At 36.7% G+C, this 72,089-nt stretch overlaps 2 protein-coding genes across 3 annotated transcripts; both read right to left on the bottom strand.

Annotated features, from left to right (window-relative positions):
• Positions 1-29,759: 29,759 nt before the first annotated feature.
• Positions 29,760-41,703, bottom strand: LOC103933896 (cellulose synthase-like protein G3). The gene is made up of 7 exons (XM_048566606.1): positions 41,614-41,703; positions 33,479-34,132; positions 32,192-32,341; positions 31,823-31,948; positions 31,266-31,709; positions 30,696-31,043; positions 29,760-30,460 (listed from the first exon to the last, which is right to left on the bottom strand). The coding sequence occupies exons 1-7, from the start codon at positions 41,701-41,703 to the stop codon at positions 29,909-29,911; spliced, it is 2,364 nt and encodes a 787-aa protein (XP_048422563.1). The 3' UTR covers positions 29,760-29,908.
• Positions 41,704-62,470: 20,767 nt separating this feature from the next.
• On the bottom strand, positions 62,471-67,150 carry LOC125469390 (cellulose synthase-like protein G3). 2 transcript variants are annotated; one of them, XM_048566682.1, is made up of 7 exons: positions 66,459-67,150; positions 64,896-65,045; positions 64,541-64,666; positions 63,984-64,427; positions 63,414-63,761; positions 62,574-63,170; positions 62,471-62,536 (listed from the first exon to the last, which is right to left on the bottom strand). In XM_048566682.1, the coding sequence occupies exons 1-6, from the start codon at positions 67,047-67,049 to the stop codon at positions 62,619-62,621; spliced, it is 2,211 nt and encodes a 736-aa protein (XP_048422639.1). In that variant the 5' UTR covers positions 67,050-67,150; the 3' UTR covers positions 62,471-62,536; positions 62,574-62,618. The 2 variants fall into 2 exon arrangements, with proteins under 2 accessions (XP_048422639.1, XP_048422638.1); XM_048566681.1 differs by having other exon boundaries at positions 62,471-63,170.
• Between the last annotated feature and the right edge of the window lie 4,939 nt (positions 67,151-72,089).

Raw genomic sequence — 72,089 nt, 5'->3', positions numbered from 1 at the left:
ATGAGTGTGGGGAGTGAATGTTTGTTCTTAAGTCTATATGTATGTTTTGAGATTCAAAAAAAAAAAAAAATGAGTGATTAAGTGTTGAATGTTGAAGAAAGGGTCCAAAACACCAAATCTGGCCCTAAATTGTCTAAATTTTCCCTTTTTGTTCAAAAGTTGAGTTTTCATTCAAAAGTGAATTCTAAGTTGATTCGAATGCTTTGCTCATTATTTCTTTAAGAACCTTTGTTTTCCATATCCCTTCTTTGTTAGCCAAACACCCCAAGCCCCATTACAACCCTTGACTTCTATCTTGAGTGTTGTGCATTTCAATTTATAGAGTTTGAAGTTGGTATGAGCTTATGGTGTCACTGGTTCTCGCATCTAAGTAGTAGCATTCCATTCATGAGATCATATCTAAACATGCTTATTAACTCCAGAAATTGCGTTCTTTGTGATACATATATGTGAGTGTTCGTTTTCATGTTTACATCAATCTTCTCACATATGACTAGATTAGGGTGTGTAGTTAGAAAATCTGAGTGAAAATTAAGTGCATATCTTGTAAGAAATTGAGCAAATTCTCTAAAGCATGTTACTACATTCAAAACATGGTTTTAAATGCTTAATTGTGAACTAGTATGTGGTGACTATGAGTAAGAATGTACTTAAGTGTGAAGATGACTGAAATCTGTGGAGATAACGAATTTTAACATGTCATGTGCATTGGAAATCCCTGAGGCAACGTTGGAAGGTTTAGATTGTCTTTTGTTTGTTTTGTTTTGTTTCGTTTTGTTTAGTTTGTTTGTTTTGCTCGAGGACTAGCAAAAGCTAAGTGTGGGGGAATTTGATAGGAGCATATTTATGCGACTTAATTGGCATGTTCTCGTGCATTTACGTTGTGTTTCTTTAGTTATTTTAGTCCTTTACGCCATTTTCGTGTGTTTCTAGGTTCATATGGCTAAGGAAGCAAAAAGGTGCAATTTGGAGCATTTTGGAGCAAAATTGGGCTTAGAATGGATAGCTTATGCTTGGAGCCAAAATGTTGGACGAAATTGAAGCCTTGTATGCACTTTAGGACATAAAACAAAGGGCCTAGCCCAATCAAACAAAGCCTTAGAACCAGAAATTCCCATACACACACCAACACATCCCTTGCCGTGCATCCCATTTGCATTTCCAGCTTCCCACTTCATCATTGCACCACATTCTCTTCCATATTCCCTCTTTAATCCACATGCATTCATCATCATTCACCCTAGCTTTAATTCACATGCAAACACATTCATTTCCAGCACCAAACACATCCCTTGCCGTGGGTTTACCATCAATTCCAGCACCTCCACACACCTTGCAGCAGCCTTTCCAGCTTTCCCCCTTCATTGCAGCCACACTTCCACATGCATTCCCTCTTTAATCATTCCCTCCTAGCTGTCATTCACATGCTCTCCCATCCATTCTCTCCCTATAAAAACCCATGCATTCACACAAACAAAGACACACCACAACACAACAAGCCTTGCCATGCAAAACAGCACCCATTTCAGCACCAAAATTCCCTTTGTGCCGTGCACATCCACTTCCATTTTCCAGCACCCCCATTCTCCAAAACACTATCCTACCATCACACATCCATTCCAGCCATCAAACCCGTGCTTAGACCTTATGCTGCAACAAAGAGGAGGAGAAGAGTGCTTAAACGTTCATACAATTCAAGTTTGAGTTGTTGGAATTTTTAGGTGCTTTCCTCTCCTTGATTTCAATGGTTAAAATTATTTATCTTTGTTTGTACGTATGAGGAACTAAACCCCCCTTGGCTAGGGGGGGATTCGAAATACATGTTTATGCTTGCGATATGATTTGATTACTTTTAATTGCGTTTCATAAGTTGTGAATTCAATTTACTTATCTATGTGAGTTACATTGATTTGTGTATGTTGGTTGAGAGTGCACGCTTAATTTTCATGCATAAATTGGATGCTAGGATATAAGGAAATTTCACCTAATCGTTATGGAATTATATTCACAAGTAGTAAAGGTTGATGATCTCAATCGCGTTAAGTAAATTCTTGGCATAAGTTTCATGCAATCATAGTAACAAGTGCTTCGTCAATGCTTATGGTTTTCATAGAACTTAACGATTCTTGCTTGTATCCCTATTATGCAATCATGTAGGGGACTTGTGGGGAATGTTTTGGGTTGTCGTATGCAATCATCCAATTCAATAACGTTAGGAAAATCCGAGGGTTAATTAGTGCAATTCACGGTTAATCTGGGGCATTGAGAATTCATGGTTTATTGAAAAGCAATTAGAAATCGTTTTGTGTGCAAGTATAACATGTGTGGAGATGAACCCCTTAGCTAGCTCCCCATCCATTCAATTCCATCAAATTCGTATTTACAATTTGTTTTCTTTACAATCTGTTCATTTTAGTTTAATTTCGTCAAAACCTCAATCCCCCCCCCCATATTTTGTTTAGTCTTAGTCATTACAATCTATCTTATTTTGAGTTTTGCATTCTTTGAGTCTAGTATAGTGTTTTAAACTTGTTTTTACGTTTTTGAGTCAAATCCAAGTGATTAACAATCCCTCCTAATCCCCGGTCCAGAACGATCCCTACTTACATACTTACTACAATTGATAAAAAGAGAGTTTAATTTATGTGCGTATAATTCTCGCATCAGTGTTGTCTTCAATATTGGAATCTTAATGTATTTTGTGATAACCATAAAAATGTCACTATTGCAATGGAAAAACTTAAATATTTTTTCTTCTAATGGAACTCTCAAAAAAGATTTAATGAGTAAGTTATGGCCAAGATGGTTGTCATTGATGCTCAGGTTATGGCATATTGAGGGTGATCGTAACATACTTTTTTCCATGCTTTTGCCCAAGGTAGACATTCTTTTTCCAGAATTACTACTCTTTTAGATGGTGATAGTGTTCTCTTATCTTGTTGATATTGTCGATCACGTGGTAAACTTTTATCGCTCCTTATATAATTTTCCTTTCACTCCGAGTGAAATTTGACAAACCCTGACTTGGAATGTCCACCTGGACTTTGAATCAAGGTATTTTGGTTGACACCAGGAGGGTGACGAAGCCATAAAGTGTAGTGATGTGGAAAATGTGAATAAATTTTAACCTAAAAGTACCTAAATGTAAGAGTACACTTATGAGCAGGAATGAACCCATTTTGCACATGATGTCAGAGCATAATAAAGTACAATAAGGTAGGATGAGAATTATACAATTGAAGGTAACCACCTATACCAAGATTTTTCAAGTATCCTCATCTATACGAAAGCTTAGCACTAAAACCTAGAGGGGTGAAAAACAAAGGTGAGTTGACCTGAAAATAAAGCTTTGTAATAACCTTATTGAAAATGAAAACATAATAACCCCTCACCGTAAAACAAGTATAGTTTCCAAAATATACATACCAGTATAGTAAGAAAATACTTACTGTAGTCTGCAATATCTCAAGAATTCAATACAGCACAATATTTCGTAAGTAACCTCATGATGTTCGTAATTGCATAATCTTGCATAAGTAAACATATCATTTCGAGTGCTCATCGACACATGCTAACACACAAGTTCGTGCAGAGATATTCTAACATGAAGAGGACTGGGTGCAACAATGATATACGTTCTAGTACTACAATCACGTGAAGACTGGCGCTATGCGCAACACATATGAGTCCTAATTTCCTATAACAATCTAGGACAGGATTGGCACCTACAATGGATCCAAAGTGAGCGTACAGTGCAATGTGCACATACATGTGAAAGACTGGCCCTGGCCCGGGTAAGTACTAACACTAGTGCAGTAAACGAGGAGCATATAATATAAATATTGTCATGCCACAATAATTCGATAATTCTAGTCAACATAATAGTATTAATAGTCGTAAATATAATTATGGCATCCATAATAATACGCATACCTGTGCATCCTGTTAGACGTAACATAACTTCATAATTTATATGTGCTAAATTTTATAAACGTCACGTTAATCTAGGCGTATTCTAGAAAACTCTGTATGAAATGTATAAATGGAAACTAACAATTATATATACTACATAAAAGAAAATACCCACTCATAGTTACTTGCGATGTCACATTCGTTTAAGCTAGGAAGCCAGAGTCTCTGATAGTAATCGCACCTAAGCATAATATTGTCACCCATTAGTAAAACTTAACTTAAACGACTAAATTTGGGAAAACGGTATGCAAATTTAGAATCAGGACATCGAAATATGCTAAGGAGAGTCCCCAGAAAATTTAACAAAAAGTCAACGGTCAAACCCTAAAAAGTCAACCAAGACGCCCCGATGGTCAACTACACTAAAACTTTAGAATTTCACCAAATGGATGCCACATCGGAATTAGCCTAAGGGTGTTTTGAGAAAATTCTGAAACAATCAACACGAGGAATATTCCCAAAATATTCTGAACCCATTTTGGAACTCGACTGGGCTGGAACATCAGCACACTTTACCAAACCTCAAGTAATATACCAAAATGAAGATCAAGGAACAAGGATTCGAACAGTACCTTTCGTTTCCTAGGCCATGGCAGGATTTCGTCGAAAAACGGCTCGAAAGTCGCCAGGTTCTCACCTGAAAAACTAGGTTTAAGTTCTAATAGTGTTACCTGAACTAATCGTCACCAAATTTCTTGTGTAAGCTCAAAATCGAGCTAGAGATCGGAAATTAAAACAATAGGGACCATATCGAGTCGAGAATGGAAGAAATCGCTGGGTTTTTCTCCGGTTTTCGTGTGCAGAGCGCATAAAGGGAGAGAGAGCATGACGATGTTTTCAACAAGGGGAAAGGGGAGGTATAGGTCGATGGTGATGGCTATTGCTGATGGTGAAGCTCATCGGAGCGGCGATGGCTTGCCGGTCTAGTTTTTTTGTCTGTATAAGAAGAGGGCTGAGGGAATTGAGAGAGCGATGGGATGAGGTGGCAGAACAAGAGAGGGAAATCCGGGCATGTAAGGAGAAAATGGACACATTGCAGCAAAATAGTGGTCCTAAAAGTTTGAAAAATAAAAAGAGATCGTTAGAAATAGAGAATGGACATGAGATCAGTGGAGTGGAGATTGAGTGTGGGATCCATAACACATAAATTTTTATAAGCAAATAATAAAATAACTAAGCGTCAAATATCTAAAATTGTGAATCCACCATAATGTCCTTCGACCTTCTAAGTCCGTAAAATCTCCTTCGTAACTCCAAATTTGATTATGCTTGTGCCCACATGTTCCTAGCGATGAGTACTACACAAATACGCTAAAAGAATGAGCATACATCTCTCTAAACAATGGTCAATGGAAATCAAAATCCTTGCCTCTAGGAACATTTTCGTCAATTCACACTTTTAAAATTTATAAAATCGCAAAATTAGGGATGGGTTGTTACTATCTACCCACCTTAAAAAAAATCGTCCTCAAAATTTGAAATAAGTTGCTATACATAATATACTCCAACATATAGGAAGAAAGTATGTACATAAGGAAGAAATCAAGCTAGAGTGGTTGCATAAAAGAGAATGCCATTCCGTCACGATTGGATTGGAATGATTCCTCTTCCATGCCTCCAAACTCAAACCTTCCTTTTCCTTCAGTACAATACTATAATATAATACTTTTTATAAAAACATAAAGTCGAAAATATTTATATATGTATAATAACATCCCGTCAAAATACATTTATATAATAACGTAAAGTTAAAATAATTGTATAAACCTGAACATAGAATGTTTTTCACCTACGCACTCGTTGCGTCATATAGTCTGAAGATAAGTATGTAGTATCTTTGGGTCAAGCCCAAACAATAAATAACTAATTAAATAAACAAATACCGATGCTAACGTAGATTGGCCTATCTGTCCACTTGCTTAACAAATCCAACAAATAAGTTATCAATATTATGGTTTGCAGCCCGTAATACTGACAACTCACTGTTGTCACGATAAGCAAGCAAATAATTCCCAAGGATGCAATATTACCATCTTACCCCTTATTGGGAAATACACATACATCGTCTGATTAACGCGTCGATTGCGCTCACGCACTGCCTTCTCAGGTGACATCATCAATAGCGCGCAATTTTGCTACATCGCAATCTCAATTATTCGAATACCTGTTTGCAATAATCACATGTCAATTATGTATTATGCATAAAATTTATGTACCACATCTCAAATTGTGTCATACCCATAACCAGAAATGCAACCGCAGTTGCATACAACTCTAACAAAGATAAGTGTCCATCATAACTGGCTAAAACTGTAAAACATACAAAAGCAATATGTTCTGATAGTTCATTTAGACTGGCCGTTAGTTTGAGGGTGAAATGTGGTATATGACAAAACTTAATACACATGGCCTTCAAGAAGGCTTCCCAATACTTGCAAGTAAAACATGCATCATGGTGAGATATAATAGTGACAAACATACCATATAGTCAAACAATGTAGTTCACAATGCCATAGTGAGCATATTCATATTGAATTTCTCTCAAATTTAGTGAAAAATTATGTTGAGAAGGCTAAAAGAACACTCAAGAATTTGAGAATAGATGTCCGCTAAGATTTTCAACCAATCTCGACACGCCACATGTCACTTCCTGTTTACAATAATTTAGCCAAGATTTCGATAAGATTTTCAACTAATCTTGTCACACCACGTGTCATTATCCGAACGTACTATTTTGTGGATAGATTTCTGATAAGATTTTCAACCAATCCCAATACGCCACGTGTCACTTCCTGTCTACAATAATTTAGCCAAGATTTCGATAAGATTTTCAACCAATCTTGTCATACCACGTGTGATTATCCGAACATACTATTTTGTGGATAGATTTTTGATAAGATTTTCAACCAACCCTGACTCACCACGTGTCACTTCTTGTTTACAATAATTTAGCCAAGATTTCGATAAGATTTTCAACCAATCACGTAGTGCCACGTGGCATTGTCCAGAACCTCATCCTTTTTGTTTTGTCCATATAAACCTTACATCCCTACATTCATCCTCACACCAAACTCAATCCTTTTTTTTTAGTTCAGAATCCTTCTTCATCGTTTTCAAATCTTGAGTTCTTACAATGTCTTCTTCAAGGAAAGTGTGTTAGGGTAAAATTGGCAATCCCTGACAAATTGCCTGAGTCTGTAATAGCTTAGACTTGTTATATATTTTCAATTGTATTAGTTTAAGTCTAGGAAGGGTTCTCACACTTTCGATGCAAAGATGTTACCTACACGCGATAAATATTCAGGTACGTTTGCATGCATGCATCCAACTACATTCATCTATATTTCATATTATTGTTTTGAGATAGGACTCTTAACCATTGTATGGTTTATCTTTTCAAATAACTTATCCTTTCTTTATCACTTAATAAAACACGCATGCAAAAGAATCTGATTGTATTGGAACTTATCAAACTGAGTGTTCAAACCGTGTTTTGAAACTTAAGTGATTGCATGTTGGTGGGAGTCATCTAACTCATGGATGCCGTCCTTATCAATTCAAACGGTTGCGGTGCTTTTTGATTATATATGGGAAGTCAGGGACGTGCTGGTTTTGCAGCCGCATATATGCATGTTTTTCTTGGAAGATATAGGGGCAGCAACTTTGTGATTTTAAAGTATATAACATTATTTTTCAGTGGCTGCCATATTGTGGTTTTTCATTAGCATGTGTTTTTTAAAGGGAACCATTTATGCAGAGAAACTGATTTTATTGAAAAGGATTTTTGAAGAAGCATCAGTTGGGTTTTTCGTGTGCGTGAAAAAATAATTGAAATACTGTTGTTTGCTTATGGTTCCAACAACATGGGTTTTTAAGAGAAGATATTATTTTTCATGCTGTTTTTCTTTGAGGTTTTAAATTGAATATCAATTATGGAAATGAGCCTTGTGATTTTCATAATTGATTGTTTTCTAAACTAACACTTCATCATATAAATATTCTGCATGATCGAGTTAGCATTGTGCAAAGTTCGATGGAAAGGTGATTGACGGTCGCGTTAGTACCGTGCCACTTCAACTCGAGGACTGAAGAAAGATCGAGTAGCAAAGCGCGGAGACAAAGCTGCCAACTGGTATGAGTGTCTAGTTGATGAGTTTTGTAAGTCTTTCTGTATTCTTTCTTTCTTAGTGCTTCCTGGCTTGGTAGCCCGAGGATTTTCCCAGTGGTGGGTTTTGCCTCGTTAAATCCTACATCATGTGTGTGCTTTTTATATTCATGTTGAATATTTGTGTAGGATTAATTTAGCATAACTGATTAATCGAAACCATAATTTGCTTTAGCGTTAAGTTGTCATTTATAGATTAAGTTAGTATCCTTCCTAGGACTTTCAATTGGCACCAGAGCAGGTCACTAAAAATATCTAGTGAGATCCGTGGGTAGTCTAGGATGAATCGTGCTATGGGTTCAGTTTCTCATCCACCACATTTTGATGGTGACAACTATGCTGCATGGAAAGCAAAGATGAAATCATTTCTTTGGGCGCTTGACGACAGAGTATGGCTTGCGGTTGAAGAAGGTTGGGAACCTCCAACAGTTAAAGAAACCAAAGACGAAGGACAGTCTTCGGTAACCATGTCGTCGCTTAAGCCTAGAAGGGAATGAAGCGAAGAAGAACACAGCTCTAGCATGTTCAATCAAAGGGCACTGAATGCGTTGTTCACTACCGTTTCGCCTGAGCAATTTAACTACATTAGTAAATGCATAACGGCGAAAGAAGCTTAGGATATTCTTGAAGTTACTCATGAAGGTAACTCTACTGTCAAAGAATCCAAGCTTCAAAATCTCATCACAAAATTTGAAAATATCAAAATGCTAAATGATGAGAGTTTTTCTGACTTCTATGCTAAGCTTAGTGTAATTGTCAATGGTTGTCACAATCTTGGTGATAGCATTCCAGAGCATAGGGTTGTTAAGAAAATTCTAAGATCTCTTCCTTCAAGGTTTCATGCAAAAAGGACAGCTATAGAAGAATCGAAAGATTTGAACACTTACAAGTTGGAACAATTGATTGGATCATTACAAACATATGAGTCCGACTTTACAGAAGGCAAGAAAGGGAAAAATGTTGCCTTTAAAGTCAATAATGAAAAAATGAATGAGGATCCATTTGAAACCTTGACTCAAGATGAATTTTCTCTTCTTACCAAACAAGCTAGGAAATTTTTGAAACTTAGAAGTTCTAGGGGACGTGAAAATCGAAACAATTTTGATTCAAACTCCAAAGTCCCTCGTTCTAGAGATGGTTCTCATGGAAATACATCTAAGTCTGTCAAACTTGGTGAAAAGAAAAGTTGGAATGACAAAGATAAGTGTTTCGAGTGTCAAGGGTATGGACATCATGCTCATGAATGTGCCAATACTCTTAAAAGGCTGAAAGATGAAAAGAACAAGGCTTTAACTTCCACGTGGAGCGATAACGATTTAGAGAAAGACACGGCATCTGAAGATGATGAGGAAGTGGTTGCATTTTTTGGAACTTTTGATGGATATGAGACGGATGATTCGGAAGTTGAAGAGCCTGATTCCGTAGAAGTCTTACAAAAGTACACTGCACTGTATGATATCACCATGAAAGTGAAGAAGGAAAATGAAGAACTGAAAAATAAACTCGTGCAGCTTGAAAGTGAGAAGAATGAAGCAGAAATCGAGCATCAATCTCAAATGGAACATGCAGAAAAGCTACGAGAGTCAATGTTGGAGAAGTTACATATGCTAGCATCACAACAAAGGTCTTGAAAATGAATTAAGTAACATAAAGAAGAAAGTTGAAGAGTTTAGCATTGGCTCAAGTAAAATTGACAAAATGTTGAGCTATGGAAAGATTTCTGGTGACAAAAGTGGTCTAGGTTTTGATATAATTGGAAGTTCGTCCACTTCTGTTACCAAGTTTGTTAAAGCGTTACAAGAACCTAGCATGAAAGTGAGTAGTGATGAACCTTTTAGAAATTTGTGTATCACTACAAAGAAGTTCGTTAGGTCACAAACTTTTATTCCTATTTGTCACTTCTGTGAAAAAATAGGACATATCAGACCTAGGTGTTACAAGCTTCGAAAGGAAAATAAGACTAAAACTTCTTGGATTTCTGAAAAATCAAATCTCAAAGGGAGATTTGTTGCTCACCCAAAGGGAATGAATAGGATTTCAAAAATAATGCCTAACTTCCTTACTCCAAACTTAAAGCAAGTATGGAGAAGAAAAGAGACTCAAATTTGTTTATTGGATAAGGTGTCACCCTCATCTGAGGAAGATAATTTTACATGCTTGGTGGCCTTCACTGCTCTCTCATCTTGTCAGTTTGATACTTGGTATCTAGACAGTGGTTGCTCAAGGCACATGACTGAAGACAAAAGATGGTTCACATCTTTCACTGAGGATTGTAAAAATGGAGCAGTCACATTTGGAGATAGAAAACGAGCAAGGATCGTTGGAAAAGGAGAAATCAAAACACTAGGAATTCCATGCTTAAAAAATGTCATGTTAGTGGATGGGCTTAAAGCTAACCTAATTAGCATTAGTCAAATTTGTGACGATGATGATGTTGAAGTACTTTTCAATAAATTGAAATGTAGTGTAAAGGTTGCTAAAGAGATTGACAGTTTTGAAGGAAAAAGGTCTAAGGACAATTGTTATTGTGTGAATGCAAATGAGTTACATGTGCCTGAGATATGCAATAAGGCAACTGATGATATTTTGGATTTATGGCATAAACGATTAGGTCACATGAACTGTAAGGATTTGATCAAGCTTTCCAAGAAAGAGTATGTGAAGGGCTTACCGATGTTGACTGGAGAACTTGGAATTTGTGGAGAATGTCAAGTGGGAAAGCAAACAAAGAGTGCACACAAATCCACAAATTACATCTCAACTTCACGGCCTTTAGAACTGATGCACATGGACTTGGTTGGACCAGTACAAACCGAAAGCATTGGGGGAAAAAAATACATACTTGTCTTGGTGGATGATTTCTCACGCTTTACTTGGGTTGCCTTCTTGCGAGAGAAATCTGATGCGTTCACTGCATTCTTTGGTTTATTGAATAAAATTCAAAATGATAGAGTTGATTCAAATGATCGTGTGGTAAAACTCAGAACTGATCACGGAACTGAATTTGAAAACATATCGTTTTCTAAGTTTTGTGATGAAAAAGGTATTGATCACAACTTTTCTGCTCCAATTACTCCTCAACAAAACGGAGTTGTGGAAAGAAAGAATCGTGTTTTACTTGACATGAGTCGTGTCATGCTAACAAGCGCTCATTTGGCAAAGCATTTCTGGGCTGAAGCAGTTAGCACTGCATGCTATACGGCAAATAGAGTCTATCTTAGACCCGGTACAAAATGCACACCTTATGAGATCTGGAAAGGGAAGAAACCAAATGTTAAGCAATTGCGAGTATTCGGTAGTATATGCTACATTTACAGAGATAGAGAAATGTTAGCAAAATTTGATTCAAGAAGTGATATTGGAATTTTTCTAGGATACTCTCTCACAAGTAGAGCATACAGGGTGTTCAACAAGAGAACACAACATGTTATGGAGTCCATTAATGTCATTGTGAATGACTCTCTCTTAAATGTTGAACAACCTGCCTTAGATGAAGAATTCTTTCAAAACAAATCAATTGATGGGTTATCCGCTACTCAGGGAGAAGTGCACCAAAATATTGACTCAACAAAAGTTTTGAGGAAAGAACACAAGCAAGTGCAAAAAGATCATTCCAAGTCAGACATCATTGGTGACGTAGAAGATCAAATGTTGACAAGAAGGAAAGCTACTGTTGTAGTAAACTTTACGTGCTACATATCAAAGATTGAGCCAAAAAATACCAAGGAAGCTCTTTTAGATGATGACTGGATTATGGCCATGCAAGAGGAACTCAATCAATTTGTTCGCAATGATGTATGGTACCTTGTTCCCCGACCCCAAGAAACAAATGTTATAGGAACAAAGTGGGTGTTTCGGAACAAAACTAATGAACATGGCATCATCACAAGAAATAAAGCTTGTCTCGTGGCTCAAGGATACACTCAGGTAGAAGGTTTGGATTTTGATGAGACGTTTGCACCCGTTGCGAGATTGGAGTCCATTTGGTTGTTACTTGCTTTTGCTTGTCATCTGCGTTTCAAATTATATCAAATGGATGTCAAGAGTGCTTTCTTAAACGGAATACTTCAAGAAGAAGTCTATGTGGAGCAGCCAAAGGGATTTGTTGATCCAAAGCATCCTGATTATGTGTACCGATTGAAAAAAGCCTTGTACGGTTTAAAACAAGCTCCGAGAGCATGGTACGACAAACTCTCATCGTACTTGTTAAGAAAAGGTTACACACGTGGAGCTGTTGACAAGACTTTGTTTGTCAAAAGAATCAAGAAGGACGTGGTGATAGCACAAGTATATGTGGATGATATAGTGTTTGGTTCCACATCTGCCACACTTGTAAAAGAATTTACTGAGGTCATGCAGAGTGAATTCGAAATGAGCATGTATGGAGAACTAAATTTTTTCTTGGGATTACAAGTCAAACAAAGTGAAGATGGTATTTTTGTCTTTCAGACAAAATATGCTAGTGAACTAGCTAAAAAATTTGGCTTGCATTCAGCAAAACCCGTCTCAAATCCCATGGCAACAACCACAAAACTTCACAAGGATCCAAATGGAAAAAGTGTTGATCAAACACTTTACAGGAGCATGATTGGAAGCTTGTTGTACCTTACTGCTAATAGGCCTGATATCTCTTTCAGCGTTAGTGCTTGTGCACGTTATCAAGCTGATCCAAAAGAATCGCATCTGGAAACTATCAAAAGAATCATCAGGTATATGAGTGGTACAATTGATTATGGTCTTCATTATTCCTTTGAAACAAATTCTAAAATTGCTGGATTTTCCAATGCCGATTGGGCAGGAAATGCTGATGACCGGAAAAGTACTTCTGGAGGTTGTTTCTATGTTGGAAATAATCTTGTTGCTTGGCATAGTAAGAAACAAAACTGTGTTTCTTTATCCACTGCCGAAGCCGAATATATAGCTGCTGGTAGTTGTTGTACGCAATTGCTTTGGATGAAGCAAATGCTTAATGATTATGGCATTCATCAAAGTTCCTTTTCTGTTTTCTGTGACAACACTAGTGCCATAAACATTTCCAAGAATCCTGTTCAACATTCTCGTACCAAACATATTGACATTCGTCATCACTTTATTCGTGTTTTGGTAAAAAAGAAGGTCTTAGTACTGGAATATATTGCCACTGAACATCAACTTGCAGACTTGTTTACTAAGCCTTTAGACACTCATCGTTTTGAAACCCTTTGCAAGGCTTTAGGAATATGTCGTGTGTCTTAACTTCTGTTGGTTTTTATTTTTCATGTTTCTTTTTCTCTCTTTTCATTTTTCTAGTTATTTAAAAAAAAAAAAAAAAAAAAAAAAAAAAAAAAAAGGGTTTTCCATATCTTTTTATGCACAACTTTTGTCCACAAAACTCTTTGCTTTGTGCTAAACATGATATATTTTGCCTTGGTGGTTGATACTATATGTATGTTTTCTGATTAAACATGACTACTTGCCAGAATCTCTGCACCCTGTGAGCTTTTGAGCCTCCATTAGTGTGTGCATTTTTCATACACTCTTAATTGTTTCTGTGTGCTATATCTTATGTGATTTGACTTTCTAGAACTTGCTTTGAGATCTCTCAAGGCTTTGTATCACTTTTTACTCTCCTCTTGAGATGAAATTAGGACTTACGTTCTTCATCATTATCCTATAAAGCCAGTGCCTTATTATTTTTCCTATCTGCATTATTGAGCCTCTCCTTAAGTGTATCTTACCCTCTTCCATTAGTATACACTGATTCTCACCTCCGTTGCAACATCAAAGACAGTTGCATCAAATATTTTTTTAAGAAAGGTCCACGGTTGGTTCACTACTGAAGACCACAATATTGTGATGATAGCACCCTCCCCAGTTAAGAAAAGATTCCGAGAAAAAAAAAAAAAAAAAAAAAAGGAACACGACAAAGGAATCAAAAGGTGTATGTATGACATACATGGTGGACCACAATATTGTGATGATAGCACCCTCCCCAGTTAAGAAAAGATTCCGAGAAAAAAAAAAAAAAAGCACACAACAAAGGGAATCAAAAGGTGTATGTATGACATACATAGTGGGTGTTTATCTCTGACAATCCTCAAAGGTCAAGTTGTACTTGAAGACCATGAATATATCCACTGTGCATACCACTCTATATTGCTCTAGTGGTTCTCTCTGCATCAAACTCTCTCTAGTTTTGAGTCTCAAGGACTCTATAGCTTCTCGAACTTCTGTTCTCTTTATTCCCTTCTAACTTCATCCAGTGCCTAAGCCCTATTCCAATCCTTCGTAAGAACTTACTTCATCTCTTGAGGGTAGGTTGTTGATGTGTGGAGATGAGATTGATCTGCAAGCCTATGGTAAAGCATTCACATAATGATTCTTCTTGAGTGTATACACTTTAACCCAAACACTTTGAGTGATATTTGATACTATTCTGTGTGAATCTAGGGGTTACTAGTAAGTTGGCTTGTTTCATCATATTGCATGCCTATGGTTTCGATTGTTTTGGCAGTCTCCCGTTCGTATTATGTTTCTGTGGACATTACATAGTGTATTTTATTTTATTCTTTATCCTTTTGGTCTTTTGGATGCTTTGCAATTGGAGTCACCTTGTGTTTCTCTATTATTTATAGTCGTGTTTTCTCCTTGTTCTTTGCACGTTGTACACAAAACATTTTTTTTTTGTCATGGCATCCTCACGCAAGTCTGCAGTTCCTCCTGTTCTGAAAGGCAAGACTCTTGTTATTAATCCTTCCTTCTCTCCTCCCCGTACACGTTCTGTCAAATGTAAATTGTTTTCTTCCCCATCTGATTGTTCAGCTTCGCCTGATATTAATTTTTCCCAAGTGGTCTTCCAACAAATGCTTGATCTGAACAAGCAACATTCTTTGCTCGAACGTTTCATTAAGTCCTCCACAAATGATCTCAGTCATCGTATTTCTAATTTGGAGCAATGTTTTCATCGTCTTCCTAGCCACTTATTTGCTCCTCTTATTCATATTTCTTCATCTGATGACGAGGTTGACTTTCGCGCTGATTATGTTCCACCGTCTACTAGTACTCCTTGTCCACCTATTCAGGACCACTCACCGCTGCCTACTCTTACTCCAGAAGATGATCCAGAAGAGAATCCCCAAGAGAATCACGCAGATGATCCCGAAGAGGGTCCAGAAGAAGATCTCTACTGGATTTTTGATGACGACGGTTTCGCCAAGCATGATTAATTTACTATCGTCTTTGGCTTTTCCTGTGTCAAAAAGGGGGAGAGCCTATAGTTAGGGGGAGAGACTTTAGCTAGACAGTTTAGTTAGAGGGAGAGATTTTAGCTAGCAGTTACCTTTTAGTTTTTAGTTGTGAGAGTTTCCATATTTATGTTCTTATTTGGATTTCTTAATAAAGTCTCTTTTTAATTGCTGAACGATGAGGGATGTTGATATGTTTGAATGATTATCTTAACATTCTTGCAACATTTATCTTTTGTACGTCACGGGTGTTTTGTTTAACTGTGTGCAGATTACAGACTTCAGTGCATTAGGATTAAGATTTCTAAAATGTTGTTATTGAGGGTTTTGTCAAGGAAATGCCAAAGGGGGAGATTGTTAGCGTAAAATTGGCAATCCCTGACAAATTGCCTGAGTCTGTAATAGCTTAGACTTGTTATATATTTTCAATTGTATTAGTTTAAGTCTAGGAAGGGTTCTCACACTTTCGATGCAAAGATGTTACCTACACGCGATAAATATTCAGGTACGTTTGCATGCATGCATCCAACTACATTCATCTATATTTCATATTATTGTTTTGAGATAGGACTCTTAACCATTGTGTGGTTTATCTTTTCAAATAACTTATCCTTTCTTTATCACTTAATAAAACACGCATGCAAAAGAATCTGATTGTATTGGAACTTATCAAACTGAGTGTTCAAACCGTGTTTTGAAACTTAAGTGATTGCATGTTGGTGGGAGTCATCTAACTCATGGATGCCGTCCTTATCAATTCAAACGGTTGCGGTGCTTTTTGATTATATATGGGAAGTCAGGGACGTGCTGGTTTTGCAGCCGCATATATGCATGTTTTTCTTGGAAGATATAGGGGCAGCAACTTTGTGATTTTAAAGTATATAACATTATTTTTCAGTGGCTGCCATATTGTGGTTTTTCATTAGCATGTGTTTTTTTAAAGGGAACCATTTATGCAGAGAAACTGATTTTATTGAAAAGGATTTTTGAAGAAGCATCAGTTGTGTTTTTCGTGTGCGTGAAAAAATAATTGAAATACTGTTGTTTGCTTATGGTTCCAACAGCATGGGTTTTTAAGAGAAGATATTATTTTTCATGCTGTTTTTCTTTGAGGTTTTAAATTGAATATCAATTATGGAAATGAGCCTTGTGATTTTCATAATTGATTGTTTTCTAAACAAACACTTCATCATATAAATATTCTGCATGATCGAGTTAGCATTGTGCAAAGTTCGAGGGAAAGGTGATTGACGGTCGCGTTAGTACCGTGCCACTTCAACTCGAGGACTGAAGAAAGATCGAGTAGCAAAGCGCGGAGACAAAGCTGCCAACTGGTATGAGTGTCTAGTTGATGAGTTTTGTAAGTCTTTATGTATTCTTTCTTTCTTAGTGCTTCCTGGCTTGGTAGCCCGAGGATTTTCCCAGTGGTGGGTTTTGCCTCGTTAAATCCTACATCATGTGTGTGCTTTTTATATTCATGTTGAATATTTGTGTAGGATTAATTTAGCATAACTGATTAATCGAAACCATAATTTGCTTTAGCGTTAAGTTGTCATTTATAGATTAAGTTAGTATCCTTCCTAGGACTTTCAAAGTGTATAAACAGTTGTAGGAGCAACAAAAAAGGTTGTTGGGATAACAGGAAGAATTGGTCAATCTGGAGGAAGGTGAAGGTGGAGATGAGGCTTTCACAATGGAGGAGGATGAAGATGATCACCATAGAAGGTAGAGGGCCTCACTTTCTCGCTGTGTCAATGAAACTGTAGGTCAGATAGCCAAACCCAGACGTGCCGCAAACATCGATAGAAGAAGGGAAAGACGAGGTAAAGATCTCTTGGAAGATTATTTTATTCCTAACAGCGAACTCCCTGACCATGTTTTTAGACGTCGTTTTAGAATGCAACGAAGTTTGTTTGACAAAATCATGAGTGCTATTTGCAACCATGGTCCATACTTTGTGCAAAAAAAATAATGCTTTTCATGTTTTAGGCCTTCTTCCTAAGCAAAAAAATGATGGCTGCCTTGCGAATGCTTGCATATGGAGCATCTGTAGAACAAGTGAATGAGATCGCGATGATGGGAAAAACAACTATTCTGGAGTTCCTGATGCGGTTTTGCTCTACAATTGAAGCCTTCTACACCAATGAGTACCTCCGGAAACCCACGCCAAGGGACATGCGAAGGCTTCTGAGGAAGGGTGAGATGCGAGGCTTCCCTGGCATGGTTGGAAGCATCGATGCATGCATTGGACTTGGAAAAACTGTCCAAGTGCATAGCAAGGAGTTTATGGCGACAGAAAATGAGCCAAAAACATCATTTTGGAAGCGGTGGCTTCATTTGATACATGGATTTGGCATGCTATTTTTGGTGTTCCAAGAGCTCAAAATGACCTGAATGTCCTTGCCCAATCTCCAGTGTTCGACGAACTGCTGCAAGGAAAAGGGCCGAGATGCACAAATTGGGTTAATGGTAATAAATACAAGGGTCCATACTACCTTGCAAATGGCATTTGCCCAAGGTGGTCAACGTTTGTCAAAACAGTGCCACATCCACAAAGTGAAAAAAGAAAAACACTTTGCAAAATGTCAAGAGGGGTGTAGGAAGGATGTCGAGCGTTGTTTTGGTATCCTGTAAGCTCGTTAGGCGATTGTCAGGGCTGCAGCTAGAATGTTTGATGTCAAGGTTCTTCGATCCATCATGATGACGTGTATTATTCTCCACAACATGATTGTTGAAGATGAGTATGATTATGATGTCGTCGATGAATACGAGCCGGATCCAATGAACAACTCAAGAACATAAATCTGCCATGCTTATGACCAGACCGAAGATCTCGTGCAACACGGGCCGTTGGAATGGGATGGACGTGATAACGAATTAATCATTCAGTGTTACACTTCATTGCAAGAGCCATACTAGCACGTAACCCACCAGAATGACTTGATTGAGCACCAGTGGGGATTGCACGAAGGTGAAGATAATTAAAATGAGGCTTGTGGTTGAAGAATAAAGTGTATTTTTTTTAAGTAATCTTATTTAGTGTGTTTTTTTTAAGTTTATTTGGTGAGTATATGTAATCTTATTTGATGCTTTTAAATAAAGGACAAAAAATAAATTTGAAATTGCATAAAGTTCTAAAAATAAATAAGAAATTACATAAAAATTACATAACAAATTAAACAAAGTTCTAAAAATAAATAAGAAATTACATAAAAATTACATAACAAATTAAATAAAGTACTACAAATAAACACGAAATTATACAAAGTCTGTGGAGTTAGGATATATGGTACTACGATCTTCATTGCTAGGACTTCTGTAGCTAGAACCCCCTCGACTTGTTTCGGCATCTCTTGCACACCTCCTTCGCACGACCTCTTTTTTTTTCTGATGTCCAAAAATATTTTGAATTTGGAGACAGTCTTACTAGAGGCTTATTCATAGTGTCATGATATGCTTGAGCTATCCTTTCTTCTCTAAGCATCTCATTTTCTCGATGAAGTGATTCTTTAATCATCTTGTTCTCTCGATTAACTATTTTTCTTTGTCTCTCAGCTGCCACATCACAGGCCTCAGTAGCTGCTATTATTGCTGCCATAATAGTAGCTTTTTCCTCATATATTTAGTGTAGTCATTTTTGGAAGAACTACCTTTTTTTCTTTGCTGCCTTTTTACCTTGAGGCCTGAGGAACTGACAAGTTGGTTGGGTCTCCGGCACTTGTTCAGGCGTCCCTTCCATGTCTTCAAATGTGTCGGCTTCTTGTTCGGCTGTGTCTGCTTCTGATGAATTGTGTAGACCCATGCCGTGCATGACAACTTTTGGACCGATTGCCACAATTTTGTATCTGGGGCAATCTTTGACAATTCGCCAACATTCTCATTTGTTGAATGATTTATTCTGGTTCTTTGCATTGTAGAATGCTTGTGCTTGTAGTGTCTATAAAAATGTGAGATAAGATAATATTAAAAAATGCAGGTGTAACACAAACAATTACATTAAAATATTGATGCAGGTTGAATCCATATAAATTACATAAGAAATTAAATATAAAATATTGATGTGGGTGGAATGCATATAAATAAATAAAAATATTGTCACCTGATCCGCTAAACTTGTCCCACTACGCAGATTACTGGAAGGATGAAAGATGAAGTTTTTCCAACAAGTAAAGGATGTGTTGAGTTTTTTCCAATGACCTTGAAGACCTTGACTAGTTTTGGCGTCTTTTCCATGTACATCACAAAATGCTTTCGTAATTTACTCCACATTTCTTGCTTATCCATCTCGTTACCTGTAATCGGGTCATGAGTAGTGTGAACCCAACATTCACACAACGTAACATCTTCAATGAGCTTCCACGAAGTCATTTTTTTCTCTCAAAGTGTACAAAATATTGAAATGTAGAAAGTGCAGAAAATATTGAAATCTGGTGTAAGTTGGAAGATGAGGGTTAGGTATTTATAGAAAAAAAATTTAATTTTTAAATTTTTTTTTAAAAAAAATCACAATTTTTAATAAATATTAATGTTGTTAATTAATCTGGATCGTTGGATTGAAAAAATATTCAAATCCAACAGCCAATAAGCTGCCACGTGGCCAACGGTCATAATTATGACTGTTGGGCCTTTTTTAATTTTATTTTTGGGGGAAAAAACGTGGACCGTTGATCTATGATCGGAAGGTCCACTTTAAAAATAAAATTCAAATTTTTTTTACCGTTGGAAATCCAACGGTGTAGAAAAACTAGCCATTGGAAATCCAATGGCATAGAGTGGGCCACGTCGCCAAGCCCAGGTGACATTTGAGCAGGCCTGCCAGCGGGCCCCACCTCTGATTTCTTGTCTGCTACTCGCACCCATGCACGAGTGAAGGCCACGCGCCAAGCTCAAATAAAACAAACGGGCGGTCTCTTGGTTAGTCAATTTTAGGTTGGCTTAGGCTGGATGCCAGTCTTGGCTAAATCCCAGCCTATTTTTTCCACTGAGTGCTGGCCTTTTTTGCTTCCGGTGGAAGTGCTCTAAAAGCTTGAATTTCCCACTCTCCCGTTATATGTTCAGGACTAACCGTGCCAATCTCAATTACATTGTTTACCCTTACTTTCACGCCTTGGTACATATCGTGTGCCATGATTCAGAACATCTAATTAATTAAGCCAGTATTTGTGGTTGCTCCACAGAGTAATCTCATTGATCTAATCCAATCAAAAAAATTAAAGCACTAAATATAAAATGATGTTGATCAATTCGTCATTATTCCAAAAGAAACTTTGGCTCCTTTTTTCTGACAAGTAGGAATTTTTATATCTATATCAATTGCAATTTGACATGTGTGTTAATTTTTTATTTTTGTATTTTTAATCAGTTACTTATGGGTATGAAAAAAATTGTTATTTGCATAAATAAAAGAATAGTCAAGCAATGACCATGCTAGTATTATTTAGAACGTCTTTTTAAGAAAAATACGATGTTTCATTCATTGAATAAAAGACATTACATAGATCCATTAATGAAAAGTTTAGCCCCAAAGGGTCTTTGCAAACTAGAAAATGAATTACAATTAAATATAACCGATTACAAAACAATAAGTGGACTTCAAGCACTTCTTCAAAAGCAAGCTCACCAAAAACCAGAAATTACAAGAATCAATAAAACATCTAAGTTTCGTATTACACATTATTTTGCTATATATATTAATATCTACATAAATTTCAAGGCCGACCTTAGAGGTATGCCAGTGCAGCCACCGTACAGGAAAAGGTTCCCATCATAGGTAGTATTTCATGACAAATAAGTTTTAACAGCTTACTATTCTCCTACCAACTGTTTGGAAAATATGATATCCTAATCATATGCATACGTATATTTGACAAACATAAATATGGTAAAATAACATTTATTAACATATATACTGGCTATTACGTATCTTGATCTTCTCAATCTCAGAAAACCGAGAATGATCGATAGCAAAATAAGCTTTTGGGTTGCACTCCACAATCCTGTTCTTCCTGCAAAAAGGCAACCAATGGCTTGTATATAGAAACTGAAGATTACTGTTTTATTCAATATCCTGAATAATTACAACATATTTGTTATATGTAGTCTGGAACCATCAACGGGACCAAGAGAAAGCTTGGATTGAAGATATAAGAATTTGTGTCGAGACAAAGACTTTGTATGAATGTCTGCTAGTTAATCTTGACTACAAACGTATTGAATCTTGATAAGTCGAGCAAGAACAAGTTCACGAATCTAATGGTAGTCAATTTCGATGTGTTTAGTCCGGGCATGGAAAGCAGGGTTAAAAGCTAGAAAGATCGCAGAAATATTATCAATTCAGAGATGGGGAATCTGTGGTAATGAAAGACCAATATCTCTAAAAACTTCACATATTGATGTGATTTTTGCAGAAGTGTGAGCCAAAGACCGGTACTCAGCTTCAGTTGAGGATCGTGCAACTGTGGACTGATTCTTGACACTCCAACTAATCAAATTAGAACCAATAAAGATACAATAACCACTGGTGGACCTTCTGTCAAAGGTACACCCTCCCTAATCAACCTCAAAGTACACAGTAAGATGCAAAGTTCCTGGTTTGGGGACCATAATCCATGTGTAAGAGTACCTTTAAAAATGGAGAATCCTTTTGGCAGCTTGAAGATGAAAGTCTCGTGGAGCATGCATAAATTGGCATACTTGGTTAACCACAAAGGAAATGTCTGGTCGAGTCCAGGTAAGATCTTGCAAGGCAACAACGATAGATCTATACTCTGTGGGGTTAGACAACAGTGAACATTTGTGATCGAGCTTGGCTGTGCCTAAAGGAGTGGAACAAGGTTTATGAAGAAGGTTAAGTAAGTACTAGCCTTGATGTGGAAATATGCCTTCTGAAGATCTATGCACCTTAAGTCCCAAAAAGTAGTGTAACGGACCCAAATCTTTGACTGGAAATATAGTGCTTAGTTTATGGATAAAATGTTAATAGAGAGTGGCATTAATACCAGTGATTAAAATGTCATCAACATATACAAGAATGATAACCAAGGTTGGAGTTTTTAAGACAAAAATAGAAGCATCAGAGGATGATTGCTAAAAACCAAAGGAATGCAACACTTGGAATAATCTGTCAAACCAAGCCTTGGGAGCTTGTTTAAGGCCATAGATGGACTTTCTAAGTATGCAAACATGATTTGGGAAAGATGGATCACTGATCCCAGGAGGTTGCTACATAAAAACATCTTCTTGTAGATTCCCATGCAAGAAGGCATTATTTTGTCTAATTGGTTTAAAAACCATTGAAATTGAGCTACAAAGAACAATAACATTATGATGGTAACAGGTTTATCAACAAGGCTAAAGGTTTCCTTATAGTTAATGCCATCTTGTAGATGAAACCTTTTTGCAACGAGCCGAGCCTTGTATCAGTCGATAGAACCATTAGGATCTTTCTTAATCTTAAACACCCACTAACAACCAACAACATTTTGATTTGGAGATAATGGAACAAGAATCCAAGTTCCTGTAGATTGCAAAGCATTAAACTCTTCTTGCATGGTAGATCTCCACTGAGCATGCTTTGAAGCTTGCAAATAAGTAGATGGAACAAAGTCTATGGAAGAATGAAAGGGGATGCTTAGTTGCTGAAAAAGCCTTTGGCTTAAATATCCCTGCTTTGGACCGTGTAATCATAGGGTGAGTATTTGGTGCAATGGAGAGGACAATGAGGTTAGCAGTGGGAGCAATATTAAAGTCAATAATAGCAACTGGTGAAGCAACATGTGAATCAACAGTTGGTGCAGGGGAATTATCATGTGCATCAACAGACTAAACATGTAAAGTAGCAGCATTTGAATTAGCATTGGAAACACTGTGGATAGAGGACAGTGAACCAACTCGAGAACCAGCATTTGAATCAGTTGCTGGAATAGTGAAAGATGCCTCGAACCTAGAAAAATGAAGAATGGTGAACTGCAAATCCATTTGAGAAGTATCAGGGATAGATACAGGAGACATATGAGCTGCACTTGTGGGAGAGAACTGAGAGTGATGAAACGGAAAAGTAGATTCATCAAAACCACATGACGATATATATATACTCTCTAAGTAAATGGATCCAAGCATCGATACCCCTTATGTTAGAGACTATACCCCAAGAACACACAATACTTATTCTTGCTATCCAATTTTGAAATTATATAAGGCTTAAGTGAAGGGAAACAACTACAACCAAACACGTTCAGTCTAATATAATCACGTGGAGTGTGAAACAATAATTCCCAAGAAGACTACAATATGCCAGAAATAAGGAGTCTATTGATCAAGTAAGTCGCAGTGAAAAATGCCTCCACCTAGAAAACATGAGGAACATTACAAGCAACCAATAAAGTTTGAGTAGTGTCTACAAAATGACGATGTTTTTTTCTTCTACACAACTATTTTGTTGAGGTGTGTGCGGACAGCTAAATTGATGAATAATGCCATGTGTTTTGAGAAATGACTGTAAATCATTACTAGTAAATTCACCCCCTGAATCTGAACGAAGAACTTTGATTTTATTGCTAAAAAGATTTTCTACATAACTCTTAAACTCAACAAGTACAGATTACACTTCAGATTTTGACTTTAAAGGAAAGAACCAATTGTATTTACTAAAATCATCAATGATCAACAGATAATATCGATAACCACTCACTGACATAACAGGAGCTGGTCCCTAAAGTTCATAATGTAAAAGTTCTAAACAAGAAGAGGAATAAGAACTAATAGTACTAAACGATTACTTGTGACTTTTTGTAAGAGTATAGTTGGAACAAAAGAAATCCACTGAAGTGCTTCCTTGAAGAGCAAGCTTATTATATGAAAGAACATCCTTGAAGATGGATGACCAAGTTTGCTGTACCATATGAAAGAACATGCCTGAAGATGGATGACCAAGTTTGTTGTACCATACTCAAACCGGTGCTTTGGCACTTATTAAGGCAATAGATGAAGTAGCATAGGATAGAGATGACCGAGTTGAACACTACAGGGGATAGAAACCACCCTTAACCGGTCCCTGCAAAAGCGTCTTCCCCGTAGAACGATCATTTACAAAGGATCCATCAGAATTAAGTGTCAAAGAATAGTAATTATCCTTGAGAAATTGATATGCAGAGACTAAATTATGCTGTATTTGGGGAACATGAAGAACATTTTGTAGTTTAAACGTGGCAGATGGAGTGTGTAAAAAGGAAGAACCAAGGTTTTTCATGTTCAAACATTTACCATCACCAATGTAGACCTTGTCTTCACCACGGTAAAGAGTAGGAGATGAAATTTTAGAAATATCATTGGTGATGTGTGAGGTGGCACCTGAATCAATGATTTAAGAAGAAAAATGCTTTGATGAGAAATGAGCACACATAACAGCTATTTTGGCAAGAGGAATTTTGCCAAAGATATCCGAATTCATTCGATCAAAACAATCAATAGCCTCATGACTGCTTGATCCATAGATTTGACAAATCATACCATGGGAGCCTTGAGAATTTCCATGAGAGCCTTGATTGTTACCACGAAAGTTGTTGCCCTTGTAATTTCCACGATGTCCATGAGCATTGCCTTTGTAAGTTCCTCTATGATTGCCTCTGTAATTACCACGATAAGGTTGGGACTGAACAACAAAGGCTTGATGGTGCAGTGGTGTAGGCAATAGAGGAGGCTGTGATTGAGCAGCAAAAGCATGAAAAGGTTCTGTAGTGCTAGATAAGGCAAGTTTCTTCCTTTAAGACATTGACAACTCTTTGGTGAATAGTAGGCCGTGCAATTCATCCAACGTTGTGGTTGAGATATGAAGGAGAATGAAATTAGTGAAGGACTTGAATTCATCAGGTAAACCAGCCAGTGTAGTAACAATTAAGTCACGATCAGTGATCGGAGCACGAGCGGCCATCAAGGCATTAGAAATTTCCTTAATTTGTTGAAGATAATAAAAAATCGACTGTAAACCTTTCTGAATTGACTGGAGACAAGATCATAATTGGTGAATGTGAGCATCTGAGACTCCTCCAAAATGTTGCTTAAGCTTGAGCCATAGATCCTGAGATGATGAAATGCCGACAGTGAACAGAATCACTTCTTAGACATAGTAGAGTTCAACCAAATCAGAAGGTTCTGATCTTTCTCATACCAGATCTCAAATGCAGGATTGAGAGATTGATCGGGAAAAAGAAGCAGTGGACAGACTTCAGTACCATCAATGATGCTAAGAAACTTATATTTGCGCAGAATGTGAGCAAATAAAGCACGCCATGGGAGATAATTGGAGTGTTTGGGTTTGATTTGCACCATGCTTCCAATGTTTTGGATCATAAAAGTGGCATACGAATTCGAAGAGAACGACGAATTTGAGGAATTAGGGTTTGGAGCTTGCACTGACTCACTTGGAGAACACGAAGTAGACGTTGACGCCATTAACGAATTGCAATGAGAGAAATACCAATCGACTACACAAAGGTTGGGATAGAAGAAGAACAATGAAGAATTTCAGCAAGATTGATGAAGAAAAATTAAAGATTGGGAGTGAGAGCGAAGAGGATCGAGGGAGAAAGAGCTATGAGGTGAGACGGGCTTGATACCATATAGAAACGAAAGGTTACTGTTTCATTCAATATCCTAAATAATTACAACAGATTTATTATATATAGTCTTGAGCTTTTCTATCAGATTACACTAATACCCTTAACTAAAATAACAATTTACAGCAATGACACTAACAAACTCTAACGAACTCTTACCATTACTTTGATGACCATACTTTAGCTTCTTTATTGCAAACTTGGCAGCCTCCATGAAAGCAAAGAGAGTCAGCGCCAAGCCCCCTTCATCCGAAACATACATCGAAAGCTTCTTCTATCAGATTGCACTAATACCCTTAACTAAAATAACAATTTACAAAAATGACACTAACAAACTCTAACGAACTCTTATCAGTACTTTGATGACTATACATCAGCTTCTTTATTGCAAACTTGGCAGCCTCCATGAAAGCAAAGAGAGTCAGCGCCGAGCTCCCTTCATCCGAAACATACACCGAAAGCTTCTTTGTCGGGTAATCATGAGCCATGACCGACAGGGCCGTGTTCACCACGTTCATTGGTGGCTCTTTGTACGGATCGGCAGTGCATATGAACATTTCCAATACAGGAACATCCAATTCTTGTACAACCCCTTTCAGGTTTTTCGTCACGGTATATTGGTCGGCATTCCAAAACATATATTGTGTGGTGGTGAACATGAAGGCAAGAATAGAGTCAGAGACAAGGAAGGTGAGGGTAATGAAGAAAGATGTTGCGGTTGTGAAGTTGAGAAGAGAGAGTGAACGGTGATAGAGAAGGGTTAAGATGGCACATGAATGAACCACCGCGAATAAGCAGTTTGTGGTGGTTTGACGAGAGGGCTTGGACTTGTAGAGTGGGACATCGTCATGAGTGGTTGTCATGGTGTGTGTTTGCTGCTATGTCACACGCATGGGAAGGAGTTTTAGTTATAGGGCTTATACCAGATAGATCTGAATATATTAAAAAAGCATTTCACGGTACATGCATATTCCAAATTCCAATTTTATGCTAGTCAAGCATATGAATTATTGTTTTGGCAAGACAAAAATCATTCTACGGGACATGTGTTTTAAGTGGTAAAGAAAGACTAGAATTCGAATTGATTTTCTCATTTTTCAAATTGATGAACTTATAAGTATTATTGTAAAAACAGATTCAATGTATTATAATAGTGGTAGGCGATAAAATTATAATAATAGTGTATAACAAACTTGATACTTCTAGTTCAATTTATTTTTATATTTTTCATATCAATAATTTTTTAAATGTTATGTATTACCGCACTGCGACTTGAATAACTTGCATATGATAAAGTTAATATTTTATAATTGAAAAATAATTAAAGGTTAAATTTTTTCATGGTCCTTATAGTGACACTGTATTTTTAATGTGACCCCTATAGTGAAAAGGTTGTTAATTAAATACTTGTGATGAACTCCTTTAGCAATTAAAAGTCCAAATCAAAACTTATGTTAGTATTTTGTTTTAAAACATGGTTAAAATCGTCATTTTAAACAATTGACACAACTTATAAGCCTAAATCATCTATCCTATGAGTTCTCTAATAACTTCCCATTTCTCAATGATCATCTATGTAATCTGTGGACAACCAATGAGGGATGATCATAATAAGGTTTATAAGTTGTTTTTAGATTTAATTGAAGAGAAAGAGGAAAGATTTCGTGAAAGGCGTATAGATGATCATTTAGAAATCGGATTTCATACACATACAATTCGCTTAGCTTCTTAGTTAAGAGAATTGTTTGAAATGATGATTTTAACCACTTTTTTAATGAAATACTAATAGAAATTTTGATTCGCACTATAATTGTTAACGAAGTTCACCATAAATATTTAACTAATAATTTTTTCACCACAAAGATCACATTAAAAATAGGGTAAAGTGCAAAAAATTACCTCAATTATTGGTGTCACAACATTTTCATACCTCATTTTTTAAAATTGACAATGTCATACCTCATCTTGAGAATTTGATCCAATGTTATACCTTCCATTACTTGGCCGTTTACTTTTCAGTTAAATGCTGACGTGGCTTGATCCGGATCACACTTTCAATTAAAAAGTTAATAAAATATTATTAAAAACTAAAAAAAAAAGAAAAAATTTAAATATTAAAATAAAAGTTAAAAAAAAAATTCCCACTTTCCTCCTCCTTCCTACTTCTTCTTTTGTAGATTCAGGTTTCTTTTTTTTTTTTTTTTTTTTTTTTTTTTTTTTTTTTTTTTTTTTTTTGCTTTCTTTCTTCTTCTTCTTCTTCTTCTTCCTTCTCCTTCTCCTCCTCCTCCTCCTTCTTCCTCCTTCTTCTTTTGCAAATTTGGGCTTTTTTTTTTCTTCTTCTTCCCCCTTCTCCTCCTTCTTCCTCCTTCTTCTTCTGCTTCCTCTTCTTCCTCCTCCTCCTTCTTCCTCCTCCACCTTCTTCTTTTGCAGATTCGAGTTTTTTTTTTCTCTTCTTCCTCCTCCTCCTCCTCCTTCTTCCGCCTCTTTCTTATTCTTCTTCTAGGTTGCAGATTCGAGTTTTTTTTTTTTTCGGTTTTTTTTTCTTCGTCTTCTTCCTCCTTCTTTTCTTGTTCTTCTTGTTCTTCTTCTTCTAAGTTGCAAATTTGGTTTTTTTTTTTTTTCTTCTTCTTCTTCTTCTTGGGATGCAGATTTAGTTTTTTTTTTTTTTCCTTCTTCTTCTTCCTCCTTTTTTTCTGGGTTGCAGGAAAGGGGGCTAGAAGGGAGAAGAAGATGAAGATGGGGGAGAAGAGAGAGAAGAGGGAGGTGGGAGGGGGGGGGGGGGAAAGGGTATGAACAGAAGTTTTTTTTTTTTTTAACTTTTTTTATTATTTTCATATTTCAAAATTATTAAATGATTTTTTTTTAGTTTTTAATAATATTTATTAATTTTTTAATAGAAAGTAGGACCCGAATCAAGCCACGTCAGCCTTTAACTGAAAAATAAACGACCAAGTAATAGAAGGTATAACATTGGCCCAAATTCTAAAGATGAGGTATGACATTGTCAATTTTAAAAGATAAGGTATGAAAATGTCGTGATATCAATAATTAAGGTAGTTTTTTGTATTTTACCCTTAAAAATAAAGTGCCACCGCAGAAACCACGAAAGAAATTCGGCCCTAATAAAAACATTATAACATAAACGCTTTGTTAATATTACATAACGACTACATTGGAAACTTACTTTTCAAACCCTCAAACCCTACACCTCTGAGTGCACCCCATAAAATATCATTTATGTTTCCATTTTCAGTAAAGTTATTCACAAAAGTAATAGAATAATCAAAATCTGCTTTGTAGTCGTGGGCGACATTTCCCTATGGATATATGTAAATCCGATTGGACCATATGAAGTTATAGGTGTATTAGATTCAAATCCTCATCATCAACAAATTATTTAAACGAAGATAGGGTCTGATTTAATGAGTGTGTGTTCTCACGTCGCGCTCCCTCCAACTTGGCCATAGCTTTATCATTTAATGATGAGGATGTTGGTGGAAGGCCTTATAAAATGTGCAGCACTGCACATGAATCACTGACCTTGGAATTTTGGAAAATGGACATTATCCTAAATATTGTTCAACCCATGTCATCTTGGCAAGATGCAAACTAAAATGTCTCTTAAACTATCAGACTATTATAAAATGTGTATTATCAAATTCATCGTGCGTTAATATAAGTTTTTCATCGTTTCTAATAAATATTAGTCTAATATATAATACATTCACCATAAACTTTGAACAATGCATGGCCTACTTAAAGGAAACTTAACACAATGGACGACAATTGGTCCAAAATACAAATTTTATTTTGCAAATTGCAAAAGAAGATTGGTGGAGTAGATAGTAGAACACTAAGAAATCTGTGGGGCAGAGAAAGCACAAAACTGCCTTAGACCCCTGAGGGTAAATACACCTTTGAGGGTGTGATCATCATCAGTTCCTCAGAGTGACATAAGCCACTGCGTAAAGAGCAAATGCAAAAATTGTTGAAACCAGACTAGTTTTTGTAGGAATTTTTCCCTTATCATTCCTACTGATCATGGCTTCATAAATTGGTACGCTATTCACTATGCCAAATCCAGCTATAAACATCTGCACAAACAATCCTTCCAAGCTACCGCCATCTCGGAAAATCTTTACATGACCCCAAGCAAAGGCAGCCAGGTTGACAATGGCAGCCACTGTAAGGGGCACAAAGAAGGGAGATGAGACTCCAAACTCCATCATGCCTTGTTCATATCTTTTTCTTTGGTCCTCATCAAGAACTTTGCTAGTCACATTAAACCCATGTGTGGAAATGCCTAAGGACTTGAGAAAGTACTCAACGAATCCAAACGCGAAGCTTGAGAGTCCCCTAATCATCCACATTCTCTGGTTATTCCACCACTTAAGGAATGTTCCTCCAGATAATACAAAATCAACGAGTTCTTCGCCATAGGCTCCAAGGGCAACAAACACATACAAGAGAAACCATGGATCCGAAACCTGCAATAAGCACTTAAATCTTAGTTTCAAAAGTGTAGCACAGCTTGTTTGACCAAGAACACTTGCGCAAGATCAGACCCGAAATATTGTCATTATATCAATTTGAATGAATTGTGTATAGTTCTATTTAAATGTGTGGTATGAAGTCACAAGGTTAAAACAAAATAAGTCTGATAATAGAATATTGTACAATTTTCTCAAGACAACAAACTAGTAAAGGGTGAGTGTGCATTACCTTTGGAAATAGGGTGATCCCATTGAGGAGCGCTAGCTGCGGGACGAAGGCATATGTGGTGATGGGAATGGCCCAGAAGGCCCAAAAAGCATAATAGGCGAAACCAAGGCCCATCAGAGGACCCATGGCCCGAACACCGTATGTGACTGGACTATATTTTGAGAAAGCTACCTCAAGGAGGCCTACGGCCCATCTCTTGGTTTGATTCAATGCATCAAGAAGGTTGATCGGGGCATCCCCTAAAAATGCTGCCCTCTCTGGATTGCAAAATATGGCATTCCATCCCTCGCAAAGCAGGATATAACCCGTGAAGTAGTCCTCCACGAGTGAGCCATATCTTACTCCCATCTACACAATTTAACCAATTTCATCTATCAGGTTTCAAATTACGCTTTCATAATGTCATTGATTTGTAAGAAAAATGGGAGTTGTTAATCACGCTCCTGAAAGATCATGTTTCACTGCTGAATGATCGAGCTAACTACAAGGAACGTAGGATGATTTTTTTGAACTGTGAACAACGGTTCCCTGATTAGAAGATACATAACACTAATTAGCTTATTTACATACCTTATGTCCCCAAGTGCTATTGTTCTCATAGTTGCAAGATGCAACATGGTTTGCCAATTCCAAAACCTCTGGATTCTGAAGGGGCTTGTCAACTACATTGTTAGGGTGTAGTTGGGGAATTTCTGGTGGTATAAGCTCTGATGGCCCTCCGAAGAATGCTCGTCGGGAGAAAAAGCATCCGGTTCCTACATAATTTGGTCCTAATAGCCCATCGAATCCCCATGGATTGATAATGAACAGATGCATGAACTCACTTGCATATATGTCAGTCTTGTTGATTCCTTGAAAACGTTGAGGGAACTGGACATACCCTACTTTAGATCGAAGCTTAGGATCTGATAGGTAACATAGAGCGCGAAGTGGCGTATCGGGATTATTGGAGTACATATCACAGTCTAGGGTTAAGACTATTGGAGCATTGGTCATGGTAGCTGAAACTCGTAGCTTTGTAACACAACATCAAAAGATAAACAAATTAATTAATTTGCTTATTAATGTAGAAAATTAATTAATAAAAAGATGATTAATGAGAAAAATAGCTAGGGTTTCGAGCTTACAAGGGCATTAAGTGCACCAGCTTTGAAATGGTGGGGTGATGTCCTGCTTTTTTCTCTAGAGACATAAATTAGGTTTGACATCAGATGACCTGTAATGTCTCTGTCTTTGCTATGGTCCAGAAGAACCTGCTCATAATTCACAACATTCATATGCATGAATATTTGGTTGCTCATAAGTTATGCACTTCAGTTAAAAACAGCTATCGTATGATCGTGCATGTTCTAATCAGGATTTATGTTAGCAGCATAAACGGTTGCTTGCAAGATTGTTAATTGCGTGACAAGTTTCGGTTAAAAACAACTATCTGATGATCGTGCATGTTCTAATCACAAGGATAAAGTGCTATATCACTTGGACGAGAAAAATACCTGAATGACAACGGGATGATCTTGCCGTGTAAATCCATCCGTCCATTTGCTAAAAGCTTGAATTTCCTGTTCTCCGGTTAGATATTCCTGGTCAACTTTGCCTCTCTCCATTACATTGTTTACCTTCACTTTCATGCCTTGGTACATAATCTTGTGCCATGATTCAGAAGAACATGTAATTACTTAATTAATTAGCTCTTATTGTGGTGGGATTGATAATTTCGATCCATAAAGTAAACCTATTTACACAAACCGGAAAAAAAAAAAAAAGTATTGATATGTGTACTCACCTGTTCTATTTTCTCACTTGAATTTATAATTAAAATATAAATGACAAATCAATATAAAAAAATAAGATAGGTAAGTGGTTTAGTATTCCCAAAAAAAAAAAAAAGGCTGAGTATAACGATGTTGGTTGTTTATGCATGAAAGGGATAAGGAACAAACGTGACAAACAAGTATTTTCCCCATATTAGCTGATGCGTGTTTTATTTTCTTTATCGACAGCTCACATAAACAAAAATTAAAGAGATTGATACGCATGATGAGAATCGCAAAGGGAGAATTATTATACAATACATGCCCCCCTTTTTTTTCTGTCTTTGTCCCTATATGCCTTATAAATACATATTATCCCTCGTCGCTATCCTACTGAGTATATGGATGGGTACGTAATGTGTTGGGTTTCTATAGGCTTTCGAAGCACTCCTTTTAATTTAGAAAAAGGCTCGACTCTTCTTCAAATAGTTACCTATGCTATGTTTGGATAAGTAGTTAAAATCAAATTTATATTAAATTTTGAAGAAATCAATGTGTTGCAAATTTATGGAGAAAGTTAATAAATAACTAGAAGCAACACATTAGTGAGAACTTTAAAACGACAATTTTTAAGGTCTCATAAAAGGCATTACTTTGAAAGTTTTTTGTGTAGTTTTTTGTAGTACATTTTTTGGTCAAGTTTAGTATATTTATAGAGCTTGAGTAGTAACTTAGTAATCTTTTAGTTCATTAGTATCCTTGGCGTGCATTTTTAACAACAATATATGTTTTTGAATCTAGAAAGTTCCATCCAAAGTTATCATCCCTGACACTATATATGGTCTAGGGATGATTAAAAATTAAACATTAGAACTTAAAAGAATATTGTCATGTGTGTGTGTGTGTGTGTGTATGTATATATGTATGTATGTATGTATGTATGTATGTATGTATGTATGAAATGTAGCTGCACATACTTTTAGCTAATAGTTTCGGAAAATTGATATATATCACTAGAATTTTTTTTACCTTTATCTTCTCGGCTTCAGGAAACCGAGAATGATCCGTTTCAAAATAAGCTTCCGGGCAGCGTTCCACTATGTTATTGTTCTTGCAGAAAGGTAGCCAGTGGCTTGCAAATTTGGCAGCCTCCATGAAAGCAAAGAGAGTCAGAGCTGAGCCGCCATCGTCTGAAACATACACTGATACCTTCTCGGTTGGATAGTCATAAGCCATGACCGATAAGGCTGTGTTCACCACGTTCATTGGTGGCTCCTTGTAGGGATCAGCTGTGCATATGAACACGTCCAAAGCAGGAAAATCAGATTCTTCAACAACCCTTTTCAGGTTTTCGGGGAATTCAGTGCGATAAATTGGTTTCATGCGCAAAGATTGTGTAGTGGTGTACATGAAAGCAAGAAGAGTGTCGGAGATGAGGAAGGTGAGGGTGATGAAGAAAGAGGTAAGGGTTGTGGAGTGGAGGAGGGAGAGTGTATGGCGATAGAGCAGGGCTAAGATGGCACTAAAGTGAACCACCACGAATACACGGTTCGTGGTAGTTCGAAGAGAGGGCTTGTGGGTGTGAAGTGGTGGGAGCCCATCATGGGTGGTGGTGGCCGTGGTGGTGGGCATGGTGGTGCAAGTGGAAACTCTTTGAGTTTGAGCTTTCCCTGTATTTTGGAACTCTTAGGTTATAGGCATGGCATTAAATTTATGGGAATAGGGTTTCCTATAAATGATTAAGGTTTTTAGTCTTTGGCACGTAAATAAAGATTTTGTTGTTTTTTTGGTGCTTGGTAAATGGTATCTGCGAGTCCCTATCTACTGCATACTTGTATTACTGTTGGGACTTATTGTTGTCCAAACCAATAAATAGGATAAAGCATTTCTCTATCAACCGACTAGTTCTTTCTTTCCTTAAATTAATAAGGAGAAATTAGGTTCTCATCATTGCTTTTGCTACTCCATTGATTAAAATTCTATTCTTTTTCAATTTTTGATCAAGGTTCTTGGGTATTAATAACATCATTAATTATTTCAATAATAAAATATTTTTTGTTGTAGGCCTGTTTGATTGAGTGATCTAGGGTTAGAGAGAGAGAAGGGTGCGGCAAGCTCTAGGGAAAAGAGAGATTGATTTAATTGTGAGGTGTGTTTGATTCATCCCATTGTGCTTTTATTTATAGTAGTTGAAAGGGTAAAACCTTTCCCTTTAAGATTACAACATTCAATAGGTAATCTAATCCTAATAAGAATATATAATACTTTCCTAGATTCCCTAGGATTTACACAATCACATTCCTATTCTAAATATGACTGCAACATTCCCCCTTGAGTGTGTAAATACTCAACAAACCATCGCATCAGATCTTCAGCAGATAAGGTAGATCTTCAGCAAATACTCAACAAACCCTTGAGTGTGTAAATACTCCCCTGATTGAAGACGAATAATTTTCACGTTAGATTTCTAAGCGCAGCAGTAAGAGCATGCTGATAACATGTTGTGAACTATATTTAACTAACAGGGGAAGGGGGCCGGTGACACAAAGAGATGTATTTGTAGGGTTGTGTAGAGGAATGTGTGTTATTTCCCCTATGCAGTGACTTTATTTATAGTAATAAGAGAGAAGAAATTATTCTCCCCAAGGAATACAAGTCCATATCGGAAAAAATAACTAAAATAAAATCTAATTTAAGATTTACACAATCACACTTAAACTAGAAGGTTATAACAGTTTTGTAAATAAAAAGGTTAATCCAAATTATACTTTGTCAGGATAAAATGTTAGCTCTTGACTTTAAATTGACTAATTAATATGGTCTTCGTTCTCTTATTACATGAGCCATACATACATTTTCGTACGCAAAAATGCATGAGTCACACAGAGCTGAACCTTCAATACCATTTTCTTTTGTTAATTTAGGGTTACATCTCCTGACTTCCAGATAATATCAAATAGCATCTATATTCCTAAGGAAAAAGAAAATAACACATATGTTTTATTTTTTATTTATTTATTTATTTTTTATTTTTTTATTTTATTTTATGAAGAAATTGGCTAAAACTTCTCTAAATTATCTAAGGTTTTGGCCCATTTTGGTATGATGCATATCACTACTGTATATACAACATCAAATACCAATAATTCAAACCAAAGACCTGACAAGATAAATATAGAAATTAATGACAGTTAGTGAGGATGGAGGCAGTTTAGGACCACTGAGGGTAGCTACTCCACTAAAATTTTCGGTAGAGGAAATAAATGAAGATGCTTACATAACTTCAATTTATCATATTTAAGTACTTTAATTGATTAGTTGAAAATTTAAAATAATATGTATAATAAGCTATCATTATGAAAAATTGTCTACAGGTTGGGCTAAGAAAATTTGAGAAGAAAAGAAAAACGATAAAAATATAGAAGAAATTCTACTGTCATGAATTTTTTTCTCAAGTCTGAAGGTTAAGATTAAGATCTCTCCTACTAAAGAAATTTTTTATCTCCGTCCCTGACTGATTAGGAAGAAAAGTTATATACAACTCATGTATATTTGGAATTTTAGGGATTTGCTAATGCTATTTCGTGGCATATTATATTTCGAATTTTGTTGAATTCTTCGCAAAATATATTAAAATCCAGATCTAGCAACTAAAAACTCGAAGTACATCGGATTATTATAAACGTTCCGAAAGTTTCATCCTTGTAAATTGTATACGTAGAAAATGAAACGAATTATTGATGATTGATGAATGATATAATGCAGGAAAAAATTGAGTGTGTTGGGAATACAGTCAAACAATTGGTTGATTTTTTTTTTTTTAAATATTCAACTACGTACGTGTATTATGATAGTTAGTGTATCGAGCCGTATCTTTGGCACACTGAAAAAATCTCTCCTACTGTAGTGGCATGGCCGAAAAAAGAGAGAGAGAATGGGAAGTAATGGATGCTAGTCGTGGGTAGCTAAGCATGACTTATTTGGTTGGCTGTTAGAAATTTCAGCAGAAGAAAATATCATCAACTTGATCTCATAACAAGAAATTTCAGATCTGTATCTCTCTATCTATCTATACATAAGATGCCGTTGTGCATTGGAAAATGGTAAACCTCGTCCCAAGTCATTTGCTCCCATTGTACCAATTGACCTCACATAAATCGGACCATTCTCAGAAATGGACACGATGTTAGCATACATTGCTTTTATTTAATTAATGCATGTTAGCGTGATATTGACAATATTACTAGCGCATGACTTTCTTTCTGGGCAATATTCAAGAACGTATGATAAATATCCAAATTTGTGGTCCGAGTGATTAAAAATTTATTGATCATTGGATTTGTTACTAATATAGACCAGGGTGGACGGTTGATTTAGTTTATGAATTATCATTGAGTGAAAATTAGGTCTAAAAATTTTTTTTTTTTCAAAAAAAATCATTCTTTGAATTATAAAAATTTACCAATTACATCTCTAATATTAAATTCGAAGCTACTATATTCAATTTTCCGTCAATATAAGTCACGTGTTTGCATATGATACACATTGGAGGGTACATTGATAATTTTCTTTTATAAAAAGGTATATGGAGTTAACTTTGGAGGGTAAATTAGAAGTTGGATTAGCAACCTATATGAAATTTTAAGGACATATTGGCGAAAAAATGACGGTATGACATTCTTAAGTGTGTCAAGTGACTAAAGGTGACAAAAAGTTAGATAGAATAGCTTTAAATATAATAGTAGGAATAAAATTATCAATTTTTAAAGAATTTAGGAACTTATTTTACTGAAAAAATAATTTAAAGACCTAATTTTCACTGAGGTGATAGTTGAGAGACTAAATTAACACTTCACTCTATAATCAAAATTTCAAGAGAAAAGGGTATCCCGCTGATTCAAAGGCAAAACAGCCTTTGGCACTTAGTGAGCGTTTGTAAAAATTCGGTTACTTGATATTCAAGATCGGAATTCCTTGCTTTGCCTTGTTTTTTTTTTCCTCTAGACCTTACAATTTTTTTATTAAACGACACATCATGTGAAGCAGTTGCCAAATTTAGACCCACATGAACAAATAATTCAATTCTTGTTTTGCTATATATATTAAATGAGGATATACATGTGTGGCAGAGTGGTCCTGCTCCCATCTGGCAGTCCTCCCTCAATTATTATTAAAATTAATTTCCGCACATCGTCTTTCTTCTTTCTCACATTCGCTTAATTTCTATTATTTAGTTTTTTTTTGTTTTTGTTTTAATCAATCGAGAAGTCTGGATGAACTAGAGTGTACCAAAATCATTTTTTGTCAATTATTGAACGAGACAAATGGCGGGCAGGCAGATTTGATGGAGGCGTGAACAATTGGACATTGCTCAATTTAAGGCCATAGAAATTGAACTGTTACAGCAATGTGAGCATATCTATCGTTTTAAAAATTGGACATCCTCAGCACACGGTACAAACACAGAAACAAGAGGACGTGATGTCGTTTTTTCACGCTACGTTGTATTTTGGTAGTTTTACCTTGAAATGATTAGTTAAATATAAAATATCTAATTTGAGGGAAAGTCAAAAGTTGTTTTGAAAGAGGAATATTTCACAGACATCCTAGCTAATTAAGAATATTTTGAGTATTTTGTATAACTTTTTTTTTTTTTGAAAAAGGGGGGACAACTGTTATCCACCTATTTCAGGGATTGGGAAGACTCACAGAGGCATTTCATTGTATAACTATCATTTTGGAGTAGCTTCCATCATACAAAAATTAGATCTCTACCAACAATTGGAATGACCTAAGGGAAGGATAATAATGAAATAGATGATCAAGCTATGCATAAGACTTGGTCATTGGTTTACCAAGGTAGCTTTACTCTCCAAACCCACACACTATATTAAAAAAAGAACCAAGACCTCAGGAATTAGCTATCAACTACAAAATTAGTCTACTTCCTTTTTGCCTAGAGCAATTAGAAATGGTTAACTCCCCTATAGAAAAACCCCTCTGCCCACTATTTCTGAAATTTTAATAAATAAAAAAAGAGCAAAAAAATAAAATAAATACAAGCGAGGGGACGAAGCCAAAATTCGTGAAGAAAAGAACAATATAACATCAAAAAAGGAAAACTGGATGAAGAAAGAAAAAAATTCCTCAAACTACAATCCCAAACCGAGCCAAGGGAAACTATTTATAAGTCACTGGATAATCAACTCCATAATTAGCGAAGCAATTTGTCACCTGAAATTGTGATACATATTAATTTAAGAAGCGGAAGCCAGGCAAGTCAACAAAGTTTGAAAACAAAGCAGCATGAATTACCAACTTAGGAGAATCATGCCAAACTAAATAAGGAAAAGATAGACCTATGTTAGCAAAGTTATCTGCAACAGCATTCCCTTCCCGAAAGATGTGTGAACAACAAAAATTCATCTAATGAATGCGGGCCTAAAAAGTAAATCATTGTGTGCGATGAAATCAATGAGGATCAAATCATCCAAACCGAGAATATAAGCAATACTAGAAGAGTCACTTTCCAACCAAAGACACGCCAACCCCTCTGAAAAGCAAATTTTACACTAATAATAATTGTATAAGGTGCAGCAAAAGAAAGAATTGTGATGACCAATACCATGACAATCCCTAAAACGCCCCACAAGTCGTAGGATCAGCATTTTCTTTCGACAAACGATCTGTATTAAGTTTAATCCAAGGATACCAAGGATGAGACCATAACACAGGAAAAATAGTAGGGGTCTTGAGAGAAATATGTTGAATCCCTAAGAAGAAATGATACAAGTATCTAAACCTTGAGAGTATCTTGTAATAAACCTCTCACAATGGACGAGGTTAGAAATAATGGACATGCAAGGACAATGGAAATATATTACCCTAAAATTAAACTTATTCCAAACTTTCTAAACAACTGAAATAGTAAAAAAAAAACTTGCAAAGACTCAAAGATTGTGCAATTGATGAGAAAAGCCGTTACACACAAAAGCATCCCAAAAAAAAATAGCCAAGGAATCTGAAACAAGCAAAGATGTACCAAATTAATACGCTAACCACTTCCAAAGTTGCTTAGAAAACTGGTAGCTAGAAAGGAAAAAAAAATATATATGAGAAGTACATTCCTCATAAACATGACAAAGACAACAAATGGATGCCAAAGAAGTATCAAGTTGTTGCATTGTAACATCGCTAGGAAGTTTGTCATGAAAAAAAGGCCGAGTCAAAATAGATAGTCGAGATGGAATGAAAGACTGCTATGTAACTTTTGCCCAAGCACAATCACTATGTCTCATTTGAATTAGATCATAATCAGAAGAGAAGGAAAAATTCCTAGAAAGAGATGGCTTCCTAAATCAATTTGTCATTAGTCGTTGTCAAGGGTACAAGATGATGCAAAAATTCATGAGCTTGAAAAAATCTATAATGACCAACTCAAGAAGAATTGTAAAAGAAATGACTAGATATAATGAAGGGCTAATAATCAGCTTGTTCATCCATTTATCAAACTAAAAACAAATTGGTCTTCCATCTCCAATAATCCAACTACTATTGATATTCATAACAAGTACATCACCTTCAAACCACGCTACACAGATGACTACAAATAGACATTTTATTTTGTGAGGCATGAGAGGAAAAATTTGGTGGGCAAAAGAACCTCACATGGAAGAAGATTGTAAAGTAAGCCCATCCAAAATTGAGCAAAACCGTCGAGTTCAAAGTAATTAAATAACGAGACCACCTTTAATTTTAGGCCCACACACCATATTCCATTTAATAATTACCAATTTATGAGAAGCGAAATCTCTAGACCAAATAAAGTATCGTAAAGAGGAGAGATGCTTCAAAAGGCAAGCCGACCACTAATATATTGAGAAACTATGCAAAACTAAACTTTAATAAACTGACTGCACTAATTGAACTCATTCAGCCATAGAAAAAAGTTTTCCTTTCCAACCTGAGAGACGGGCTTTAGCCTTATCAACCAAAGATTAAAAGTAAATTCTCCTTGGCTTACCACGAAAAATTAGGACACCAAGATACGTGAAGGGAGCAACACCTAAACGAAGCCCAAAATGTCTGGAGACAAAAGTCATATGATGAGAAGAGGTGAACCCAAGATAAAAAGTGCTCTTACGTACATCAATAAATTGTCCAAAAGCATGATCATACTTGACAAGGAAATCCCGCAAAGATCGAAAAGATCGAACACTCCCACAAGAGAAAATAGATAGGTCATCAGCGCATAGCACATGAGTGGGAGGGCAACATCCTTGCGGAGTTGAGATAGAAGTAATCCACCTAGTAGAGTAAAGCAAATTTAAACCTTGGCTAAGAGCTTTTCTTGAACAGAAAGTTTGCAACTGCAAGTGGTCGTACTGAGTTATAGTGGTAGGCACCTCGAATTTAGAGATAAGCCCCACAAAGTTACAATTAGCATTAGATATAACCATCCGCTTAAAAAAATCTTGAACAAAAGCAATATTAGCCAATTCAATGGTATCCCAACACGACTGATAAAAAAACTAGAAAAACCATTTTGGTCCGAGAGCATTCGAATGATCCATGAAAACAAGAGCATTTATAATTTCATCAATTGAGAAATATTAGAATTTTCATCTTCACTAACCATAGTAACACCATAAACATCCTCAATTCTGCAACAACTTGTCCCTAATTCTACGATTATATAAATTTTAAAAGTATGAATTGACAAAAATGCCCCTAGAGACAAGGATTTTGACTTCCATTGACCATTATTTTGAGAGATGTATGACTCATTCTTTTAGCGTATTTGTGTAGCACTCATGACAATGAATGTGTGGGCGTAAGCAGAATCGAATTTGGAGTTACGAAGGAGATTTTACGAACTTACAAGGTTGAAGAGTATTGTGGTAAATTCATAATTTTTGATATTTGACCCTTAGTTATTTTATTATTTTCTTATAAAAATTTCTATGTGATGGGTCTCACACCCATTCTCGACTCCACCTATCCCGTGTCCATTCTGTCTTTCTAACTCTCTCTTTTTATTTTTCAAACTTTTGAAACCACTCTCTTGCTGCCATGTGTCCTTTTTCTCCCTACATTCCCAGATCTCCTTATCTTCACTCACCCTCTCTTGTTCTGCCACTTCATCCTATCTCCCTCTCAATTGCCTCAGCCTCTTCCTCTGCAGACAATAACACCAAGATTGGCAAGCCCTCGTTGTTCCGGCGAGCTTCACCGCCACCAACAACCATCACCATCGACCTACACCTCCCGTTTCCCTTCGTTGAAAACTTCATCACGCTCTTTCTCTTTCTGTGCACGCTATACATGAACACCAGAGAAAAATTCGGTGATTCCTCCCATTCTCGACTTAGTAGGGTCTCTATTGTTTTAATTTCCTATTTGTAGCTTGATTTTGAGCTTACACAAGAAATTTGGTGATGATTAGTGCAAGTAACACCCTTAGAACACTAACGTAGTTTTTTCGATGAGAACCCGGCGGCTTTCGAGCCGTTTTCTGGCGAAATCCAGCCACGGCCGAGGAAAGCAATGGTACTATTTGAATCCTTGTTCCCTGATCTTTGTTTTGGTATATTACATGACTAGGTTTGGTAAAGTGTGTGGTTGTTCGAAGCTGGGGTTTATCTCGGCCATCATTTTTCTAGATTTCAACGCTTGCAGCGGCAACTGGCCGGAGAAGAAGGGAAGGAAAAAAAAAGGGCCTTAGGCCGAAAACCCAATCCAAAACCTTTGGCCCAAATCTTTAGCCCAACTGGCCCAAACTTTTGGGCTAATGTTCCAACCTAGCCCAGTTCCAGCTCAGAATATTCTCGGAATATTCTCGGAATATTCTTGGAATTATTCTTACAATATTCTTTGGAATTTTCTCAAAACCCCCTTAGGCTAATTCCGACGTCCCGAGTCCATTTTTGGCATCCATTTGGTGAAATTCTAAAGTTTTAATGTAGTTGACCACCGAGGCGTCTTGGTTGACTTTTTAGGGTTGATCGTTGACTTTTTGTTAAATTTTTCAGGGGCCCTCCTTAATGTATTTCAACGTCTTGATTCCAAATCCGCACTTCGTTTTCCCAAATTTAGTCATTTAGATTGAGTTTTACTAATGGGTCACAATATTATGCTTAGGTATAATTTTATCCGAGACTCCGGCTTCCTAGCTCGAACAGATGTGACATCGCAAGTAACTATAAGTGGGTCTTTTCTTTTATGTAGTATATATAATTTTTAATTTCCATTTATACATTTCATAAAGAGTTTTCTACAATATGCCTAGATTAGCGTGATGTTTATAAGATTGAGCACATTAATAGAAATTATGAAGTTATGCTACGTCTTACGGGATGCACAAGTATGCGTATTATTATTGATGCCATACTTATATTTATGGCTATGAATACTATTATGTTGACTAGAATTATCCAATCACTATGGCATGACTATATTTATGTTATCTGCTCATTGTTTGCTACACCAGTGTTAGCACTTACCCGGGCCGGGCCCAGTCTTTCACGTGTATGTACACATCACACCGTATGCTCAATTTGGATCCATTATAGGTGTCAGTCATGTCCTAGATTGCTATAGGCAATTAAGACTCGTATGTGCTGCGTATAACGCCAGTCTTCACGTGATTATAGTACTAGAGCATATATCATTGTTACACCCAGTCCTCTTCATGTCAGAATATCTCTACATGTAACTCATGTCAAAATGTGTCGATAAGCACTCAAAATGATATGTTTACTTATGCGAGATTATGTGATTATGGACGTCATGTGGTTACTTACGAAATATTATGCCGTATTGGATTCTTGAGATATTGTAGGCTAAGGTAAGTATTTTCTTACTATACGTAGTATGTCTATTTTGGAAACTATACTTGTTTTACGGTGAGGGGTTATTATGTTTTTGAAAAGGTTTTTACAAAGCTTTATTTTTAGGACTACTTACCTTTGTTTTTTGCCCCTCTAGGTTTTAGAGCTGAGTTTTTGTGTCGACGATGATTCTTGGCAAATCTTGGTATAGGTGGTTACCTTTGATGGTATAATCCTCATCCTACCTTACTGTACTTTACTTATGCTCTGACATCACGTGTGAAGTGGGTTCATTCCCGCTCACAAGTGCACTCTTACATTTAAGCACTTTTAGGTTCAAATTTATTCACATTTTCCACATCACTACACTTTAAGACTTCGTCACCCTCCTTGTATTGGCCAGCATAACTTGATTCAAAGTCCAGGTGGACATTTTGGGTCGGGGTGTGTCAGCTTGGTATCCGACCATAAGTTTGGGCAATATTGTGTTCATCACACGCGTGATGTGAGCATTCTTGGTTCTTGAACCTAAATGTCGAATCTTACCACCTCGAAATAGTGAAAGATGCCTCGGACCAGGAAGAATGAGGAATGATGAACTGCAAATCCATTTGAGAAGTATCAGGGATAGATACAGTAGACATATGAGCTACACTTGTGGGAGAGAACTGAGAGTGATGAACAGGAAAAGTAGATTCATCAAAAACCACATTCAGTCTAATATAATCAGGTGGACTGTGAAACAATAATTCCCAAGGAGACTACAATATGCCAGAAATAAGGAGTCTATTGATCAAGTAAGTCGCAATGAAAAATGCCTCCACCTAGAAAACATGAGGAACATTAGAAGCAACCAATAAAGTTTGAGTAGTGTCTACAAGATGACGATGTTTCCTTTCTACACAACCATTTTGTTCAGGTGTGTGCGGACAACTAAATTGATGAATAATGCCATGTGTTTTGAGAAATGACTGTAAATCATTACTAGTAAATTCACCCCCTAAATCTGAACGAAGAACTTTGATTTTATTGCTATAGAGATTTTCTACATAACTCTTTAACTCAACAAGTACAGAATACACTTCAGATTTTGACTTTAAAGGAAAGAATCGACTGTATTTACTAAAATCATCAACGATCAACAGATAATACCGATAACCACTCACTAACATAACAGGAGCTGGTCCCCAAATATCACAATGTAAAAGTTCTAAACAAGAAGAGGAATAAGAACTAATAGTACTAAACGATTACTTGTGACTTTTTGTAAGAGCATAGTTGGAACAAAAGAAATCCACTGAAGTGCTTCCTTGAAGAGTAAGCTTATTATGTGAAAGAACATGCCTGAAGATGGATGACCAAGTTTGTCGTACCATACTCGAACCGATGCTTTGACACTTATTAAGGGATAGAAACCACCCTTAACCGATCCCCGCAAAAGCGTCTTCCCAGTAGAACGATCATTTACAAAGGATCCATCAGAATTAAGTGTCAAAGAACAGTAATTATCCTTGAGAAATTGATATGCAGAGACTGAATTATGCTGCATTTAGGGAACATGAAGAACATTTTGTATTTTAAACGTGGCAGATGGAGTGTGTAATAAAGAAGAACCAAGGTTGTTCATGTTCAAATATTTACCATCACCAATGTAGACCTTGTCTTCACCACGGTAAAAAGTAGGAGATGAAATGTTAGAAATATCATTGGTGATGTGTGAGGTGGCACCTGAATCAATGATCTAAGAAGAAGAAGGTTTTGATGAGAAATGAGCACATATAACAGCTAGTTTGGCAAGAGGAATTTTGCCAAAGATATCCGAATTCATTTGATCAAAACAATCAATAGCCTCAAGACTGCTTGATCCATAGATTTGACATATAATACCACTGGAGCCTTGAGAATTTCCACGAGAGCCTTGATTGTTACCACGAAAGTTGTTACCTTTGTAATTTCCACGATGTCCACGAGCATTGCCTCTGTAAGTTCCTCTATGATTGCCTTTGTAATTACCACAATAAGGTTGGGACTGAACAACAAAGGCTTGATGGTGCGGTGGTGTAGGCAATAAAGGAGGCTGTGATTGAGCAACAAAAGCATGAAAAGGTTCTGTAATGCTAGATGAGGCAAGTTTCTTCCTTCGAGACATTGACAACTCTTTGGTGAATAGTAGGCCATGCAATTCATCCAACATTGTGGTTGAGATATGATGGAGAATGGAATTAGTGAAGGACTCAAATTCATCAGGTAAACCAGCCAGTGTAGTAACAATTAAGTCACGATCGGTGACCGAAGCACGGGCGGCCATCAGGGCATCAGAAATTTCCTTGATTTGTTGAAGATAATCAAAAATTAGCTGTAAACCTTTCTGAATTGACTGGAGACAAGATCATAATTGATGAATGTGAGCCTCTGAGACTCCTCCAAAATGTTGCTCAAGCTTGAGTAATAGATCCCGAGATGATGAAATGCCGACAGTGAACAGAATCACTTCTTAGACATAGTAGAGTTCAACTAGATCAGAAGGTTCTGATCTTTCTCATACCAGATCTCAAATGTAGGATTGAGAGATCGATCGGGAAGAAGAGGCGGTGGATAGACTTCAGTACCATCAATGATGCTAAGAAACTTATATTTGCGCAGAATGAGAGCAAATAAAGCACGCCATGGGAGATAATTGGAGTGTTTGGGTTTGATTTGCACCATGCTTCCAACGTTTTGGATCATAAAAAAGGCATACGAATTCGAAGAGAACGATGAATTTGAGGATTTAGGGTTTGGAGATTACACCGACTCACTTGGAGAAAACGAAGCAGACGTTGACACCATTGACGAATTGCAGTGAGAGAAATACCAATCGACTACACAAAGGTTGGGATAGAAGAAGAACAATGAAGAATTTCAGCAAGATTGATGAAGAAAAATTAGAGATTGGGAGCGAGAGCGAAGATGATCGAGGGAGAAAGAGCTGTGAGGCGAGACGGGCTTGATACCATATAGAAACGGAAGGTTACTGTTTCATTCAATATCCTAAATAATTACAACAGATTTATTATTTATAGTCTTGAGCTTTTCTATCAGATTGCACTAATACCCTTAACTAAAATAACAATTTACAGCAATGACACTAACAAACTCTAACGAACTCTTACCATCACTTTGATGACCCTACTTTAGCTTCTTTATTGCAAACTTGGCAGCCTCCATGAAAGCAAAGAGAGTCAACGCCGAGCCCCCTTCATCCGAAACATGCACTGAAAGCTTCTCTGTCGGGTAATCATGAACCATGACCAACGGGGCTGTGTTCACCACGTTCATTGGTGGCTCCTTGTACGGATCAGCAGTGCATATGAACATGTCCAACGCAGGAACATCCAATTCTTGTACAACCCCTTTCAGGTTTTTCGTCACGGTATATTGGTCAGTATTCCAAAAGATATATTGTGTGGTGGTGAACATGAAAGCAAGAATAGAGTCGGAGACAAGGAAGGTGAGGGTAATGAAGAAAGATGTTGCGGTTGTGAAGTTGAGGAGAGAGAGTGAACGTTTATAGAGAAGGGTTAAGATGGCACACGAATGAACCACCGCCAATAAGCAGTTTTCGGTGGTTTGACGAGAGGGCTTGGACGTGTGGAGTGGGCGGTCGTCATGATGGTTGTCATGGTGTGTGTTTGTTGCTATGTCACACCCATGGGAATGAGTTTTAGTTATAGCGCTTATACCAGATAGATCTGAATATATTAAAAAAGCATTTCACGGTACATGCATATTCCAAATTCCAATTTTATGCTAGTCAAGCATAGGAATTATTGTTTTGGCAAGACAAAAATCATTCTTCGGGACATGTGTTTTAAGTGGTAAAGAAAGACTAGCATTCGACTTGATTTTCTCATTTTTCAAATTGATGAACTTATAAGTATTATTGTAAAAACAGATTCAGTGTATTATAATAGTGGTAGGCGATAAAATTATAATAATAGTGTATAATAAACTTGATACTTCTAGTTCAATTTATTTATATTTTTTTCATATCAATAATTTTTTAAATGTTATGTATTACCGCACTGCGACTTGAATACCTTGCATATGATAAAGTTAATATTTTATAATTGAAAAATAATTAAGGGTCAAATTTTTTCATGGTCCTTATAGTGATACTGTATTTTTAATGTGACCCCTATAGTGAAAAAGTTGTTAATTAAATACTTGTGGTGAACTCCTTTAGCAATTAAAAGTCCAAATCAAAACTTATGTTAGTATTTTGTTTTAAAACGTGGTTAAAATTGTCATTTTAAACAATTGACACAACTCATAAGCCTAAATCATCTATCCTATGAGTTCTCTAATAACTTCCCATTTCTCAATGATCATCTATGTAATCTGTGGACAACCAATGAGGGATGGTCATAATAAGGTTTATAAGTCATTTTCAGATTTAATTGAAGAGAAAGAGGAAAGATTTTGTGAAAGGTGTATAAATGATCGTTTAGAAATCGGATTTCATACACATACAATTCGCTCGGCTTCTTACTTAAGAGAATTGTTTGAAATGATGATTTTAACCATGTTTTTAATGAAATACTAATAGAAATTTTGATTCACACTTTAATGGTTAACGAAGTTCACCATAAATATTTAACTAATATTTTTTTCAAGACAAAGATCACATTAAAAATAGGGTAAAGTACAAAAAACTACTTCAATTATTGGTGTCACGACACTTTCATACCTCATCTTTTAAAATTGACAATGTCATACCTCATCTTTAGAATTTGGTCCAATGTTATACCTTCCGTTACTTGGCCGTTTACTTTTTAGTTAAATGCTGACGTGCCTTGATCCGGATCCTACTTTCTATTAAAAAATTAATAAAATATTATTAAAAACTAAAAAAAAAAATTTAATATTAAAAGAAAAGTAAAAAAAAAAAATCCCATTTTCTTCCTCCTTCTTCCTCCTTCTTTGCAGATTCAGGTTTTTTTTTTTCTTCTTCTTCTTCTTCTTCCTCTTCCTTCTCCTCCTCCTCCTCCTCCTCCTTCTTCCTCCTTCTTCTTTTGCAAATTTGGGTTTTTTTTTTCTCTTCTTCGTCCTCCTCCTCCTCCTCCTTCTTCTTCCTCCTTCTTCTGCTTCCTCTTCTTCATCCTCCTCCTTCTTCTTCTTCCTCCTTTTTCTTTTGCAGATTCGGGTTTTTTTTTTTTTTTTTTTCCTTCTTCTTCCTCCTCCTCCTCCTCCTTCTTCCTTCTTCTTCTTCTTCTTCTTCTTTTGGGTTGTAGATTCGAGTTTTTTTTTTCTTCTTCTTCTTCCTCCTTCTTTTCTTCTTCTTCTTCTTGGGATGTAGATTCGGTTTTTTTTTTTTTTTTTTCTTCTTCTTCCTCCTTTTTTTTCTGGATTGCAAGAAGGCGGCTAGAAGGGAGAAGAAGATGAAGATGGGGGAGAAGAGAGAGAAGAGGGAGGTTGGGGGGGAGGAAGGGTACGAACAGAAGGTTTTTTTTTTTTTTTTTTTAACTTTCTTTATTATTTTAATATTTAAAAATTATTAAATGATTTTTTTTAGTTTTTAATAATATTTATTAATTTTTTTTATAGTAAGTGGGATCTGGATCAAGCCACGTCAGCATTTAACTGAAAAATAAACAGCCAAGTAACAAAAGGTATAACATTGGACCAAATTCTAAAGATGAAGTATGACATTGTTAATTTTAAAAGATGAGGTATGAAAGTGTCGTGACACCAATAGTTAAGCTAGTTTTTTGTACTTTACCCTTAAAAATAAAGTGCCACCGCAAAAACCACGAAAGAAATTTGGCCCTAATAAAAACATTATAACATAAACGCTTTGTTAATACTACATAACGACTACATTGGAAACTTACTTTTCAAACCCTCAAACCCGACACCTCTGAGTGCACCGCATAAAATATCATTTATGTTTCCTTTTTCAGTAAAGTTATTCACAAAAGTAATAGAATAATCAAAATCTGTTTTGCAGTCGTGGGTGACATTTCCCTATGGATATATGAAAATTCGATTGGACCATATGAAGTTATAGGTGTATCAGATTCAAATCATCATCATCAACAAATTATTTAAACGAAGATAGGGTCTGATTTCATGAGTGTGTGTGATAGGAGCATATTCATGCTACTTAAATGGCTAGTTCTCGTGCATTTACGTTATGTTTCTTTAGTTATTTTAGTCCTTTATGCTTCTTTTGTGTGTTTTCAGGTTCTAAGGGAAAAGTAAGCAAAAGGATGCCTTTCGGAGCCTTTTAGAGCAAATTAGAGATTGGAATGGATTGCATATGCTTAAAGCCAAGTAGATGGATGAAATTGAAGATCAAACCATTCACTTATCACTTATCAAACCATTCACTTATCACTTCCATTCACTTATCACTTATCACTTCCATTCACTTATCACTTATCATAACCATTCACTTATCATTTCCATTCACTTATCACTTATCATAACCATTCACTTATCACTTCCATTCACTTATCACTTATCATAACCATTCACTTATCATTTCCATTTACTTATCACTTATCAAACCATTCACTTATCACTTATCATAACCATTCACTTATCACTTATCATAACCATAACCTTACCTTCCCCCTTTAATCCACATGCACTCCCATCCATTTCATCATTCATGCGAGAATTATACGCACGCAAATTAAACCCTCTTTTTGACAATTGTAGTATAAGTATAAGTAGGGATCGTTCTGGACCGAGAATTAGGAGGGATTGTTAATCACTTGGATTTGACTTCAAAAACGTAAAAACAAGTTTAAAACACTATTTAATGCGAAGAATGCAAAACTAAAAATAAGAAAGATTAAGACTAAGACTTAAACAAAATATGGAGGGGGGATTTAGGTTCGGACGAGATTAAACTAAAATGGATAGATTGCAAAGAAAACAAATTGTAAATACGGATTTGACGGAAGTGAATGGATGGGAAGCTAGCTAAGGGGTTCATCTCCACACATGTTATACTTGCATACAAAACGATTTCTAATTGCTTTTCAATAAGCCATGAATTCTCAACGCCCCGGGTTAATTAGGTCCGCTTAAATTAACCGTCAAGTTTTCCTTAAGTTAATGAATTGGATGATTGCATACGACAACCCAAAGCATTCCTCACAAGTTCCCTACATGAATTGCATAATAGAGATACAAGCAAGAATCATTAAGCAACATGAAAACTATAAGTGTTGACGAGGCATTTGTTACTATGATTGCATGAAACTTATGCCAAGAATTTGTTTAACGCGATTGTTTATAAGCAACCTCCACTACTTGTGAATATAAGTTCATAACTATTACGTGAAACTCACTTATATTCTAGCGTCAAATTCATGCATGAAAATTAAGCGTGCACTCTCAATAAACATACATAAATAGGTTATCAATCAAACAGTTAAACAAATTGAATTCACAACTTATGAAACGTAATTAGAAGTAATCAAAACATATTGCAAGCATAAACATGTATTTCGAATCCCCCCTAGCCAAGGGGAGTTTAGTTCCTCATACGTACAAGACAAAGAGAATTGAAATTAAACATTGCAATCGAGGAAAAGCAACACCTAAAAATTCCAACAACTCAAACTTGAATTGTATGAACGTTTAAGCACTCTTCTCCTCCTCTTTGTTGTGGCACAAGGTCTAAGGATATGTTGATGGTTGGATAGTGTTTTAGAGGGATGGGAAGTGATGGAAATGGAAGTGAAGATGCAGGAAATGGAAGTGGGACTCACGGCTAGGGAAGAATGGATGTGTTTATCGTGTGTTGTGTATGAAGAATGGAGAGTGAATTGAATGGGAATGCAAGGGTTTTTATAGGGAGAGAATGGGTGAGAATGGCTGTTTGTTTAAGCATTTATGTGGCTGAAATGTGGTGGAAAAACAGCTAGGAAAACATGTGAAAAGCTGGAAAGCATAAGGATCCCATGGCATGACTTGTTGTTGGTGCTGGAATTGCATGTGTGTGCATGTGTTTGGGAAGTTTTTGATGATTTTCTGGATGCATGATGAAGAGTTTAATAAATAATGCATGTAGGTGGCTGCAATGATGAAGAATGAGAGCTGGAAATGAAAGGGAAAGCTAGAAAGGCATGTGTTTATGCTGGAAATGGGAGTGAATGCCACGGGTTAGGCTTGTTTGTTTGATGATGATGCATGTGATGGGTGGGAACAAAGGGGGAAACATGGCACAAGAGTGCTTGAGTGAATGATTGAATGTGCATGTGGATTAAAGAATGAATGGTGGTGTAATGATGAAGTGAATGCATGTGGAATTGCAAGGAGGAAAGGTGCAGAAAATGGAAAGGAATGCACGTCAATGTGTAGGCTGTTTTGTGTTGGAATGATTGCTGTTTTGCATGTGAATTTTGTTTGTGTGAAGTGTGTGTGAATGCATGTGAGTGACAACTAGGAAAGTGGGAATGCATGTGGAAGAAATTGCATGTGGAAAGGTTGGAAATGGGATGGGATAAAGGATGTATAAGCACGGCACAAGTGTTTTGTAAAAGGGAAGATGGTGTGTGTAATTGCATGTGTGTGCATGTGGGTGAATGTGAAAGGGAAGACCATGTGCACAGCAAAGAATGATTTGTGGTGAAATGGATGAATGATTAAGAGTGCATGTGTGTGTTTTGTGGTGCAATGATGAAGAAAAGTTGCTGAAAATCTAAGGGAAAGGCACGGCAAGCTTGAATGTTTGGTGCTTGAAATGCATGTGAATGCATGTGAGTGCATGTGTGTGTGAATGGTGGAAATCTAAAAATGGCATAAAACAACTAGGCTAAGGGAAAGGCACGGCAAAGAGATGTTTGTTGGTGTAAATGTGCAATGGTTGCAATGATGAAATGGATGGGAGTGCATGTGGATTAAAGGGGGAAGGTATGGTTGTGGTTATGATAAGTGATAAGTGAATGGAAGTGATAAGTGAATGGTTATGATAAGTGATAAGTGAATGGTTTGATAAGTGAATGGTTATGATAAGTGATAAGTGAATGGTTTGATAAGTGATAAGTGAATGGTTTGGTCTTCAATTTCGTCCATCTACTTGGCTTTAAGCATATGCAATCCATTCCAATCTCTAATTTGCTCCAAAGGGCATCCTTTTGCATACTTTGCCCTTAGAACCTGAAAACACACAAAAGAAGCATAAAGGACTAAAATAACTAAAGAAACATAACGTAAATGCACGAGAACAAGCCATTTAAGTCGCATGAATATGCTCCTATCAAACTCCCCCACACTTAGCTTTTGCTAGTCCTCGAGCAAAACAGAAAGAAAAACAAAACAAAGCGAAAAGAAACAAAACAAGTAAAACACAACCTAAACCTTCCAACAATCGTCTTAGGGATTTCCAATGCACATGACATGTTAAAAATCATCATTCCCACAGATTTTAGTCATCTTCACACTTAATTACATTCTTAATCACAGTCACCACATACTATTTCACAATTAAGCATTTAAAACCATGTTTTGAATATAGTAACATGCCTTAGAGAATTTGCTCAATTCCTCACAAGATATGCACTCAATTTTTACTCAGATTTTCTGACTACACACCCTACACTAAGTATATGTGAGAAGATTGATGTAAACATGAAACCGAACACTCACATATATGTATCACAAAGAACGCAATTTCTGGAGTTAATAAGCATGTTTAGATATGATCTCATGAATGGAATGCTACTACTTAGACGCGAGAACCAGTGACACCATATGCTCATACCAAGTTCAAACTCCACAAATTGAAACACATAACACTCAAGATTGAAGTCGCGGGTTGTAATGGGGTTCGGGGCGTGTGGATAACAAACAAGGGATATGGAAAACAAAGGTTCTTAAAGAAATAGTGAGCAAAGCACTTGAATCAACTTAGAATTCACTTTTGAATGAAAACTCAACTTTTGAACAAAAAGGGAGAATTTAGACAATTTACGGCCAGAATTGGTGTTTTGGACCCTTTCTTCAATCACTCATTCTTTCATTTTTTTCAAGCTTTTTTTTTTTTTTTTTCTTTCTTTCTTTCTTTTCTTTTTTTTTTTTTTTTTTTTTGAATCTCAAAACATGCATAAACACTTAAACATTCTCTCCCCCACACTCATTTTCTTTCATAATGTAACTCAAAAGGAATTTAATTAAGTCATGCTCACTATCTTTTAAGAACAAGGGTGTGGACTATCCTAAACTAGGCTAGGTGAGAATAAAGTGGGTTAACAAAGAACATGGGCTAACACGGCTCAATGGGGTTAAACTTAAACAAATAATGAATGAAGGGCACATGGCTATTTGCCTTTGATGGTGGTCACTACACAACTTCATCTTGAATATGTGTTATGCAAATCAATAACATGCTTTGAATGAAATGGGCATGAGTTCTAGCATTTGGAACTATATGATGAAACGTCTTCTAAGTAGCAACCAAGCAAAGAATAATGAGATCATGCAACGACTTTAGAAACAATAATGCACAGATTATTAACTCTCCAAATAAACGTTTAGGCTCAAGTCTCACAAGGTTGTAGCGTTTGTTTGAGTTCCTTCCTTCAAGCATGTTACATAACTAATTTTTTTCTTTTATGATTGCATGTGAAGTCATACATTATAACCATAACCAAGCATATACCAAGAGTAAATCAAACTTTTCTCCATGTTTATAACTCTTTTTAACAGTCATGCAATTAAAAACCAAATCCTTATCATTGTGTTGGAAAGTGACCTACGACACAAAAACGACTCAAAACACTCTTTTTAGGCTTTTCAAAACATGTTTTTCAAATTTTTATGTGATTTTCGAATTTTTAAGTCAAAACACACTAAACACACTTAAAAACAGCAAGAAACAACATTTGAAGTTATGGTGGATAAAACCCTCCGAATTTGCATCAAAACACTTTAGTTACCCCCCCCCACACTTCAATCAAACATTGTCCTCAATGTTTAAAACACAACAAACAAAAGTAAACACATAAACAGCAACTAAACATACTAAATATGGCAGAATGTATCTAACAAAGAGAAGAGTTTAGAGATGCAAATCTGGTTATGGAGTGTAAATTCCATCTTCTCCTTGGTGATTGCAGTGAGGCTTCATCTTGAGTTTTTCCACAGGCTACTCTTAAACTGAGCTGGAGATTCTATTGGTTTCCTCCGATCGTTGATTTTCCTTTGTGCTACTCTTGAACTGGGCGGCAGGATTCTTTTGGTCTCCCCCGAAGGTCTGAGCTTACTCCTTTTATCTGTTTCTTTGTTCAATCTCTCCAATTCGTATTGAAGAGGGTTAGAGGATAGCTCATCATATGCTTGTCTCCTCATGCTTCAATGTATCATTTTCCTTTGCCTTACTTGCTCCCCTTTGCAGAAATGGTCCCTTCTCTGGAAGTGTATCAACCTTTGAAGATGACTACTCGAGAGCAATGCTAGGTAAGCAACCAGGGAATAGAGTCCAAGTAGACTCCAAGTACCGGCTGATTGCTTCTTTCACTTTGCCATGCAAGTAATATCATGGACAAAGGAAAAGACAGGGAAAGAGCATGATATGAGATACCTTTGTTTTCGCCCTTGATGATATGAGATACCTTTGCTTTCGAAGAGGCAGCGAATGAATCAGCACATATATTTGTTGCACTTGTCTCCACATGCTTCGATCCACCATTTCCTCTTGCCTCATCTGTACTGCAAGCATTTGGTATCTTCTTTGGGGGATACATCCATGGTTGAAAATGTGTTCTCAAGAGAATGAGAAAACTGAGCATGTTTGAGAGGGTTGGTTGCAGCTTACATTTTCGGCCGAGAAGGAAAGTTATGCTTTTGTGGGTGTATGCCTTGCCACAAATGTTGATGTAATGGCAAGTGGCAGTGCGAATGCGGCAATGTTCTCCACGCGTCTTCAGCTTTGTCAGAGAGCTTTTGACAAAATGGCACGCGTTTTCTGAAAAGCCGGGAGCTTTTGACAAAGTTGTACATGCTTTCTGAAAAGCCGGGAGCTTTCGGCTTTGTCACCCACGTTTGTCGGCAAAAGTGTGTAGCTGCTTTCTCGCCTTCCACGCGTCTTCTGAAAAGCCGGGAGCTTTTGATAAAGTTACACACGCTTTCTGAAAAGCCGGGATTGCGTTTGAAGAGCTGGCGATCTTTACGCCGGAAATTCCGGCTTTGAAGAGTGGTGTCTCTTCATTTCTAAATTGGTGATTGTGTTGCCTCTCTTTTAATAGAGGTGATTGATCACCTCTATCATGCACACTCTGAAGATTGCCCAGAAATCGTCTCCGGCCCGTCGAGATTTCACTTCATCCAACCCTTCTCTTTTAACTTCTTGAAAAATGGCTAGCTCATCTAACCCATCGAACATTTGCTTAGATTTGAGTCTAAGCAATGATCCGGTTGCGCCGCATCAGGATAAGGTATGGTGCCCATCTTTCTTATCTTCTCATGGCCCTCTTACAGGTGAGGACTCTGTGATGACGGATGCAACAACGGCTACGATAGTAGCTTGGAACCTCCTCACTCCCAAAGATAGTCAGTTGCTTTCAGGATGGTCCGATGAGTTGGTCGTTCAAGAGTCCTTGGCTCTTAGCGTTCAGTGCGCTGGCTCTGTGTCCAACATGGGCCAACGCCTACTTGCTCGCTCCCGTCAGGTTGAATCCTTGATGGCGGAGGTGGAGAGTCTTAAGCAGGAGATCAAACAGCTTAAGTACGAGAACCGAAGTTTGCACGTGCTTGCCAACAATTATTCGACAGGCATGAAGAGGAAGCTTGATGAGCTTGATGACCGTCAAAGGCTTGCGGCTTTTTTCCAGAGGCACCTTTTTCCTGGGTCATCCAGCGTTCCACCAAGGATTGGGGCCTTGAATGATCTATCTTCGGTGCCTCCCGCTCCTATGCCTCTCGCTCCGATGCCTTCTGCTCCGATGCCTCCTACTCCGAGAGTGTTGCCACGTAGTGGGACCTCACGTACACAACCCTTGTGAAGGCTCCATCTTTCTCTTTCTTTGTTAGATACATTTGTAATTTCTGGAAAATTAATGAACGAACTTTGTTTTATTCAGTGCATTGGGTTGCCTCCCAAATAGCGCTTTCTTTTTCGTCTTGCAGCTGGACGAGACCTTCTTAGGCTTACTTAGGACCCACGACATGGAATTTATCTTTGAATGGGGGGTGATACTTGAGATGATCTGGTAATGGTTTAAATTCCAGAGTGGGTGCCTGAATCATTAACAACATGTTAGTATAAAACAAAATTGAAATTCGGGGAGGTGGCTTACCTGTGTGCTCTGACATAAACTCAAGAATAAACACCACTCCCTTGAAAGTTTCAGGGATATTGGACTTGGCCAGATTGCATGTGAGGATTGGTCCTTGTCTTGTGTCATAAAATTCAACTTCTTTGGGGTTGTTTGCCTCAAGTATATCCTCTTCTAGACATTCCCCAGTCACATCTTGCTCTTGATTATTTGGAAAGGATTCGAAGATGCCTTTCTCACCCTCTTCTTCCTTGGATTGCATGATCCTGCAAGGAATAGGGACATTCAGTGGAACGGGGTTAGAACTAATTAACTTTGGAACAACCTTACCTGAATTGGATGGCGTAGGAGCAATAGGTGCCTGCGGCAAAGGTGTTTCCACCCTTGCCATAGGTTGCGTGTGTTCCTCTTCCTCAATTAGCAGCTCCTCATCCACTTTTAGGCTATGTTTGGACATTTTTAGGTCAGCTCCAACCTCCATAGCATTTCCCAAAGTGATAGCATTATGGATTTCAAAATCTTCCTTCGAGTTTTCAATAGTTGAGTTGGAGAGTTCACTTTGCTCTTGAATTTGTTTCATGAACCCCATAATCTGCCCAATTTGCTCCTCCAATTTACCCAACTTCTTGTCTTGATTTTGTTCGTCCTTGTTTTGAGTTTGGACTTCCTGCGTCAAAGTAGTAAGTAATTGAAAAATCGTATCATTATCACTTGAATTACTTACATTGCTTTGGGCAGGTTGTGGTGGCTGCATAGGTGTTGTATAGAACTCCTCATATGGTTGCCAATATTCTCCTTGTTGAGCCTCCTCGACTTGGTTTTGTGAGCCCTGCACCGAAGAAATTAAGTCATTAAGAGCTTGATTATAATCTATTGACAAACCTTGGTTTGGTTGGGCATATTGTATATGAGGTTGTGGTGGATGCATAGACGTTGAATAGAACTCCTCATAAGGCTGCCAATATCCTTCTTGTTGAATATGTTGAGGTTCCCACCACATAGAGTTTGAATGATCACTCCAATCCGAATTGTAAGTATTGGAAAACACGTCGTTCCTTGATTGATTATGATCAAATGTACCAAATCTTTGCGTTTGGTACTCTTCCATAAGTTGTGACAAAAGAGAAGCACTATCAAGTGCCATGTCTTGCTTCTAAAATCAACAAAATAAAACTAAAAATATATACACACAAACGAAAATAAAACAATCCAAGAGATTAGCAAAGTTGCTAATCCCCGGCAACGGCACCAAAATTTGATGCGAGAATTATACGCACGCAAATTAAACCCTCTTTTTGACAATTGTAGTATAAGTATAAGTAGCGATCGTTCTGGACCGGGGATTAGGAGGGATTGTTAATCACTTGGATTTGACTTCAAAAACGTAAAAACAAGTTTAAAACACTATTTAATGCGAAGAATGCAAAACTAAAAATAAGAAAGATTAAGACTAAGACTTAAACAAAATATGGAGGGGGGATTTAGGTTTGGACGAGATTAAACTAAAATGGATAGATTGCAAAGAAAACAAATTGTAAATACGAATTTGACGGAAGTGAATGGATGGGAAGCTAGCTAAGGGGTTCATCTCCACACATGTTATACTTGCATACAAAACGATTTCTAATTGCTTTTCAATAAGCCATGAATTCTCAACGCCCCGGGTTAATTAGGTCCGCTTAAATTAACCGTCAAGTTTTCCTTAAGTTAATGAATTGGATGATTGCATACGACAACCCAAAGCATTCCTCACAAGTTCCCTACATGAATTGCATAATAGAGATACAAGCAAGAATCATTAAGCAACATGAAAACTATAAGTGTTGACGAGGCATTTGTTACTATGATTGCATGAAACTTATGCTAAGAATTTGTTTAACGCGATTGTTTATAAGCAACCTCCACTACTTGTGAATATAAGTTCATAACTATTACGTGAAACTCACTTATATTCTAGCGTCAAATTCATGCATGAAAATTAAGCGTGCACTCTCAATAAACATACATAAATAGGTTATCAATCAAACAGTTAAACAAATTGAATTCACAACTTATGAAACGTAATTAGAAGTAATCAAAACATATTGCAAGCATAAACATGTATTTCGAATCCCCCCTAGCCAAGGGGAGTTTAGTTCCTCATACGTACAAGACAAAGAGAATTGAAATTAAACATTGCAATCGAGGAAAAGCAACACCTAAAAATTCCAACAACTCAAACTTGAATTGTATGAACGTTTAAGCACTCTTCTCCTCCTCTTCGTTGTGGCACAAGGTCTAAGGATATGTTGATGGTTGGATAGTGTTTTAGAGGGATGGGAAGTGATGGAAATGGAAGTAGGACTCACGGCTAGGGAAGAATGGATGTGTTTATGGTGTGTTGTGTATGAAGAATGGAGAGTGAATTGAATGGGAATGCAAGGGTTTTTATAGGGAGAGAATGGGTGAGAATGGCTGTTTGTTTAAGCATTTATGTGGCTGAAATGTGGTGGAAAAACAGCTAGGAAAACATGTGAAAAGCTGGAAAGCATAAGGATCCCACGGCATGACTTGTTGTTGGTGCTGGAATTGCATGTGTGTGCATGTGTTTGGGAAGTTTTTGATGATTTTCTGGATGCATGATGAAGAGTTTAATAAATAATGCATGTAGGTGGCTGCAATGATAAAGAATGAGAGCTGGAAATGAAAGGGAAAGCTGGAAAGGCATGTGTTTATGCTGGAAATGGGAGTGAATGCCACGGGTTAGGCTTGTTTGTTTGATGATGATGCATGTGATGGGTGGGAACAAAGGGGGAAACATGGCACAAGGGTGCTTGAGTGAATGATTGAATGTGCATGTGGATTAAAGAATGAATGGTGGTGTAATGATGAAGTGAATGCATGTGGAATTGCAAGGAGGAAAGGTGCAGAAAATGGAAGGGAATGCACGGCAATGTGTAGGCTGTTTTGTGTTGGAATGATTGCTGTTTTGCATGTGAATTTTGTTTGTGTGAAGTGTGTGTGAATGCATGTGAGTGACAACTAGGAAAGTGGGAATGCATGTGGAAGAAATTGCATGTGGAAAGGTTGGAAATGGGATGGGATAAAGGATGTATAAGCACGGCACAAGTGTTTTGTAAAAGGGAAGATGGTGTGTGTAATTGCATGTGTGTGCATGTGGGTGAATGTGAAAGGGAAGACCATGTGCACGGCAAAGAATGATTTGTGGTGAAATGGATGAATGATTAAGAGTGCATGTGTGTGTGAATGATGGAAATCTGAAAATGGCATAAAACAACTAGGCTAAGGGAAAGGCACGGCAAACAGATGTTTGTTGGTGTAAATGTGCAATGGTTGCAATGATGAAATGGATGGGAGTGCATGTGGATTAAAAGGGGAAGGTATGGTTGTGGTTATGATAAGTGATAAGTGAATGGAAGTGATAAGTGAATGGTTATGATAAGTGATAAGTGAATGGTTTGATAAGTGATAAGTGAATGGTTTGGTCTTCAATTTCATCCATCTACTTGGCTTTAAGCATATGCAATCCATTCCAATCTCTAATTTGCTCCAAAAGGCTCCAAAAGGCATCATTTTGCATACTTTGCCCTTAGAACCTGAAAACACACAAAAGAAGCATAAATGACTAAAATAACTAAAGAAACATAACGTAAATGCACGAGAACAAGTCATTTAAGTCGCATGAATATGCTCCTATCAATCATTGCAACCATTGCACATTTACACCAACAAACATCCCATGCCGTGCATTCCCCCTAATTCCAACTCATCCACACCTTGCCACATGCTTTCCAAGCTTTCCCCCTTCATCATTAAGCCACATGCACTCCCATTTCTCTCCCCTTAACAGCCCTAACCCGTGCATAATTAAAGGACACCATTCACCACACACATGCACCCAAAACACATCCATGCCGTGCATCCCTTTGCTTTCCAGCTTTCACATGCAATTCCAGCACCATTCTCCCTTGTGCCGTGCATTTCATGCCCTTTCCAGCTCTCACTTTTCATCATTGCAGCCACCTACATGCATTATTCATTAACCTTTCATCATGTAGCCAGAAAATCAGCAAGAAAACACCCTTGCCGTGCCTTTCCATCACTTCCAGCATCCACACACCTTGCTGCAGCTTTCCAGCTTTCATTCTTCATCATTACATCCATTCCACATGCAACTCTTCATCATTGCACCACAAATCAGCTCATCCACACTCAATGTCGTGGTTACCCATCCCATTTCCAGCTTTCACATGCAATTCCAGCACCTACAACAAGTCTTGTCGTGCAAACACATGCCATTTCCCTGTTTTCCATCAGTAACAAGCCACATGCATTCTAAACAAACAGCCATATGCACCTCCATTCCTCCTATAAAAACCCTTGCATTCCCATTCATTCACACATCTCATTTTCATACACAACACACCACAAACACATCCATTCCCTCCTTGTTGCCGTGAGTCCCCATTCCCTTATAATCCAAACACCACTCCTCATCCATTTCCATAATTCCCCAATCCATTCAACACACCAACAACATCCCTTAGACCTTGTGCCACAATAAAGAGGAAGAGAAGAGGGCCTAAACGTTCATACAATTCAAGTTTGAGTTGTTGGAATGTTTAGGCGTTTCTTTGATTTCAATGTTTAATTTCAATTCTCTTTGTTTTGTACGTATGAGGAACTAAACGCCCCTTGGCTAGGGGGGATTCGAAATATATGTTTATGCTTGCAATATGATTTGATTACTTCTAATTACGTTTCATAAGTTGTGAATTCAATTTGTTTAACTGTTTGATTGATAACCTATTTATGTATGTTTATTGAGAGTTGACGCTTAATTTTCATGCATGAATTTGACGCTAGAATATAAGTGAGTTTCACGTAATAGTTATGAACTTATATTCACAAGTAGTGGAGGTTGCTTATAAACAATCGCGTTAAACAAATTCTTGGCATAAGTTTCATGCAATCATAGTAACGAATGCCTCGTCAACACTTATAGTTTTCATGATGCTTAATGATTCTTGCCTATATCTCTATTATGCAATTCATGTAGGAAACTTGTGAGGAATGCTTTGAGTTGTCGTATGCAATCATCCAATTCATTAACTTAAGGAAAACTTGACGGTTAATTTAAGCGGACCTAATTAACCCGGGGTGTTGAGCATTCATGGTTTATTGAAAAGCAATTAGAAATCATTTTGTATGCAAGTATAACATGTATGGAGATGAACCCCTTAGCTAGCCATCCCATCCATTCATTTCCGTCAAAATCGTATTTACAATTTGTTTTCTTTGCAATCTATCCATTTTAGTTTAATCTCGTCCAAACCTCAATCGCCCCCATATTTTGTTTAAGTCTTAGTCTTAATCTATCTTATTTTAAGTTTTGCATTCTTTGAGTTTAGTATAGCGTTTTAAACTTGTTTTTACGTTTTTGAGTCAAATCCAAGTGATTAACAATCCCTCCTAATCCCCGGTCCAGAACGATCCCTACTTACATACTTACTACAATTGACAAAAAAGAGGGTTAATTTGTGTGCGTATAATTCACGCATCAGTGTGTTCTCACGTCGCGCTCCCTCCAACTTGGCCATAGCTTTATCATTTAATGATGAGGATGTTGGTGGAAGGCCTTATACAACGTGCAGCACTGCACATGAATCACTGACCTTGGAATTTTGGAAAATGGACATTATCCTAATATTGTTCAACCCATGTCATCTTGGCAAGATGCAAACTAAAATGTCTCTTAAACTATCGGACTATTATAAAACGTGTATTATCAAATTCATCGTGCGTTAATATAAGTTTTTCATCATGTTTGATAAATATTAGTCTAATATATAATACATTCACCATAAACTTTGAACAACGCATGGCCTACTTAAAGGAAACCTTACACAATGGACGGAAAGTGGTCCAAAATACAAATTTTATTTTGCAAATTGCAAAAGAAGATTGGTGGAGTAGATAGTAGAACATTAAGAAATCTGTGGGGCAGAGAAAGCACAAAACTGCCTTAGAACCCTAAGGCTAAATACACTTTTGAGGGTGTGATCATCATCAGTTCCTTAGAGTGACATAAACCACTGCGTAAAGAGAAAATGCCAGAATTGTTGAAACCAGACTAGTTTTTGTAGGAATTTTTCCCTTATCATTCCTACTGATCATGGCTTCATAAATTGGTACGCAATTCACTATGCCAAATCCTGCTATAAACATCTGCACAAACAATTCTTCCAAGCTACCGCCATCTCGGAAAATCTCTACATGGCCCCAAGCAAAGGCAGCCAGGTTAACAATGGCAGCCACTGTAAGTGGCACAAAGAAGGGAGATGAGACTCCAAACTCCATCATGCCTTGTTCATATCTTTTGCTTTGGTTCTCATCAAGGACTTTGCTAGTCACATTAAACCCATGTGTGGAAATGCCTAAGAACTTGAGAAAGTACTCAACGAATCCAAACGGGGAGCTTGAGAGTCCCCTAATCATCCACATTCTCTGGTTATTCCACCACTTAAGGAATGTTCCTCCAGATAATACAAATTCAACGAGTTCTTCACCATAGGCTCCAAGGACAACAAACACATACAAGAAAAACCATGGATCCGAAACCTGCAATAAGCACTTAAATCTTAGTTTCAAAAGTGTAGTACGTCTTGTTTGACCAAAAACACTTAGATTTGCACAAGATCAGACCCAAAATGTTGTCATTATATCACTTTGAATCTTAATCGTGTAGAATTCTATTTAAATGTGTGGTATGAAGTCACAAGCTTAAAACAAAATAAGTTTAACAATAGAATATTGTCCAATTTTCTCAAGACAACAAACTAGTAAAGGGTGAGTGCGCATTACCTTCGGAAATAGGGTGAACCCATTGAGGAGCGCTAGCTGCGGAACGAAGGCATATGTGGTGATAGGAAAGGCCCCAAAGGCCCAAAAAGCATAATAGGAGAAACCAAGGCCCATCAGAGGACCCATGGCCCGAACACCGTATGTAACTGGACTATATTTAGAGAAACCTACCTCAAGGAGGCCTACGGCCCATCTCTTGCTTTGATTCAACGCATCAAGAAGGTTGATCGGGGCATCCCCTAAAAATGCTGCCCTCTCTGGATTGCAAAATATGGCATTCCATCCCTCGCAAAGCAGGATATAACCTGTGAAGTAGTCCTCCACTAGTGAGCCATATCGTACTCCCATCTACACAATTTAACCAATTTCATGTATCAAGTTTCAAATTACGGTGTCATAATGTCATTGATTTGTAAGAAAAATGGGAGTTGTTAATCACACTCCTAAAAGGTCATGTTACACTGTTGAATGATTGAGCTAACTACAAGGAACGTAGAATGATTTTTTTGAAGTGTGAATAACAGTTCCCTGATTAGAAGATACGTAGCACTAATTGGCTTATTTACATACCTTATATCCCCAAGTGGTATTATTCTCGTAGTTGCAAGATGCAACATGGTTTGCCAATTCCAAAACCTCTGGATTCTGAAGGGGCTTGTCAACTACATTGTTAGGGTGTAGTTGGGGAATTTCTGGTGGTAAAAGCTCTGATGGCCCACCGAAGAATGCTCGTCGGGAGAAAAAGCATCCGGTTCCTACATAATTTGGTCCTAATAGCCCATCGAGTCCCCATGGGTTGATAATGAACAAATGCCTGAACTCACTTGCATATATGTCAGTCTTGTTGATTCCTTGAAAACGTTGAGGGAATTGGACATACCCTACTTTGGATTGAAGCTTAGGGTCTGATAGGTAACATAGAGCGCGAAGTGGCGTTTCAGGATTATTGGAGTACATATCACAGTCTAGGGTTAAGACTATTGGAGCATTGGTCATGGTAGCTGAAACTCGTAGCTTTGTAACACAACACCAAAAGATAAACAAATTAGTTAATTTGTTTATTAATGTAGAAAATTAATTAATAAAAAGATGGTTAACGAGAAAACTAGCTAGGGTTTTGAGCTTACAAGGGCATTAAGTGCACCAGCTTTGAAATGGTGGGGTGATGTCCTGCTTTTTCCTCTAGAGACGTAAATTAGGTTTGACATCAGATGGCCTGTGATGTCTCTGTCTTTGCTGTTATCCAAAAGAACCTGCTCATAATTCACAACATTCATATGCATGAATATTTGGTTGCTCATAAGTTAAGCACTTTAGTATCTAACGTGGGGACCCAATTTGACGTTTTATGTTAGCAACATAAACGGTTGCTTGCAAGATTATTAATTGCGTGATAAGTTTCGGTTAAAAACAGTTATCTTATGATCGTGCATGTTCTAATCACGAGGAGAAAGTGCCATATCACTTGAACGAGAAAAATACCTGAATGATAGCGGGATGATCTTGCCGTGTAAATCCATCCGTCCATTTGCTAAAAGCTTGAATTTCCTGTTCACCAGTTAGATATTCCTGGTCGACTTTGCCTCTCTCTATTACATTGTTTACCTTCACTTTCATGCCTTGGTACATAATCTTGTGCCATGATTCAGAAGAACATGTAATTACTTAATTAATTGTCTCTTAATATGGTAGGATTGATAATTTGATTCATAAAGTTAACCCATTTACACAAACCAGAAAAGAAAAAGTATTGATATGCGTACTCACCTGTCCTATTTTCTCACTTGAATTTATAATTAAAATATAAATGACAAATCAATATAAAATATAAGACATGTAACTTACATAGTCATCACTCCATGCTTTTTGTATGGTGATACAATAACTACATAGTCATCACTCCATGCTTTTTGTATTTAAAAATTAAGGAGTTTCGAACAAAAAAAATAGGATTTCAGATAGGTGCATACCATCACATTATGCTTCATGTTGTTTTTTTTCTATATATCAATTTAATCCGTAATAAAAAAATATATAAACTATAAAAAAAAATGTAGCAATAAAATTTAAACCATGTAAGGGCCCCCGTTTAAATCCCGCACAGGGCCTCCAAAATTTCAAGACCGGGCCTGCATGTAAGTGGTCATAATATACCAGAAAAGGCTAAGTGATCTTGAACTTTACATTGCCCGTGTATAACAGTGTTGGTTGTTTATGTATGAAAAGGATAGGGAACAAAGAAGGTGACAAACTAGTTCCTAATCCTTCCGTATTAGCTGATGCGTGTTTTATTTTCTTTAGAGCTCACATAAATATATTACCCCTTCTTTTGTCTTTGTCCCTATATACCTTATAAATATATGTTACCCCTCGTCGCTATCCTGCTGAATATATAGATGTGTATGTAATGTGTTGGGTTTCTATAGCTTTCGAAGCACTCCTTTTAATTTAGAAAAAGGCTCGACTCTTCTTCAAATAGATACCTATATGCTATGTTTGGATAAGTAGTTAATTAAATGAAATTTATACTAATTTTGAAGAAAACAATGTGCTGCAAATTTATGGAGAAACTTAATAAATAACTAGATGCAACACATTTGTGAGAACTTTAAAACGACAACTTTCAAGATCTCATAAAAGGCGCTTCTTTGAAAGTTTTTGTCTAGTGTTTTTGAAGTACATCTTTTGGTCAAGTTTAGTATATTTATAGTGCTTGAGTAGTAACTTAAGTAATCTTTTAGTACATAGTTCATTAGTATCCTTGGAGTGCATTTTTAACAATGAACTATGTTTTTGAATCTAGAAAGTCCCATCCAAAGTTATCTTCCCTGACACTATATATGGTCTAGGGATGATTAAAAATTAAACATTATAGCTTAAAAGAATATTGTCATATATATATGTAGCTTAAAAGAATATTGTCATATATATATATATATGTATGTATGTATGTATGTATGTATGTATGTATGTATGAAATGTAGCTGAACATACTTTTAGCTAATAGTTTCGGAAAATTGATATATATCACTAGAATTTTTTTACCTTTATCTTCTCAGCTTCAGGAAACCGAGAATAGTCCGTTTCAAAATAAGCTTCCGGGCAGCGTTCCACTATGTTGTTGTTCCTGCAGAAAGGTAGCCAGTGGCTTGCAAATTTGGCAGCCTCCATGAAAGCAAAGAGAGTCAGAGCTGAGCCGCCATCGTCTGAAACATACACCGATACCTTCTCGGTTGGATAATCATAAGCCATGACCGATAAGGCCGTGTTCACCACATTCATTGGTGGCTCCTTATAGGGATCAGCTGTGCATATGAACACGTCCAGAGCTGGAAAATCAGGTTCTTGAACAACACTTTTGAGGTTTTCAGGGAATTCGGTGCGATAAATTGGTTTCATGCGAACAGATTGTGTAGTGGTGTACATGAAAGCTAGAAGAGTGTCCGAGATGAGGAAGGTGAGGGTGACGAAGAAAGAGGTGAGGGTTGTGGAGTGAAGGAGGGAGAGTGTATGGCGATAGAGCAGGGCTAAGATGGCACTAAAGTGAACCACCACAAATACACGGTTTGCGGTGGTTCGACGAGAGGGTTTGTGGGTGTGAAGTGGCGGGAGACCATCATGGGTGGTGGTGGACATGGTGGTGCAAGTGGAAACTCTTTGAGTTTGAGCTTCCCTGTATTTTGGATCTCTACTAGGTTATAGGCATGGCAGTAGGTTTATAGGGTTTCATACAAATGATTAAGGTTTTAGTCTTGGGCCCCTAAATAAAGATCTCGTTGATTTTTTGGTACTTGGTAAATGGTAATCCGCCAATCCCTATCTACTGACTTGTATTATTGTTGGGATTTACTGTTGTCCAAACCAATACACATACAATGAAGCATTTCTCTATCAATCGACTAGTTCGTTCTTTCCTTAAATTAATCAATCATGAGGGCGAATCAAAACAATATTAAATGAATTATACTCAAACTTAAATGAATTCTAATCTTCCCATAATTTAATTCAAACGAAAGACCTGGCAAGATAAAGATAGAAATTAATGACGGTTCGTAAAGATGGAGGCAGTTTAGGCCCACTGAGGGTAGCTACTCCACTGAAATTTTGTGTAGAGGAAAAAAATCAAGATGCCTACGTAACTTCAATTTATCATATTTAAGTACTTTAACTGATTAGTTGAAATTTTTAAATAATATGTATAATAAGCTACCATTATGAAAAATTGTCTACAAGTTGGGTTAAGAAAATTTGAGAAGAAAAGAAAAACAATAAAAATATAGAAGAAATTCTACTGTCATGAATTTTTTTTTCTTCTCAAGTTTGGAGGTTAAGGCCTCTCCGGCTAAAAAAAAGTTTTTATCTCCGTTCCTCACTGATTAGGAAGAAAAGTTATATACAACTCATGTATTAGCCGGTTGTAACATTGTCCAGATAGTTCTAGAGATTTGCTAATGCTACTTCGTGGCATATTATATTTGGAATTTTTGTTGAATTCTTCGCAAAATATATTAAAATCCAGATCTAGCAACTAAAATCTCGAAGTACTTCGGATTATTATAAACGTTCCGACAGTTTCAACCTTATAAATTGTATATATAGAAAATGAAACGGATTATTGATGATTGATGAATGGCAAAATGTATAGCTCCTCTTTAGTCCACTAGCTAGTCTATTGCAAGAAAAAAGTTCAGTGTCTCAGAAATACAGTCAAACAATTGGTTGAATTTTTTTTAAATATTTAATTACGTTTATTATAACAGTTAATGTATTGAATTGAGTTTTCGGCACACTAAAAAATCTCTCATACTGCAATGCCATGGTCGAAAAAAAAAGAGAGAGAATGGGAAGTAATGGATGCTAGTCGTGGGTAGCTAAGCATGACTTATTTAGTTGACTGTTAGAAATTTCAGCAGAAGATAATATTATCAACTTGAGCTCATAACAAAAGATTTCAGATCTGTATCTCTATCTATCTATACATAAGATGTCGTTGTGCATTGAAAAATGGTAAACCTCCTCCAAAGTCATTTGTTCGTATTGTATCAATCGACCCCACATAATTTGGACCATTCTCATAAATGGACACGATGTTGCCATGCATTGCTTCTATTTAATTTCTGCATGCTAGCGTGATATCGACAATATTAGTCAAGTGCATGACTTTCTTTCTGGGCAATATTCAAGAACGTATGATAAATATCTAAATTTGTGGTCCGAGTGATTAAAATTTATTGATCATTGGATTTGTTATTACTATAAACTAGGGTGGACGGTCCATTTAGTTTCTGAATTAGGTCTATAAATTATTTTTTCAGAAAAATCAGTCTTTGCATTAAAAAAATCTGTCAATTACATCTCTAATATTAGATTCGAATTTACTATATTCAATTTTCCATCAATTTAAGTCACGTTGCTTGCATGTAATACACAATAGAAGGTTGATTGGTAATTTTCCATAAAAAAAAATAGTAAATGGAGTTAAATTTGGAGGGTAAATTAGATGTAGGATTCGCAACCTATATGAATGTTAAGCACTTATAGGCGAGAAAATGACACTATTATATTCTAAAATGTGTCAAGTGACTTTAATGACAAAAAATTAGATAAAATAACTTTAAATATAATAGTAGGGATGAAGTTAGCACTTTTTAATGAATTTAGAGACTTATTTTACCCAAAAAAAAAAAATTCAAATACCTAATTTTCACTTAGATAATAATTCAAAAACTAAATTGCCACTTCACCCTATAATCAACATTTCAAGAAAGAAGGGTATCCCGCTGATTCAAAGGTAAAACAATCTTTGACACTTAGTGAGCATGTCGTAAAAATTCCGCTAGTTGATATTCAAGATTGGAATTCCATGCTTTGCCTTGATTTTTTTTTTTTTTTTTTCTCTAGACCTTACAATTTTCATAATAAACGACGCATCATGTGAAGCAACATAAAAAAAATTACATGAACAAATAATTCAATTCTTGTTTTTGTACGTTGGCTATAGTAGACGAGGTCTAATGATCTCTGAATACATACATGTGTGTGTGTGTGTGTGGCAGAGTGGTCCTGCTCCCACTTGGCAGCCCTCCCCGTGTGTGTGGCAGATCCCTCAATTATTATTCAAATGAGTGTTTTGATACAGATGTCTCAATTTTTAAAGTAAAACTACAAAACTGGAGATGGCCAATCAAAAAACGACACATATACTCACATTGCTATCACAGTTAAATTTCTAGGGATAGGATCCTCTCCAGACCTCCAGATCCTTCTTCTTCTTTCATCTCTTCAGTTTTGCTTCTGCTTCCTCTTGTTCTTCAGTTCTTCTTCTTCTTCTTCACTTTTCCTGCTTGTTTCTGGGGAACTTCTACGCATCCTATGACGAGCGGAGTTCATCGTTCCAGACGACTATGACGTTGCCGGTTACCAGCGCCGAGGAAGCCACCACGCCGACTCCGGGGAAGCTAGGATGCCGACTCGGACTGTAAAGAAGAAGGATGCGGATGGGTATGTGGTCGGGAGATGATCCTATCCCCAATTTCTATGGCCTTAAATCAAGCCATGTCCAATTGTTCACGCCTCCGTCTAAACTGCTTGCCTGCCGTTTGTCTCGTTCAATAATTGACAAAAGTGATTTCGCATACTCTAGTTCACTTTTCGATTGATTAAAACAAAAGAGAAATAAATAATAGGAATTAAGCGAATGTGAGAAAGAAGAAAGACGATGTACGGAAATCATTTTTAATAAGGATTAATTAGATAAAAGCGCTTCAATTATACATCTTATTAATTAAACAGTCGTGGGTTTTCAACTTTTTATTAAAACGCTTTGTATTTTGATTAAAGTGCTTCCATCTTTATCCACGTCATTTTTTACTTTCCAACTCATCATTTTAAGTAAACTTTAAAGAAAACAAAAAAAAAATGAAAATAAGAGTTATTTATATTGAAACTGATCATATCTAAAACAAGAATCACATAACGTACCAATACCATGGTACATACTAAAACAAGAATCACATAACGTACCAAAATTAGTAATTTGTAATGTACCAAAATATTAATACGTACCAAAACTAAGATTATATAATGTACCAATTATGTACCAAGTTATTGGTACGTTATGTTTAATACATATGTGCATTCATATATTGTAAGATCCCACATCGCCCAGAGGTGTAAATCCTGTAAGCCTTATATGTATATTCTCATCTCTACCTAGCACGAGACCTTTTGGGAGGTCATTGGCTTCGGGTTCCATAGGAACTTCGAAGTTAAGCAAGTTCACGAGAGCAATCCCAGGATGGGTGACCCACTGGGAAGTTCTCGTGTGAGTTTTCAGAAACAAAACTGTGATGTGATGGGGCCCGAGCCGGGATGTGACATATATCATGTCCATAATTGGTAAGTTATTTTTAATAGGATGTTAGTTGTATTTTTAGAATTTTAATGATATTTTTTATTTGAGTAATGAAAAGTGTCGTTGGAAATGAATTATGGGATAATATATCTCCTAGATTTTAGGATTTAGGTGATATTAATTTGTCATTTGATTGGTAGACCAAATATATATAATTTTTGTTATTAAAAATTAGATTAGAATGTTTGATCAAAAGTCTAAAATCTACCCAGCCCTTCCGGGAGTCGGGAAGACTTACATGGGCATTTCATTGTATAATTATCATTTAGGAGTAGCTTCCATCTTTTGTATATGAAAATTAGCTCTATGCCGACAATTTGAATGACCTATTAAGTTTTTAGTTTTTTTGTTAAGGGAAGGATAATAATGAATTAGATGATCAAGCTACACATAAGACTTGGCCATTGGTTTACCAAGGTAGCTTTACTCTCCAAACCCGCACACAAAGGTAAAAAAAGAACCAAGACCTCAGGAATTAGCTATCAACTACAAAATTTGGCTACTACCTTTCCGCTCAAAGTGATTAGAAAGGGTTAACTCCCCTATAGAAAAACTCATATGTCCACTTTTTTGAAATTTTATTAAATAAAAAAAGAGCTAAAAATAAATAAATACAAGCAAGGGGAAGAAACCAAAACCCGCGAAGAAAAGAACAATACATCATCGAAAAAAGGAAAACCGGATGAAGAAAGAAAGAATTCCTCAAACTACAATCCCAATCCGAGCCAAAGGAAACTGTTGATAAATCACTGGATGATCAACTCCACAAGGGTTATTATACAAAATGGTCCTTGAGATTTGCATTATCAATAGAAATGGTCCCTGAGATTGAAAATCAATAGAAATGGTCCCTGAGATTGTCCACCATCCAAGATTTTGGTCAATCCGTTAAAAACTCTTTGGGCAATTTTCAAAGCTTCGTAACTCAATCGATTCTTAACCAAATTCGACCCATAATATGTCAAAATAAAGATAAGAAAGTATAGAACAACATTATACTATTTGGAAGTCCAATGATTGCCAGAGATGGCCGGAAAATAACCTGAAAGGTGACTGATCAGTAAGAAAATTGGAAAATTCGCCAGAAACTGGGTAAATTTTAACATTCATAAATTCTTCAATACTTAACGAAATCGAGTGATTCAAAACAAAAACAATCATACTTCTCGACGAGAAAAAGAGAATGGTATATTTCTTTACTGCTAACTCACCATGTTTTGGCTGAAAAACTACTCGAAAGTGGCTAACTCAAAAATGGTTAG

The sequence above is a fragment of a genome, unplaced genomic scaffold (assembly GCF_019419815.1).
Source record: "Pyrus x bretschneideri cultivar Hongxiangsu unplaced genomic scaffold, Pyrus_bretschneideri_v1 Contig42, whole genome shotgun sequence".
In the NCBI taxonomy this organism is placed as follows: domain Eukaryota; kingdom Viridiplantae; phylum Streptophyta; class Magnoliopsida; order Rosales; family Rosaceae; genus Pyrus; species Pyrus x bretschneideri.
This window is presented reverse-complemented; position numbering and strand designations above follow the sequence as displayed.

Coding starts and splice junctions, on each gene's coding strand:
- LOC103933896 (XM_048566606.1), bottom strand. CDS start 41,703: ATGGTGATGGTTGTTGGTGGCGGTGAAGCTCGCCGGAACAACGAGGGC. Junction 34,133..41,613: donor CTGCAGAGGAAGAGGCTGAG/GCAATTGAGAGG, acceptor ATAACCTAAGAG/TTCCAAAATACAGGGAAAGC. Junction 31,710..31,822: donor CTGGTGCACTTAATGCCCTT/GTAAGCTCGAAA, acceptor TGTGTTACAAAG/CTACGAGTTTCAGCTACCAT.
- LOC125469390 (XM_048566681.1), bottom strand. CDS start 67,049: ATGTCCACCACCACCCATGATGGTCTCCCGCCACTTCACACCCACAAA. Junction 65,046..66,458: donor CTGAAGCTGAGAAGATAAAG/GTAAAAAAATTC, acceptor TCATGGCACAAG/ATTATGTACCAAGGCATGAA. Junction 64,428..64,540: donor CTGGTGCACTTAATGCCCTT/GTAAGCTCAAAA, acceptor TGTGTTACAAAG/CTACGAGTTTCAGCTACCAT.